The 50,945-nt window shown below is 48.2% G+C and overlaps 1 protein-coding gene across 1 annotated transcript; it reads right to left on the reverse strand.

Moving 5' to 3' along the window:
* Positions 1-8,260: 8,260 nt before the first annotated feature.
* Positions 8,261-31,158, reverse strand: Lrrc38 (leucine rich repeat containing 38). Its single transcript, XM_042055281.1, is given in 5 exon segments — positions 8,261-8,514; positions 27,804-28,491; positions 28,494-29,073; positions 29,782-30,064; positions 31,155-31,158. Coding segments are annotated over 5 exon segments (1,809 nt in total).
* Between the last annotated feature and the right edge of the window lie 19,787 nt (positions 31,159-50,945).

Raw genomic sequence — 50,945 nt, forward strand, 5'->3', positions numbered from 1 at the left:
GTGTTTTTGCCTGGATGTCTGTATGAGGGTACCTCTGGAGTCAGAGACAGTTGCAAGCTGACGTTTGAGTGCTGGGAGTTGAACCTGGGTCCTCTGAAAGAACAGACAGTGCTTTTAACTGCTGAGTCATCTCTCCAGCCCCCAACAGGATCTCTTTACAAAGCCCTGGCTGACCTGGAATTTGCTATGTAGATCAGGCTAGCCTCAAACTCACAGTGACCTATTGGCCTCTGACCCCTGAGTCATTGCTAGCACTAAAAGCATATGCCACCACTGGTGCCCTAAAGCCAGAAGAGGTCATCCGTTCCCTGAAAATGGGGTTACAGGTACCTGGGAGCTGTCATGTGGATGGTGGGAGTTGAACCCAGGTCTTCTGCAAGAGCAACAAGTGTTCTTTTTTTTTTTTTTTTTGGTTTTTCGAGACAGGGTTTCTCTGTAGCTTTAGAGCCTGTCCTGGAACTAACTCTTGTAGACCAGGCTGGTCTCGAACTCACAGAGATCCGCCTGCCTCTGCCTCCCGAGTGCTGGGATTAAAGGCGTGCGCCACCGCCGCCCGGCTGCAACAAGTGTTCTTAACTGCTGAGCCATCTTCCCAGTCTTGTCCAGGATGGTTTTGAAGTACTTAACACTGGTTGAATAACAGCCCAGGCTGACTAGTGTGTGTGTGTGTCCACTCATATGGAAGTTAGAGGATGATTTTTCAGGAGTCGACTCTCTCCCTTCATTGGGCGGGTTCTGGGGATTGAACTCAGGTCGTCAGTCTTAGCAGCAACTGTCTTATTTACCTGCTGAGCCATCTTGACAGACCCTTTTATATGTATGTTGTTATTTGAGATGTTTGTTGTTTTTGAGACAGGGTGTCACTCTGTAGCTCTTCATTGCCCCACAAGCTGGGACTGCAGGCCTGCCCGCTCCTCACCCAGTGAAGTACAGGTTTTATTCCCTGCTGAGCTGTCCGTGGGCAGGGCTGCTCCATATTGGCCTTTCCTTGGATGAGGAATAGGGAGGGAAGCGAAAAGAACTAGAAGTTAATGCCATGTTGGACAGATAACAAGGAGCCTTGTCCCTGTCCCTCTTCCTCCCCTTTCCCACTGCCACACTGTCCCACCCCCCCCCCCCGAGCAATCAGTCACTTTAGAAGACATGGGATTAGCTAAGGAATTAACTCTTAAGGGGACCCATCAAAATGACAGGTGGACCTTGGTCTCAGCAGAGTCAATGAAAGAATAAATCCCTGAGAAACCAAATAACCTGAACCCACCCACAGTCTCCTTCGGGAGCAGGTGGTGGCCGAGGACAGATGAAGGACATCCCTTCCTACTTCCCTGGGTTTTAAGCTCTCTTTGCGAAGAAAATCTGTCCAAGTAATTAACAGAAGTAATTAGGGGTCAGATGGTCATGAACGAAAATCACTCAGCACACAGTCACGATGCCGAGACTGTTTGTGCCAGGCAGACGGGGCTGGCCTGATGTGTCCTAGCAGTGTGACCCAGGACCTTGTTGTCCCTAGTGAAGTCTGAAGGCACATCCATAGTCAGCAGTCTGAGCCACAATAGAGATGGGCAGATTATCGGGACAGGGCATTCACATAGCTCCTAACCTCCTGGTAGTGCCAAGCTCAGAGATGTGTCCCTTGTCTTCTGCAAGACGAAGAGGGCTTTTCCTTTGATGTGTACTGGTCTTCTTGGCTATATTCCTGGCAGTGTCTCGGTAGCTTTCAAATCCTTGAAAAGGAACGTTGTAAGTCATCTATCTGTTCAGTCACGTATCTCCCACTCACCCACCGATCCATTTAACCCACCCACCTTCCCACCATCTTCTTCTCTACTATCTACCCTCCTGTCCATTCACTCAGCTAACTAGTCACCATTCCTATGCAGCCGACCAGTTTCCCACCCATCCATACATTCCCCCATAGCCCTTCCATCTACCCATCCATCCACCTAGATGGACATGTACTCACCTGTGTATTCACCCATCCTTTTACCCTTCCATCCACCTGGACGTGTACCTGCATGTCTATTCACCCAGCCATGTGAACCCCACCCATTTGTCTATCCTTCCACCTACTCATCCATCCATATGGAACACCTCTTTATTTACCCACCTGTTGGAGTAGGCTATATGTTCGTTCCCGGCTGCTCAGACCCAAAATAATCACAGAAAAACTATATTATTTGCAATACTGTTTGACCAATAGCTTAAGCATATTGTCTAGCTAGCTCTTATATCCTAAACTACCAATTTCTATTAATCTGTGTATCACCATGAGGTCGTGGCCTACCAGCAAAGTTTTGAAGGGCTCTGGTGGCGACATCTGTCTCCTGTGGTGGCTACATGACTTCTCTCTGACTCCGCCTACTCTCTCCTCCTCTATCTGCTTGGAATTCCTGCCTTGCCCTATTCTGCTAAACCACTGGCCAAAACAGCTTTATTTATTAAAATAAAAGCAACACCTAGGCAGAAGGCCTTTCCACACCATTTCCCCTTTTCTGTTCAAATAAAAAACAAGGTTTTAACTTTAACACAGTAAAATTACACATAGCAAAACAAGTATCAAGCAAGAATTACAGTTACAATATTTATATCTACTTTATTTTTATCATAAATAGGAGAACTTTAACTATACCTACTCTTCAACTCCATCAAAAACTCCAGAAGGATATATTACCTAGGTTAACAGTAGTGCATTTTAAGCAGCTTCCAAAACTCTAGAATTGACAGAGGTATCTCGCTGCCTGGATGGTCACCCAGGGTTCTTCAGTAACATTGGGACACCCATCTTCAGCCTGAAGGCCCATAGTATCCAGCAGACATTTCCATGAAGCAGGAAATTTGAAGATCTCTTATGCCTTGTACTGGCAAAGTTTATCAGTTGCTTTCTTCTGGGTCCTACAAAATGTCTGGCAGTTCTTTCGTGAAGCATGAACCCTGAAGGACCGTTTTGCCTTTAGAAAAGTTTAATAGTCATTTTTCTGTGGGTCCTGCATGTCCAGTTCATACAGCATAACATGAAGCTGTTCAGGCAAGAACAGTTTCTTGCCCAAATGGTTAACAAACTCCATAAGGAGCCTCGTTGATACCCATCATCCTCTTGAAGTAGCTTGTGCTGCCAGGAGCAGATGTCTCGTCATGAAAAATCCTAAGTTCTTAAAACATTTTAAATGCCATAGTCCATAGGTCTTTGAAAGGTTTGAAGATTACCTATCTAACTGAAATATATCCCTATATATCTAGAAAACCTAACATGACTACAAGATTGACTATTATAGATGACTAGCTATTAACTTGTATTTCTTAATTATACATTACATTTTTAAATGAACTGCACAGAAACAATACTTTAATCAAAAGCAGAACTATATATATAACACAATTGATCTTAAATTTGTATCAATAAACCAAGACCCATACCAATGCAAAATATCCATATCTATAGGATATCCCCCCTTTAAATGTAAACAACCATTTATAAACAATATTTGGGAATTTGGGTGTAGTTCTCTCCAAATCACTTCCTGCTGTTTATTGTGTGAAGCATTTCTGGGTTCATGGAGACCTCTCGGGCTGGTCTTGTTCCATCAAACCACATTAGTCTGGAAAGAACCCACATGTTCTCATCCTCTTTAGAAACAAAAGCAGAACCTCTTTTCCAAAGTAGCATATCCTTAGACCAAAATTTTGAAGTCAAGATACCTTTCTGGGCTGAGCAGGGCAGGAGAGGCCTCTCTGATACAGCAATATTGAGGTGAGACCTGGATGTCAAGAGGGAACAATGACCTAGGGAAAGAAGAGACAGAGGGGACTCAGGTAGAAACCTCCCATCTGCTGCTGGGACAAGCTGGACTTGTGCAAGGAACCTGAGGAAGTGGGATGGAGGGCTGAAGGATGTGAATGGCTGTAGAGAGGGGAAGTAGGTTGGGCAAGTCTGAGACACCAGTTGTACAGGGCTATCATCTGAGCCAAACTGCTGCCATCTTCAGGAGTTCTTGTTATTTTAAGATTTTTTTTTCTTTTTTTGGTTTTTCGAGACAGGGTTTCTCTGCAGCTTTTTTTTAGAGCCTGTCCTGGAACTAGCTTTTAAGATTTTTTAAATGATTTATTTAACTTTATTTTATGTGCAATGGTATGAAAGTGTCATATCCCCTGAAACTAGATTTACAGACAGTTGTGAGGTACCATGTGGGTGCTGGGAATAGAACCCACGTCCTCTGAAGAGCAGTCATCTCTCCAGTCCCCACATCAGGAGTTCTTGCAAAAGAAAATCACAGCTGGGCTTAGCTGACTGTTGAAATTTTCTCACAGAAGGAGCAGACAGGGAGGGTCATGGAACCCTCATCTGAGGATACAGCCACCCATTCAACCAGTTATATGTTGCTCTAATTCTACTTTTATTGCACGTGGCCTCAAGGTCTTGGGAGAGGTACTAGAGGCTACAGGTGGGGAAGGATGAGGCGCAGAACTCTATCTACACAGCCACGGGGAAACCATTATCCCTGCTGGGTGCAGACTTTCCAGTGTGGCTGCATTGTGGTCACCCGTGTTCTCACCAGTAGAAGCCTAGTAAACTCTTTGTTTTACCCGGGTGAACTTTGGAGGAACTGTACTTCCCAACTCAGTTTGTCATTGGTGGATGTTGTTTCCTTATCTCCTAGGGGAGGGAATCTTTCCTCAGAGAAGCACCACAGTTTAAGGACCAGAAGGATATGCCCTAGACACCAAAGTGGAGACTATTACAATATTATTCCCGAATGTAGCAAAGCCCCTTCCTGTTTGCTCTCCCCAGTTAAAGGCTCACCGATGTCTGTGATGTACAAACAAGAATTCAAGCAACGCCTAATGGCATGCAGCGATCAACTTCAGTTTGCCTCTATGGTCTGCTCAGCAGAAGCCCACCTGCTTCAAGGGTCAGAGCCCACCAAGGTTGCCTCGGAAACCAGATAGATGACTTATGTACCTACTTATGCACCTACCCAGCCACTGTGAGAAGTCATTCCTCTGCCTAAGACCATAGAGCTGGAAAGCAGAGGGGTGACTGAGTCTCACCAGGGTTCCTGAGGATAGAGAAGTATAGTGAGAGAGACTATAAGGAAAGGAAGGGGAAGGGGGGCTATAGTAACAGAATAGGGAAAACAGGATCCAGCTTGAAGCCAGCCAATCAGAAGCATTCTAGGAGGTGGTGGTTAGCTTCGTGTATGCAGCTGACTGAGCTACAAGGTGCTCAGATATTTGCTTAGTCCTAAAGACTTAGGACTAAGTGTATATTGCTGCTGTTTCTAGCCCAAATCAACACTTGAACGGAGTGTTTGAGTACCATGATGCATCACCCAATCCATTCAGGGCCCGAGTAATTCACAAAGGCAGCAGCAGAAGAGAAATCCACTCTGACTGCTGAACTGGGCCTTCTACTGCCCTGGCCTTGAGTTGCCGCATTACTTCTCCCGTCTCCAGCCTGCCAACTACAGAAGTACGTGGTACTTCTTGTCACCCATTATGGGAGCCAGTTCATCTCCACCCCCCTCTCTTCCAATAACATTTGACATTTTAAAATTTTATTATGTATACAATATTCTGTCTGCATGTTTGCCTGAAGACCAGAAGAGGGCATGAGACCTCATTACAGGTGGTTGTGAGCCACCATGTGGTTGCTGAGAATTGAACTCAGGACCTTTGGAAGAGCAGGCAATGGTCTTAACCACTGAGCCGTCTCTCCAGCCCCAGTTCATCTCTTGATACAGGGCCTCTTGTACACCATGTTTCTTGGGAGATCCTCGTGCATACAACCTCTAGCCTCTCTGGGATGCCTCCTATGAGTTACTCTCTGTCCTGGGATTTCATTTATTCCCTTCTTGGAGCTTGCTACTGCTTTCCAGTGATAGTTTTGTTTCCTTTCTAATGTGATGTGCACATGTGGTCCAGTACAAACCAGAACCTGGCACTCGGCACTCAGTAATGATCATGGAAGCAAAGGGATGTTTCTTTCTTTCTTTTGTATGTGGTGAGCTAACGTGAACTGTGTGCATGTAGGAGCCCCTGGGAGCCAAAAGAGGGCGTTGGAACTCCTAGAACTAGAATTACAGGTGATTGCGAGGTGTCATATAGGTTCTGGGAACAAAACGAGGGTCCTCTGCAGGAGAAACAAATGATCTGAACTACTGAGCCATCTCTCCAGCCCCCGACTTTTTTGTCTTTTTGAGACAGGATCTCATGAAGCCCAGACTGGCTGTAAACTCCTGACCCTCCTTGCCTCTGCCTCCCAAATGCTGGGATTATACCACCACATCTGGCTCCTAAGATGAACATTATAAACAATGAATTAGTGGTTCCTTAAAATATCCTGGCTGTTTCCCATGAGCTTCTTCTGGTCTAGGTCTTGGCCCCCAGCCACACTCAGTATTGCCAGCACAAGTCATTTTGCATTAGCCCGCTTGGACTCATGATGTGGTTGCTTCTGTCTCTGAAGCAAAGTGCTGTCTCCCTCACCCCAGAAAACACTGTCTGTCACAGCCTGTCTTCTAAGGAAATGTCATGCACACCCCGAGGCCACTGACGCCACCGATGGAGGTTGTTCAGAGGCCAAGTCCCCGTGGTAGGTTTTTGTTCATTTGTTTTGCTTTTGAGACAGGATCTCACTCACACTACGTAGCCCAGCTTAGCCTCAAACTTGAGGTTATCCCCTGCTGCCACCTTCTGAGTACTGGCTAGGCTGAGAGGCATGTGTTAGCATGCCAACCTTTTTTAAAGTCAGGGTTTCACTATGTAGTGAGTGACCACTGGCTGGCCTGGGCGCATGGAGCCCTATCTACTTCCTTAAACTAGGAGTTTTGCCTGTTTCAGCCTCTTGAGTGCTGGGATTAAAGGCATGTGGCCTCACATCTATTTTTGTTGTTGTTGTTTTATTTTGTTTAAGGAACACTTTGTTGGTACAAGGCAACCTGCTCATTGACCTCCTGGTTTCTGGGAGAGTTCCCCAAAATTTCTTCAGCGGACAGGTCTAAGACCATACCAACACAGAAGATGACTCAGCTATTGGCTAAGGTGGGACTCTGGAGGGGGAACAAATACCCTGAGGGTACTACAGAGGAAAGAATGACACATCAAAGCGGCCATCACAACTTGACACAATGATTGTCTGTCCTCTGCAAGGTGTTACCTCTTAGGATAAGGACTGGAGTCTAGGCGATGCCAACACACATTTTCCCAACCTACTTACCAACAGACTACAAGTGCCCTTTGACAGAGTTCACGCTTTTATTTCTTGCTAACACTTCATCTAAATCTGGTGTCTTAGTCTCCTTGAACTGCTATTACCAAAAAACCACAAGCACAAGGGTCTATAAATAACTAACATTTATTTCTCACAGTTCTGGAGGCCAGAGGTTGGAGGCCAGGGTGCCAATACATTTGAGTTCCTGTGAGAGACCACTTCCTGGTTCACAGATGGCTGTCCTCTCACGGGGTCCTCACCTGGAAGAAGGAGCAGGAAGGTCTTTAGAGTTTGTGTTATAAGGGCACTAACTGCACTCAGTATGAATCCATTCTCATGACCCAGTCACATCCAAGGGCTCTCTTCAAAGCACCCTGAAGGAGTGGATCCCCAAAACACCCCCAGCCACTTCTTGTGAACCTCTGCCTCGGGTATCTTAGCCCAGCTCAGTGTTGCTGGCTTCAAATCATCTTACATCATCACGCTGGGTATTGGTGTCAATGCAGCAATGACGGGGAGACACAGACATTGTCTATTGCGTGTATGTTTGATTGTTCTTGGTCTAACATCCCAAAGCTGCCGGGACCTTTTATAGAGGAAAAGAATTCCTGCTCCCGTGGAGAATGAGCTGAGCTTGAATCTCCACCGAGAGCTCCGCTGTCTTTTAAGAGGAAGGTGATTCATGGTCCAGAGTGCAGCTCGTAATAAGAATGGTCCAAACGCCTCTGAGGTCACAAGCTGTAAGCTCTCACTTCAGCCTGGGGAAGTTGTAAAGCTGTAAGCCATGAAGCCTGACTTGATTATCTTCACACACATGAATGCCCCAGCCTGGGAGGTGGGCTCTGCTCAGGAATGAATCTCTCCATCCTTCCTGCATCTCTACTCTGTTGATTCTATGCTCTGGGATCGACTGTCCCAGCGGGTGCATCTAGGCAAGCGCCTGCCCTTTCACTGCCTGGAGTGATGCGATGCTTCTGTCTTCAGCATCTCTGTCTCCCTTGGAGAGGTACCACTAGCTTGGGTGTGGGAAAGCAAAGAGCAGGAAGAGGTGGCTCAGTCATCCTCGTCGTCATCCTCATCATCCGTGTCCTTGTTAGGGGCGCACCTCTGGAAACACTGCACCACGGTGGCCAGGAAGAAGCTGGAGATGATGGCAGCGATGGACACGGCCACCCCCGAGAAGATGATGATGACCAGATCTGTGAGGGACAGGCTGAACTTACACTCGCTAAAACTGGCTTCGGACAACTCGCGCAGGGCCACCCTCCGGTCCTCCATGGGCAGTGAGCACTGGATGGCATCGAGGCCTGAGGAGAGACAGAATGAGAGAGAGAGGGTTAGGCTGCAGCCCCCAACTGTAGTACCTCCCAGAAGGAAATCTCACAGCACTTCCTCTCACAGCACTTCCTGTGGTAACTTAACATCCCAGGTTCACATCTAGGCTTGAGAGCCCAGGCATTCGGCTCTGGAGACGTCCTCTTGTCTCTGGATAGGTTTGTAAGGTGTGCTTTTTTCTGGGGAGAAAATGGGAGACATCATTTTGACAGGAAACTGAGCGACCACCAATCCTTGCTTACTTTTGGTGTCTTTTCAGTCTCAGGAAAGCCTCTCTCGTTCTCTGTTTCAGTGTTTCCGAGCAGCAGAGCTTAGCCTCAGCCCTTTCCCAACATCATCTGAGAGTCAGCTGTCTTCCAACTTTGTTAATTAGCCCTCTTGGGTCCAGAAAAGAGCAATCTCACTCATTGTCCAGTGCCCCAAACTAGCCTTGGGGTTCTTACCAGTGACCCCTTCTTCTCCAGCTCAGAACAGAAAATGGAGAAAGAATATTTGAACTTCCTCCCTCCCTCAGTCTGGGCCCAAACTTTACACATCCACAGCCACCCCACCCATTCATTCCTCCATGGGAACAGTTGCCTAGCAACCACGCTGCACTCTCTCCTCTCCCTAAATTGCTGTAGTTGCTTGGGAGTCTCAAGGATTTAGATGACCAAGAACTCTTTGTTTTTTGTTTGTTTGCTTTGCTTTGCTTTGCTTTTTTAGGCAAGGTTTCACTGCATAGCCCCTGACGGCCTAGAACCCACTTTGTAAACCAGGTTGTCTTGAGTCTCACAGAGATCCACCTGCCTCTGCTTCCTAAATGCTGGGATTAAAGGGACATGTATAATATAATTACTGACACATTAATTATATAAATTAATAGAATTAACTTGCTATTCCTATCTATACATTTACTGCACAATGATTCTGTCCACCCCACTGCTTCAATTCACAGGGTGTGTGTGTGTGTGTGTGTCTGTGTGTGTGTGTGTGTGTGTGTGTGTGTGTGTTTACATGTGGTGCCCTTGGAGGCCAAAGCATTGGATCATCTACAACTGCTAGACACAGGTGCTGGGACTAGAACTCAGATCCTCTGAGAGAGTAAGCAGTACACGCTTGGAACTGCTGAGGCATCTCTCCAGCTCCTAGTTAGCTAGTTTTTGAAACAGAGATTCATTATATACTTGAGGCTGATCTGGAACTCATTATGTAAGCCCAGGCCTCAGCCTCCCAAGTGCTGGAAGTACAGGAATGAGACACCATGTCCATCTTCACAATGGACTTTTTTACTCTTTTCTTTCTTTTACCATCCCTCCTTTCCTACCTCTCTGTCCTTTACTTCCCTTCCACCTTTCCTCTCTCTCTCTCTCTCTCTCTCTCTCTCTCTCTCTCTCTCTCTCTCTCTCTGTCTCCCTCCCTCTCCCTCTCCCTCTCTCTGTCTCTCTAGTGCTGAGGATAGAATCCAGGGCCTTGCTCATCCTGGGCAAGCACAGTACCTTTGAGCTACATCCCAAAGCCCTTGACTGTTTCTTAAGCTACAACTTCAGGGCTGGGATGTAGCTCAGTAGGCAGAGTGGTTTGGTTTGGTTTCTATTCCGGTATGGCATGGTGCATGCCTATAACACTAAACCAGCTAAGCCAGCATTGGCCACATGGAATCTCGTCTGAAAACCAAAACAAAATAAAACATGGGACTGAAGAGATAGCTCAGTGGTTAAGGGTACTTGCTACTCTTCCGGAGGAAGAATTTGGTTCCTAGCATGTGTGTCAGATGACTCCCAGCTCCTATAATTCCAGCTCCAGGAAACTGATGCTCACTTCTGGCCTCTTCACACATATGCACCCACACACACACATGCACACACACACACACACACACACACACACACACACACGCACATGAAATTTTAAAATTAAGCATTCTTTTTTTAAAAAAATAAAACTTCTCCCTACTTATTCTGAGCATCTGAAAAGCATTTGGGCCAAATTAGGAAAACTTTAAGATGTCCATAGCAGGGCTCCCTTGCAGACATCTATTTTTTTCAGGGCTAAAAATCAGTCAACCTGCCTCCTCTTGATAGCTACTCACTAGCCAAAGATACCCTGAAAACCAGGAAGAAAGAGTCCTGCCCGAGGCCTGAGCATGGGCTCTAACAGCCACAGGATGTGCAGCCCTCAAGCTCACAGCAGGTTACAGCTCAGCTAATCAGTGGCCCAGCCGTACACCCGCATCACGCACGCGCACGCACCTCTGAGCCCATTCTTCCCAGGCTGCAGCTCCCAGAGTCAGTTCTGATCTCCACAATGCTCTTTGTGCCTGGAGATTAGCCTTGGCATTTTCCACAAAGCAACGTTTTTAGAAAATGCCATTTCACATTTCTCTGTGGCTGGAAGAAAAGGACTTGTTCGGGAAAACACCACCTAACCCACCAGGAGTGGAGGCTAGGCCTGCGCTCAGCTGTGATAAGACACCCTGACTTAATGGCTTTCCCAAGTTCACAGAGGGCAGACAAACAAGAGGAGCTGGACAAAGACGGTCGGCTGGATGGACAGGGCCAGGCAGAAGAGGGCGGAGGTCTGTCCCTAGAGCCATCTGCTGCAGCACCCGTGACTGGTGCAGGGCTCTGATGTTGGGGTCTGTGGCTTCGGGGTTCCCTTTCCTTTTTAACAGTATTCTGCCATAAACTGGTTTCTCAACCTGGCACTGTTTTGCTTGGGGTTTGAATGCTGTTGTTTGTTTGACAGTTTTATATATGTATATAACACATTTAATCGTTTTCACACACATACCCTTTCCCATCTCATCCCCCACCACCTCCAGATCCTTTCTTCTCAGCAAGTGCCCCACCTATTCCCATGTCTTCTTTTTGGTGTGTGGTCCACAACATTAATTAGGGCTGTGGTGGATTGACTGACTGACTGACTGACTGATTGACTGATTGATTTAAAGTCATGAGGTGTGTGTGTGTGTGTGTGTGTGTGGAGAGAGAGAGAGAGAGAGAGAGAGAGAGCAGATCTGATCTCCTGGAGCTGGAGTTACAGGCAGTTGTGAATTGTCTGATGTGAGGGCTGGGGATTGAACTCTGGTCCCCTGGAAGAGCAATACACTCTCTTGCCCAGTGAACTGTCTTTCAAGCATCTTGGGTTTTGTTTTTGAGACAGTCTTACGTAGCCCAGACTAGCCTTGAACACATATGCAGCCAAGAATGACCTTGAACTTCCAATTCACCTGTTTCCACCTCTGGACGTGCTAAGATTACAGGCATGCCCCACCATGCCTGGTTTATCTGGTGCTGAGGATTGAACCCAGAACTTGCTGCATGCTAGACAAGCACTCTAGCAACTGAGCTGCATCCTAACTCCCAACCCCAGGACTATTGACACGTGGGAGAGGACTCTTGTCCTTGGCTTGAGCCATGTGCTTTAAGATTTTTAACATTCCATCTTATTTACAGGAGATGCCAGCAGCACCCCAGCAAGGGGGGGCAGTTCAAAGTGTCCCCAGGAGCCAGGTGTGTTTGCATTGTCAGCACTTGGAAAGCAAAGTCATGAGGATTAGAAGTTTAAGGCCAGTCTCAGCTGTACACTAAGAACTATTTGAAATCCTGACTGAAGCAAGTAAACAAACAGAAAAATACCTCATCTAAGTGTCTTTGCAACCATTTGAATGTAGTAATTATATATAATGTCTTTGATTTCTTTTTTAGATTTGTATTTGTTTTTATTTTGTTTTTCCTGCATGTATATCTGTGCACCATGCCATGCCATGCCTTTGGAGGTCATAAGGGGGCATCAAATCTCCTGGAACTGGAACGATGGATGGGTTGTGAGCTAACACACGGGTGCTGGGAACTAGACCCAGGTCCTCTGCCAGAACAGTCAGTGCTCTTAACCTCTAAATCATCTCCCCAACATCACCTCGTATGGTTTCTGAAACACTAACCAGAAACATTTTGGGGAGAAAAGGGCTTATTTGGCTTCCAGGTTATAGTCCATCATCGGAGGAGTCAAGACAGGAACTCAAGCAAGAACATAAAGGCAGGAACTGAAGCTGAGGCCGTGGAGGGGTGCTGCTTACTGGCTTGCTTCCCATGGCTTCCTCAGTCTGTTTTCTCATACAGCCTAGGACCACCAGTCCAGGGGTAGCACTGTCCACAGTAGGCTGGGCCCCAATCATTTATCAACCAAGAAAATACCCTAAAGTCATGCCCATAGGCTAATCTGATGGAGGCATTTTCTTTCTTTCTTTCTTTCTTTCTTTCTTTCTTTCTTTCTTTCTTTCTTTTTCTTTCTTGGTTTTTTTGAGACAGGGTTTTTCTGTAACTTTGGAGCCTGTCCTGGAACTAGCTCTGTAGATCAGGCTGGTCTCGAACTCACAGAATTCTGCCTGCCTCTGCCTGCTGAGTGACTGGAGGTATTTTCTAATGAGATTTCTTTTTCCCAGCTGATTCTAGCTTGTGTCAAGTTGACACACACTTAACCAGGACAAGTAACCGTTAGACGAGCCACTCGCCCCTAAGAGCCCACACGTGGGTATACCTGACTCCCCGTGACTCTCTGAGCATATGCTCTCAGCTGTGTCTGTCTGTCCTTCTGAGCTGCCTTCTCTTCTAACCCCCACACCTGAACCTATATTAAAATATCTTTAATAAAATCTCCAAATCAACTTCATAAACTGGCCAGTCCTAAATTCTTTCCTGTGTTGAGTCAAAAATCCTGGCTTTGCCTGACTGGGGATCCCTAAAAGCCTGGGAGAAGTTCTGCTGGTACCTGCGAATGACAATGGGGGGACTGTGTCTCCTGCGCCCCAACTGACAATTCCACAGGGCGTGGACCCTCATCATTTCCTCATAGCTGCCCCAGTAACTACCCACAAACAGGGGCGCCCAAACTAATTGCAGTTGATTATGGTGGCTCACACCTGTAATCCCAGGGTACTTAGGAAACTGAGGCAGGAGAATCAAAAGTTAGAAGCTAGCCTGAGCTACACGTCTCAAAACAGCGTAAAAAACAAAAAAGGCGCCAGGCGGTGGTGGCGCACGCCTTTAATCCCAGCACTCAGGAGGCAGAGGCAGGCGGATCTCTGTGAGTTCGAGACCAGCCTGGTCTACAAGAGCTGGTTCCAGGACAGACTCTAAAGCTGCAGAGAAACCCTGTCTCGAAAAACCAAAAAAAAAAAAAAGAAAGAAAGAAAAAGGCTGGGGGTATAGCTCAGAAGCAGAACTCTTCCTGCCTGGCATGCGCAAGGCCTGTGTTCAATTCCCAGGACCACACACATAACAAATAAAAAAGGTTCATTCTGGGGCAGAGGTGAATACCGAGCATCATGACACACAAATGAAGTCACCGCACTCTGGAGGCTGAGGGGAGGCAGGAAAGGTCAAGACTGAGGCTAGCCTGAGCTACAGAATATAAGAACTTGTCTACACAGAGAGGGAGCAGGTACGCTCTCAAAGCTATGGAGGTCAGAATCAGGGCTACCTCTGAAGACCCTAGGAGAGAGGCTGCCTGTCCTTGGCTTGTCGCTTTCTTCTCTAACCTGTCTTCCCAGGATCTTCTGCTCTATGTTGCTGTCTTTCAGATATTTCTTGGCCCCTCTCCTACAAGGATAATTGTCATTGGAGTGAGGTAGTCCCCCTGCCCAGTCCCTTCAACCAAGGAGGGCCTCATCTCCAGATTCCTAGTTAATTACAGCCGCAAAGTCTCTTCTAAATGAGGTCACTATGACAGGAGAGTCTGGCTCCATCCTGGCCATAGCCTTTGGAGGTCTCAATTCAGCACCCTACCAGTACCATCTATGGAACAGTCCCCACTCCCACCCCCACTTCCTTTTGTCTCCACCCATGATTCTTTGAGGGCAACCACCACTGAGTGTGCTTTGGCTCAGCTTTCTTGAAACCACTCAGGACTGAGAAGATAAGACAGCAAGCATGTGGAACTGAGTTCAAACCCTAGAGTGCACGTTTAAAAAGCCAGGTGTGGTGTCGTGTGTCTGGAACCCCAGCCCCACTTGATGAGTTCCAGCCTGTCTCAAAAAAACAAGATGGATGGTGTGCTGGTTGCTTTCTGTCAACTTGACACAGACCGGAGACACCTGGAAGAGGGCAACTTCAGTTGAGGAATTGCCTCCATCGAATTGGCCTGAGGCATATCTGTGGAACATTTCCTTGATTGGTGGTTGGTGTGGGGGGGGGGGGGGAGGGGGTCCAGCTCATCGTGGATGGTGCTGCCTCTGGGCATGTGGTTCTGGGCTGAGTAGGAAAGCAGGGTGACAGCCAGATGGTGGTGGCCCACATCTTTAATCCTGACAGGTGGATCTCTGAGTTCGAGGCCAGCCTGATCTACAGAGAGAGTTCCAGGGCAGACAGGGCCTGGATATACATTGAAACCCTTTTTTTTAAAAAAAAAAAAAAAAAAAAAAAAAAAAAAAGGAAGGAGGAAGGAAGGAAGAAAGCAGGCTGAGCAAGCCATGGGGAACAAGCCAGTAAGTGGTGTCCTCTGAAATCTCCTTCAGTTCCTGCCTTGGTTTCCCCTGGTGAGACTGTAACCTGAAAACCAAATAAATCCTTTCCTCCCCAAACAGGATTTAGTTAGAGTCTCATCACAGCCATAGAAACCAGACTAGGACAGATGTCAATTAAGAAATGATAACTAAGGCCATCCTTTGTTCTACACACCCACCCACACACACCTGCACATACAAACACATGTACACAAACACACACATGCACTCACGCATGGCCTCTCCCAGCCAGTAGGTGGCACATGACCACAATGGGCTCTGTGCCAGGACAACACAAACTCAATAGCTCAAAGGAAAGTGGAGCCCACTTAATCCAGCCGCCCCTCCTACTGCCCCTACCAGTGGGGTTTGACTCTCCAAACCCCCAGAGCCATCTTCCTTTCACTATGGTTTGTTGAGGTTTTGGTTATTTTTGAGACAGGGTCTTACTATGTAGCTAACGTTGGCTTCCCACGCAGTTCTCCTACCTCTACCTCCATCGTATCTGTCCACCACATGCAGTTTACGGTGCCAGCGGTGGAACCCAGGGCTTTCTGCATGCTGTACAAGCACTCTGGCAGCTGAGCTGCATCCCTGTCCTGAGTCCGCTTCTTCAGCGCTAAGGATGGGCTGGCATCCTTCCGTTGATAACCTTCCCTTTGCTCAGTCAGGGCTGGTTTCTCTTTTTATGCTCACTGGTCCTGGGATGGGTTGTGGGAAATGGAATTCAAGGATGCGTTAGCCCCTGTTCTGACAGCTACTGCCTCACAACCACATATGATCTACGGCTGCCCAGATGTCCTGCAAAACCTCCAGCTCAGAGGCACATGCAGCCAGGAGGGCCATAGGAAAGGTGCCCATGCAGATCACCTCTCCTGGGGTGACTTCCCAGTGGGCAGCTTATATGACCTCCTGACCTCTGCCTTGTAGTGGCTCTCCCTCTGCTCATTCATCCACCAGCCAGCTCAATCTTGTTCTGGCCTATCTTCTCTCTTGGGATAGCTGTCGCACTCCTGCGAGTGGCTGGGGTCCTTCTCCCACCCACACCCCAGGCTCCATCCTCTTGAATGATGACTTCTCCCCACAGCTGACACCTGAGTGGCGAGGGTGACAAACTGCCATCCTAGAAATAGACAGTGACACAGCAGATGGTGGATTGAGATTAATCTCTCAAGCCTGGCCCGGCCCCTTGCCAAAGACCAGGCTGGGCTGAGATCTCTCAGGGGGCCTTTCTCCAGCTCTGGCCTCCTGAGAGCTTCTCAATCCAATTGGCTACAGGCTCTCCTAAGCACTTCTGTTGTTAAAGATAGGTTTCTGCTTTCCTGATTCCGCTTATTAGGCAAAACCGGCATACACATCGAGACACCAGCAATAAAGGCGCAGAAGGCAGAGGCAAGAACTCATAAATCCGATTTGCACAATGGTTTAGCTGTTCCTAGGTCCTCTTCTAGGTATAAGCACACACAAATTTGTCTGAAAGAAATTATCTTCAGAACCATGTTTGGTGACCGTATTGGAAATGTCTTTCCATTCACCAAATACAACAGCCCACTTCTGGGCATTTGTCTCACTGTCTCCCAGGCTGGTATCAAACTCCTGGCCTCAAGAGATTCTCCGACTTCCACCTCCTGAATCTTGGTACTATAGACTAAAATACACTTTGGAAGCTAGAGAATGGTTAAATGAGCTTGCCATGTAAGTACACCGAGCTGGGTTTGAATTTCCAGGGTTTATTTTTTTTTTCAAAAGGTAGGTGAGGCTGTTCACGGCCACATGCATACCTGTAAGACCAGTGCTATATGAGACAGAGACAGGCAAATGCCTAGGGTTTGCTGGCTGCCAGGCTAGCCCTAGGTTCTGTGAGAGACCCTGTCTAAAAGAAATAGGTGGACCATGACATCAGATGTACTCTGGCCTCTGAATGTACTTTTTAGCAAGGGTGCATACGCTGCGAGTGTATAATACACGCTCACATATATCACATGGAGAGACACACAAAAATACACACTTAATGGCTGCAGGCTATTTATGGTAGAGGAGTCATGATCTTCTTCTCAGATGATTCTAGGATTGTTTTTTTTTTCTCCTATTAAAATTTCATTACACTTTATTTTGTGTTTTGGGCGGAGGGTGCTTAAAACAACACACTTGCGGAGGTCAGAGGACAAGAACAGGAATCCGTTCTCTCCTTTCACCTTTTCCCACATAGCAAACTCAGGTCACCAGGCCCGGCAGCAATTGTTCTTACCAGTTGAGCCATCTCTCCAGCGCTGGCTAGTCACCTATGCATCATCATCAACCTGACAGGTTGTAGAAAAGAATGTCACTGAGAGATTTTGTATTACTCTGGTCACCAGTTGAGCTGCATGCTGTATTGTGCAATCAGAGGCCAAGACCTGTGATGTAGCTCTTGTCTGTGTTCCGGAAGTGTCAGAGGCCTTAGGGACAAGGTAGACTTGGGGAAGGGGTGTGGCAGAGGCAGCCCGTCCCTCTCACTCCTCACCTGCAGCTACAACTCTGGGGCAGAGGTAGGTTGTCCTCCCACACCTTGGAGGGAGTCACAGCTTGCTCTCCCACAAAGCTATTCTATAAACGTACTTCTTCTCCTTGCCTCTCACTGGGCTAAAGGGGGCACACCCTGTGCTGGCAAAAGCCCCATCTTCGCTTTACTCTGCCTGCCTCATAGAACTTTTAAGGGGGGGACAAAACACCTCAAAAACAAAAAAACAACAAATAAAATGCTCAGAAAAATAGTAGTTTGGGGCCTTCCACATCCCTAGGCAGGCTTTCAGCAGCTCTGTCTTCTCAAGCAGCACATAGTGGAAGATCAGATGTGTGAGAAGATATTTTCTTCAATGCCTGAACTTCCCTCCCTCCCCTGCCCCCCCCCTTATATTATAGATGAAGGGTCTAGGGAAATCAGACAGCTTGCCTAAGGTCACTGTGATGATGGCTAATCTTGAGGGCGGGCACTGCAGTTGAAGAATCTGGCTCCATCAGATTGGCCACATGTGGGCATGTGTGTAGGGACATTTTCTTGATTGCTAACTGATGAAAGAGGACCCGGCCACTGTGCTCAGTACTGTCCCTAGGCTGGTGGGCCTGGAAACCAGCCAGTAAGTAGTATTCCTCCATGGTTTCTGCATCAAATCCTGTCCTGCTTGGGTTACTACTCTGAATTCCTTCAACGATGGGCTGTGGCCTGTGAGGTGAGTTCCAACTCTTATTTCCCTCTGCCTTTGACCTGTAAGATGAAATCAATCCCTTCTCCCCAAGTTGGCTTCATAGTATTTATTACAGCAATAGAAAGCTAAATAAGGCAGTCACCCAGACTCTGGCCTGGATCCCAAGTCTTCTGACACCTATTCTCTGTCACCCTGAACATCTGGAGAAGGTGTATGTGCTATGGCCACAGCTGGAGTTATTCCGTGCCACAGAGGAATGCTGCCTAAGGAGTCCTGTGAGGCTCGTTCTTGCTCTGGGGTGCCCAGGAGCACGGGCTCTAATTTCCCATAGTGCTAACTTTTGTTTTCTACTGCCACTTTCATTAAATATCCACTATCGCACGGGGGACAATTCCCAATTATCCTCACTGTCTCAGCCGGCAGACACTCCGTCTGATTAAATAATAAGCTGATTTTGTGGAGAGAAGGACATGGGGCAACTTCGGGTCAAGGGCTCATACTGGGGCATCCTGGCATCATGTAGCCACACTCCTATATCTCTCAAACATAAACTGTACCCGTGAAATGCCCACTGCCCAGTCCCTGGCCACCCCATTCTCCTTCCTCTTCTGCGAATTTCACCACCTTGTTCCTCCACAAATATGGAGCTAACTGTATAGGATTTGCCTTAGTTAGGGTTCTTATTGCTGTGATGAAGCACCATGACCAAAAGCAACTAGGGGAGGAAAGGGTTTATTTTATTCACGGTTCCATATAACAGGTCATCATCAAAGCACTGTGGGCGGGAACTCAAACAGGGCTGGAAACTGGAAGCAGGAGCCAATATGCAGAAGCCATGGAGGGGTGCTGCTTACTGGCTTACTCTCCATGGCTTGCTCAGCCTGTTTTCTTATAGTGCCCAGGTCCACCAGCCCAGAGATGGCCCCACCCAAAATGGGCTGGGCCCTCCCACATTAATTCACAAATAAGAAAATGGTTTATAGCCTATCCCCTGATCTCATGGAGGCATTTTCTCAGTTGAGGCTTCCTCCTGTCAGATATTTCTAACTTGTCAAGTTGGCATAAAAATAGCCAGCACAGAACTTATTGTTTTGTGTCTAATTTATTTCCTTTTTTTTTTTTTTTTTTTTTTTTTTTTTGGTTTGGTTAGTTGCTTTGTTTGTTTGAGGGTTTTTTTTTCCACTTTTTTTTTGAGACAGGGTTTCTCTGTGGCTTTGGAGCCTTCCTAGAATTAGCTCTTGTAGACCAGGCTAGCCTCAAACTCACAAATATCCACCTGCCTCTGCCTCTGCCTCTGCCTCTGCCTCTGCCTCCAGAATGCTGGGATTAACACCACTTGGCTTGCTTTGGTTTTCTGAGACAGGATCTCACTATATAGTTCTGGCTGTTCTGGAACTCATTATGTAGACCAGACCGGCCTTGATCTCACAGAGATTCATTTATCTCTTCCTCCTGAGTGTTGGGATTAAAGGTGTACACCATAATACCATCTAAAAAATTTTTTTAGCATAGAACTTTAATAGTAAAAGGATTTCAGCCAGGCATGCCTTTAATCCCAGCACTCAGGAGGCAGAAGCAGCTGGATCTCTGTGAGTTCGAGGCCAGCCTGTTCTGCAAAGTGAGTTCCAGGATAGCTAGGGCTATATATACAGAAAAACCATGTTAAAAAATAAAAATAAAAAAGTGTTTTGGTTGTTTAACTTATATTTTATGTGTATGAGTTTTTGCCTATGTGTTTGCAAGAGCATCATGAGTGTGTAATGTACTTGGGGGCCAGAAGACGTTGGAGCTACTGGAATTACAGATGGTTGCGAGCCACCATGTGGGTGCTGGTAACTAGACTCAGGTCCTCTGCAAGAGCAGCCAGTGCTTTTTAGCTGCTGAGCCACCTCTCAGACCTCCGGGGATTTTTGTTTGTTTGTTTGCTTTGGGGTGGGTTGTCTTTAAGTTTTATCATCATTATGTAATATGTATCTGCTCCTCCACCCATGACTGCTAAGTGAAGCTTATTATTTTTATAATCAGGAGAAGAAAACTGCTTTTATTTTATTTTTAGAAGAAGAGAGTCACCTTGGAGCTGTCTAAGAGGAAATACCCTGTGACTTTCAGGCAAGCTTTGGCTCTTTTTTCCATCTGGATGACAGTAATCTCCATTCACTTGCCCAAGGCGAGACTGCTTGACGTCAGAAAATCGAAGCAGTTTCTGGGGCTCAGGATGGGCTCCCCTATTGGTCCTGAGTTGAGCCAGGTAGCAAACTGGGTTAAGTGATATGGTACAGGGGTTGAATAAGCACCTTGTCTGCCATAGCACCCTCTCATGGAAGGATTCTGCCCACAGAAGTGCCCACTGGGGTTCCCAGCCATCGAGAGCCGGGACATTCCAGGCAGTTCTGCTGGGTTCTCTCTAGTAGGCTTTCCCGGCAGAGACCATGGCTAGGCAGAGTCAAGTCACTTTTGCTTAGCTCTGCCACATCTACCCTCCTCCCAGCCCACACCCTACTTCTCCAAGTGTCAAGGTCATAAGACAATAGACTCAAGCATCCCCCTGTCTAGTACTGAGGGTTGTGACCTTTGAGGACACAGGAACACGGCTAGAAAAGGAAGGCTCAAGAAGAGGCCTGGCCAAATCAGCCTCTGTAATGAGATCTATTGGCTCCTTTCCCAACATCTGTTCTCTCAGGCCTGATGTAGACTGTGCCACCTGCTCCGTGCACCTCCAAAGCCAGGCATACAGTCCTGCATCTGCCAGTTCTATCTCTCAGTCCAGCGACCATCATTCCACCATGGCTCCAGGACCAAGGCGAGGGAGCACATGTGAACAGGCCTTCTGTGATGGCATCTCAGGCTGCTGTGCACATGTCCACACAGGGCGTGCCCAACCTCATGAAAATATTTGCATAGCCAGGCATAGTGGTATACGAAGAGGCATAGACACGTGGATCTCTGCGAATTCAAGGCCAGCCTAGTCTACACAGCAAGTTCCAAGCTAGCCAGAGTTACATGGGGAGACTTTGTCTCAAAACCAACCAAACAAACAAACAAATAGATAAATAAATAAATGGAATGGAAAAGGAACATTCATGAATACACACACACCTTTTTTTTTAACCCACAGACTTTTCATTTGGAAATGGCTCTCCAGGTCTAACACCAATACACTTGATTGCAGAAGAAATTTCTTAGGCCTAGAGACAGTAGGTGATTTAGGTCACATCTCTATGCTGAAGAGTTTTTATGTCAACTTGACACACACTAAAGTCATCAGAGAGGAGGGAACCTCAATTTAAAAAATGCCTCTGCATCTAGGAACACACTCTTTTTGGAGGGATACTTTGTTCAGCCTAATGGCGGGGGGGGGGGGTGGGAGGCCTTGGTCTTGCCTGGAAGGGAAGTGTCAGACTTTGTTAACTCCCCATGGGAAGCCTTACCCTTTCTGAGGAGTGGATGGAGAGGTGGGGTAGGGGAAAGGTGGAGAAGAGGGAGGAGGAAAGGGAGTGGGAACAGGGATAGCCATGTAAAATGAGAAAAGATTGTATTTAAAAAATTCTTAATAAAAGAAAGGAAAAAGAAGAAGAAAATGCCTTCATAAGATCAGACTATTGATTGGTACCTTTGCTAAGGGTCACCTTGAACTACTGCTGCTCCAGGGCAGTATTCAGGAGTCAGCACCAGGGCTGAAGACATCAAGACTAAAATCAAGAACTACAAAACTGTCCTCTTTGACAGCCACTTCCCAAATCAGAACCAGACCAAGAACTGCTGGCTGAACTATCTGGACTTCCACCATTGCGAGAAGGCAATGACCGCAGAGCGGGATGTACGTGTGTGTGTGTGTGTGTGTGTGTGTGTGTGTGTGTAGAGAATTAGGTCGGTACAATAAATAACCAGGCTAGCTCAAGAATAACAGCTATAATTTAATGGTTAAAGAGTCACACTATAAGAGTGTGAGGTCCGACTTACAATCGGTCCCGCAGGCACTGGGCAGAGAGAGAGCGTGCACCTGGATCTCCCAGTTTTTCCTCCTGGGGTCCAGGTCGCCACTCCCCAATTAGCTGTGATTCGTTAACAGAGTTTCCCCATGAGGGGGTGATGTTTCCATGTGTGAGTGATACCAGCGTGTATACAAGTCCCTCTGCCCCGTATCATGGGTCTCAGCTTGGGATGATGGCAGAGCAAAAGGCAAATTTTCTGGGAAGATCTGACCTGGCTCTACCCTCCTCTCTTCTGTTCACCGTCCTCTCCTCATACAGTAAAGGGAGGGGGCCTGGGTATATGATGGTCCCTACCCTGAGACCCTGAATCATGATGCAACACCTAATAAAAATTCACTGAAAAGTTTAAAAAAAAATCAGACTGTCAGCAAACCTGAAGGGCATTTTCTCAATCAATGATTGATGTGGAATCATTATGGGTGGTGCCATCCATGGGCTGGTCCTTAGTTCCAAGAGAAAGCAGGCTGAGCAAGCCCTGGGGAAGAAGCCAGTTAGCAGCATTCTCGACAGGCTCTGCACTGGCTTCTGCCTCCAGGTTCCTGCCCTGACTTCCTTTGATGATAAACAGTCATGTGGAAATGTAAGCCAAATCATTCCTCCCTAAATTGCTTCTGGCCATGGTGTTTCAACAGAGCAATAGTAACTTAAGACAGTCACCCAGCTGCAAACTACAGAGCCAGGGAGCAAAGGCTTCCCCCGAAGCAGTTATTAGGCTTCTGTGTAGGAAAGCCTCAAAGGGGGCTCATACAGAACAGATCATGGCCTTCTCCCCTGGCGCTTATTCAAGAAGCCTGGGGACCTAGGGATCCGCAGGAAGTTCCCAGGTTGCTCTAAGATTAGGCTGTCTACCTGCCAGGCCTATGTGAAGGAAGCTCTGACGAAGGGAAAAGCACAGCATTTGTGACAAAGGTGTCATTACCAGTGATGCTTCTTGGCCTCGCTACCCTGGCTGGCCACCTGAGTGATTTCCAAAGTCTCTCTGGCTTCCAGGTGTGCGGTACTTTCTCCCCATGTCCCTCCCTACCTGGGAGCCCGGTATCTCGTGGGGAACCACCAGAATAGGTACAGAATCTAGGACTAGACAGAAGAAGCAGCCTGGTGACACCCAGGAACTGGGGACTGAACCGGGAAGGACAGTGCCCCTTCCCATGTCTCTCAGAAGGATGGGACATGCCGTGAGGGACCCCAGAGTGCCAGGTTGTCTCAGTCACTAACTATTCAGCCCTATGCCAGCCAATCCATCCTGGTAACTGCTTTGTTTCTTGGTGGGAAAACTGTTGGGGAGGTGTCCACCGGACACAGATGTTAAGTAAGAGGCTTAGAAATGACAAAGAGGTTTATAACTATGGGCAGCATGGTCGGGATGCCAGAGAGCTGGGCATGGAGATGAATGCTGGGGATCCTAGAACTTGAGGGGCTGAGGCAGGAGAATCATGAGTTCCAGGCCAGCCTAGGCTGCACAGCAAGACCCTCCTGCAAACACCAGCAAATCAAAGGGAGCACGGGGGATGGCAAGGTGGCTTCGTGGGTAAAGGCACCTGTCGCCAAGCTTGATAACCTGAGTTCTACCCCCGTGACCCACATAGAAGAGAGCAAACTCTGAGAAGTTGTCCATTGACCTCCACATTCACACTTTGACACACATATGCCACCACTCCCGACTAAATAAATAAAATTAAATGAAAACACAGATATAGGATGCCCAGTTAGGCCTGGATTTCATTTAAAAGACAAATAACATTTTATATAAATACTAAATATGTCATATTACATTAAATAGGTATAGCGTACTTGGTCTTCATATCTTTAGGAATAACATACTTATATTAAGAAGCGATTTATCATTGATTTGAAATTCAACACTAATTGGGCATCCTAGAATTTCCGCTTGGCTTGTCGTTTGCTAGTTTGTTTTGCTTTCTGTTACCTGGCCACGGGTACTGCTGGCCTCCCTTGCCCTCTCCCTTCAGCAGGGCAGGTTCTTCTCTGCCCTTAGGCCCAGTGAAAGAGCCTGTCCTGTCCCTGTCTCCCTTCCGCACTCCTCTCCTGGGAACTTGCTTTGAGGCTCAAAACTCCCCATCCCTGTGTGGCCACCAGGGGAGGTTCACCTGACAGACAACATATTTTTTACTACTGTTTGAGACAGTCAAGGTCACAAGGAAAAAACTCGGCCCTGGTCCTGTTGGAGGAGGGGGCAGAGGTACAGAGAGCAATACTAGAGGATGCCCTCTGCTCAGGTCTGGTGGTTCTCTTTCTGGGAAGAGGCAGAGTTTGTTCTTACAAGGCATGGCACTTGTACCCTAGGGCAGCCTGATTTGGAGAAAGTTGGTGGTCAGGATGGCTGAGGAACTAGGAGTCAGGAGGAAGCATCTTCCAGCCTTGTTTTCGTGAGTGTGGTCTCTCTGCATGCATGCCTCCGCTGCAGTGGGGCAGTCTAGACAACACCACCATTTAAAAAGTCACTGTTCCGAGCCTCCCGGGAACCTCGCCTAGCAGGGTACTATCATTTACAGATGAGGTAAGTGTGTTACAAAGATTGGGGATGTCACTCAATGGTAGAGCACTTGGCACTGCAAACATACACACACACACACACACACACTTCAGTGCCCCAACTGGGCCTTGGAGATTTGACCTTGGCCTTCATGAAAGACATAGACTGGAAAGGAGGTGGGGGTGGAGAATAGAGGGGAGACCACATAACGGATACCAAGGAGAAATAAACCCTAGCGTTCTACAGCACAGGCAGCTTTTCTTATTTAATTACTTATTATTTATTGTGTGTGTATGTGCAGTGTACATGTGTATCCAGGTACACATGTACATGTGAAGTGCGCAGATGGATGGGGGCCAGAGGTCATGAGTTTTCCTCAAGTTCTCTCCATCTCTTTTTAAGTATCCTTTGAAAATTTTGGTTCTATTTTTAATTATGTTTCTACAGGTCTGCAATGGAGAGGCTGTGTGTGCCGTATGAGTGCAGTACCCAGCGAGTCAAGAAGAGGTTGTTGGATCTCCTGGAGGTGGAATCATCCCGGGTGCTGGGACCTGGACTCTGATCCTCTATAAGATATAAGAGCAGTAAGTTCGCTTAACCATTGAGCCATCTCTCGAGCCTCCTCTACTATCTTTTTCTTTTCCATTTTAAGAGTGTCTCCCACTGAGCCTGGAGGTTCCTGATGCAGCTAGATTGGCTGCTCAGTGAACTCCTGGCATCTATTTGTCTCTGCCCATCCGACCTTAGACACACACCATCATGCCTGATTTTTACACGTATGCTTGGGGATCGGAGCTCAGGGCCTCATGCTTGTGTGGCAGCGCTTTATAAACTGAGCCATGTCTAGTCCCCATATCAACACACTTATATTTAATTAAGACCAGGAGGAGTCTGCACGAGGCCAGAACAAAGAAACGATCAACGGTTAATGGGATAGAAATGGTAAGCTCCTCTTATTTGATAGCTATATATCACGTACATGAATTAAATTATCACATGATGTGCCCCTTTAATATACACAATTACCATGTACCAATTAAAGTTTGAAGAGCTGTCAAGTATGATAAAGGAGAGAGTGGAAATTAACCCCTCTTAAGCCTCCACAGCACACTGGGCATCATTGTTCCCTCCCAGCAGGAAGGAGGACAACATCCACATCTTGATTTCAGAAGCAGGGAAACTGAGGCTGGGGAAGGTCAGGGACTCATCCAAAATCGCAAACCCGAGTCCAGATCAGAGCTTGAGTCTTGCACTCACCCTCCTTGCTTCTGGCTCACTTCGGGGACACTGTTCTGGCCACACTCTGTAGGCAGCTGCACAGAGACTGGAGCTGCCCTTGGCTCTGTGCCCCAGAAGGTGCCTTCCAGCTGTCACCCTCCTCTCCTGGCTGGATGAGACTGGTCTTCCTCTCCTCCCTGCCCTACCCCAGGACCCTTACCCGTCTTCTGTTCAGTGCCTGTCCATTCTCCCCAGCCTCCTGTGTCCACCTGCTGCCCATTTTCTCCCATGGATGATGGATGTTGGAAGAGAAACAGCTCCCCTTGCTCTGGGGTTACACCCTCATTACTGTGTTTTGGATTTTGACAACACATGAAGAAGGACCTTAAGTGACTTACCTACTCAGAGTCCCCAGGACATTAAAGCAAAACCCATGACTTCAGACTCTGACCCAAGGCACTGTGGAGGTCTCAGAGGTCAAGCCAACTAGTCAAGAGACAACGGAGCCAAGGCACAGAAGCATTGAAAGCCCACTCAAGGCCCCAGCTACCCAAGGCAACCCTGGAGACAGAACCCAAGCTCCTGCCCCCAACTGGAAGACAATGGGAGCCCCATAGTCGACACACAGTCAGGTAACTGAGAAGCAGTCCACCAAGAGGGGAGCAACCACAGAAAAAGTGACCCTCTCCCCAGAGAAGGCTTTATCAGGACATTCCTGTCATTCAGAATATCCTGCAGATCTAGGGAGCCGGGCAGGAGAAGGGCATCACTCAAACCTGGGGATGCTGCAGCTTGCAGGCTAGATCTTTTATGAACTGTTCACATAGGAGAGGTATTGGGGAGAGAAAGTGTCCTCTTGTCACAGGAGTAACCTCAGGGCCTCGGGGTGTGTGCTTATGACCCTGTGGGGTGGACAAGTAGCCACGGGAATTCCATACACCAAGGAACAAACAGTGTTTCCGAGTTCTCAACTTTAGTCCGAAGACTAAAGGGAAGCTCACAGCTAGGCCACCTTTTGTAATGTGTGCTATACAGGACTGCAGACAATTTCACCAAAATTTAGAGACTCTCCGGAGGTGGGTTCTGGTCTGAGAGGTCAATTTGGTCCAGTGCTCAAAGGCTCATGAGTAGAAGGGTGAACTCTACCCAAGGTATGGCTATCATCTGCCATCAGTCCTGGCGTGCACTCCAACAAATGCTGGGGTCCCTGACGGTCTCAACTCTGCCTTTACCTCCTTCATGCTGTGTTTCTAGAGCCCTGGTGTTCCCATCAGCCATTTGGGTGTGAGAAAGCAGGAGGGGCAGCAGGAAAGCAGGGGAGGTACCCACCCAAAAGATTTCTGTCCCACAATTCCACACCTAGGTTGCCTTTGTCCTAGCCGGGAATTTTCTTCAGAGATGTACTGGAGAGTCAAGGGGATCCGGGAACAGAAGGACCAGGCTAGAATCTGTGCAGCTAGACCACGTTCAGGACTGACCAGCTCCTCTCCATCCCTGGGTTCTGGGAATGGTATTGTGTCCCACACAGCACGGGGTTTTCCCATTAGGAGGGACCTGTACATGGATCACACCCACCTGTCCTAGGACCCAAAGAGGATGTGGATCACAATGATGGAGAAAAGGCGGATCCTGAATCTGGGTAGGAGGTGAAGAAGAAAGGTAGAAACTTGGGAGAGTTCCAGATGGGTTCTTTGACATTTTCTATGTCAACATATCCGGGAGACGTTCAGGTGTCTGATCTTGTGGAGTTACACCTATAGCGATTCTCATTCAGGGCACTTGTTACTGAGTCCCCAAAGCGAGGTCACGAACATCCAAACCATGCTGGACTCTCCCATCTCCTTCCCTACACTACCCAGCCCTGGCTTCTAGCCACCCTCTGGCTCACCTTTGGGCAGTTTGGATGCGTTCTCTTGAATCCATGAGAAGAGGTGGGCGAAGTCACAGTCGCATAGCCAGGGGTTCCCATCCAGGCGCACAGTGCGCAGCGCCGGCAGTGCATCCAGAGCCGCCACGTTGAGGCTGCGCAGGTTATTGTCGTTGAGTTCCAGCACCTGCAGCGACTCCAGGCTCTCGAAGGCGGCCTCGTGCACACCGGCCAGGTGGTTGTTGGCCAGGCTCAGCTTGACCAGCCGCCCCGCCGAACGGAAGGCGCCGGCGCCCAGCTGAGTGAGGTTGTTGTAGCTCAGGTCCAGGAAGGCCAGCTTCGCCGAGCCGCTGAATGTGCCCTCCTCCAGCGAGCGCAGGGAGTTGTTCCTGAAATCAAGATAGACCAGGTCTCCGTGGAAGATAAAGAAGTCCTCGGGGATCTGCTGGATTCGGTTGCCGGCCACAAGCAGCTTGCGCACGTCCAGGGGGAAGGGATCGGGCACGCTGGGCAGCCCGCGATCACGGCAGTCCACGGTGTGGGGGTCGGTGCAGGCACAGCCCGCGGGGCACGCGCGACCCAGCCCGAGAAGCATCAAGAGGCTACCGAGCCCCAGCGCCGCAGCGGCACCGGTGGGGCGGCAGGGGACAGAGCAGAGACTCATGGCCCCGGGGACTCCGGAGGACACGGCTCGTGGGGCGAAGCAGGCGTAGCGGGGCCCTGGCTGTGGGGCGCCTGGAGCCCTGGGGCAGCGGCGCGGGGCGGGGAGAATGCTCCCGGGCGCGCGGGGGCGATGAGAGTGTGGCGGGGACAGAACGACCTGGGGTGTCCGGGCAGCGGGGAGGGAGGAGGCAGAGGAGAGGCGCTGGGCGCCGAATTCACCCGCACAGGAAATTGACCCTCTGGAACATTCCAAGGCATAGGTGGTGATCACGGAGGGAGCCCAGCGAGACCCCACTCGGGCGGGGAAGTAGAACCTGTCGCACGGACCTGGCCAGCGGTGTTCAAGACTAAGTTCGGTGACCGATCCCTGGAGCGATTTTCATAGGGCGTGTCTGGGGCATGCGCCCGCAGCGCCACCCTAGTCTCTGCCAAAGGGGCCCCTGTCACTCTAGCTCCAAGTCCTGGACAATGCCCGCAGGCTGTCAAGTCCCCGTCTGGGGTTGTGAATCTGAGGTACGGGCTAGGCTCCAGGACGGCTGGGCTTCCCTCCTTCCTCCCACCTGCCTTTGGCCCACCTCCTTCTGGAGAAGGGTGTGAGCCTGGCGGGTAGCGGCCAGTTCTGATGTGACTGGAAAGATGACCCGGGCCAGTCAGCGTTTTCCATTCTGGTCCTGAGCTTGGGGATGGAACTGATTATCCTCCCAGCGTGGATCTACTGGGACTCTGAGCAAGGCTCAAGCAAGAGGCATTGGGGCAGTTTGGAAGGGAGTTGGGAGGTGGGTGACCTGGGACCAGAGCCTCTTAGGCCCCCTGAACTCTTGTGGAACTATCTGTGAAATGGGGAGGGTAGCTGAGGACTAAGGAAGGTCAGAAGCAGAGTTCGGGAGTTACCAACTCTTTCTGTTCCCCATCATTTTGATACCCGAGGAAAGTGATCAGGTCAGAGAGATGGCAAGGCTTAGAGCTCCACAGAGGTGAGGTTGATCTCAGACAGTGGCAGAATTCCTACCCTTGTCATTCCTCAAGTCACCCTCCCCACCCGGGCTTTGACTCTTTTCCTTCGGAAAGCCCCCACGGAGCTACAAGGGAATTGCCCCACAGGTGGCTATTTTAATCCCAATACCCTGGGACTGAAAAGCTCAGCCCCTGGCCCAAAATAACTCAGGGAACAGCTGTCCACTACATGCCCCCCCATGGCCTCTGCCCCAGCCCTAGCTCTGCAGGGGATTGGTGGAGCCAGTTATTCCGAAGCTCCAGAGCTAAGTCTGGATATATTTTTCCCAGTTTGGAAGGGAGTTGGATGACCTCTTTTTCCAGTTTGGAATCCAATTGGTACCTCTGAGCCAGGGATCCGGCAATCAAGCCTTTGGGATGGAGCCAAGGGCCCAAGAGGATAATGCTTGCTTGAGTTCCAGGAGAGGCTGAGTATTGGGTCCTCTCAGTAGCTCCTCCCCCTGCACACACCCATGTCACCAAGCCAGACCTACAGTCTTGTATCCCCACTCTCTCTGAAGGTCCCAGAATGCCCTTACAATCCCCTGGTTCAGGGGGCTCTGCCTCTTTTGGGATGGGAAAGATCTGGGTAGATGAAGGTGCCTTAGCTACACTGGTGGTGTGCTCTTGAAGATGCAAGCAGGCCGCCAGAGTAAGCGCATGCCACTACCCGATAGTCCGCAAGAGCCCCCTGAAAAGAGAGATGCTGCCCCCTTCCGCATCAGGTTATGTTTCGACTGTTCTCACCAGGGCTGAGCAATACCGCGGTCTCCGTTGGAGCTCTGAGCATTTTTTTTTGTCTCAGGACACCTGGTTGACTGGGATGCCATTTTGCCCTCCCTTGTAAATGAGGGTCTAAGTGTGCACAGGTGTCTTCCTGCCAAGGGAGCTGACTGGCTGCAGCTCTGCACTGTGAGACAGATCCCCATCTCTCCCCACCCCCAACCCCCACCCCATCTGATCATGGGCCTACTACTGACCACAGAGTTATAGGGCAGGTTCCTTTGTCTTTCTGAAACCTCCCAGACCTTTTCTGTTAAAATTTAGCCTGGTGAGAAGTGGGCTCTTATCTAGAAAAAGGACACCAAGGGTAAAAAAAAAAAAACATGGCACTCACTCACGGGTGACTTTGATCAACAAAAACAGTATTTTCTACCCAATACATGTACAGTATTTAGCCAATGAATGCCCACAAAACAGGCCAGGCTTGATAGCAAAATAATGCAGGGGGCTTCCGGAAACAAAACAGCTGAGAAAGGCCTCTCCATAGCTGTGACTCCCGTGTCCTGAAATGAAGAGGAAATGCTTCCTCTACCCTTGCGCAGACAGCACGAGGGCATGAGGGGAATTATTTGCACGCAACGTGACTTGGAAAATGTTGCAGAAGTCATGCATGGAAAAGTGGCCACAAATCTCCCTGTCGGGAACTCCTTGCTTCCTGCTTTGACTGTCTCCCAAAAGTCCCTGGGATCTGAATCTAACTCATGTTTTGTTTTTGTTTTTGAATTAATATCAGCACGGCATGGTTGAGGATCAGGAGGTCCCCCGAGCTCCAGGACTCTCGTTCCTTGGGGAAAGGAAAGCTTTGCCACCCCTGTTATTTCTTCCCCTTGCAAGAAACAGAAAGCCGTGACCTCAGCAAGGTCGTTCTGTGAGTCAGAGATACGAGCTGGAAATAGAACACAGGCACTGTGGGTCCACACCTGTGCCACTCACCCATGCTGGCTTCACCCACTTGGGACGAAACCTCTTAGGGAGAGGTCAAAGTGCAGGTAAAGAGGCCTGGAGAAGCTTCCAGAGCATCTGCCTGCCAGAAATGCTCCTGTGTTCATTCTCAAAGGCAACATGTCATGATTCCTATTCAAGAGACTCTAGATGGGATATAAAATACCCAATGTATCCTGATGAATGTTTTTTTAAAAAAAAAAAAATCCTGAGGTTCAGGTCATCGAGATGGCTCAGTGGGTAAAGGTGCTTCCGATGAACTGAGCTTGATCCCCGGGACCCACATGGTGGAAGGAGAGCGACCTCCAACTGCGCCCACACACATACCTGTACTCATACACCCTGGCACACGAAATGTTGAAAGAATGGTTGGCTCCCCTGGAACTAGAGTTACAGATGGTTGTGAGCCATCATGTGGGTGCTAGGAATCAAACCTGGATCCTCCAGAAGAGCAGCCAGTGCTCTTAACTCCCGAGTCATCTCTCCAGCTCCAAATAAATATAAATTTTAGGGTTCTATTCTGCCTGCCCATCCTCCCTTTCTCCACTTCAAAAATCCTCAGGACTTCCCGTGCTTTCCAGTCTTCATTCAGAGATCTTCCTGTCTGGTCCTTTTCCCATTCTTGTCAATTATCCAGGAGGCGAGGCCTCAGTGAGCTGTATATATGGAAGTCACCTGGAAAGGCCCTAAGTAGGGCCAGGGTCCTGAGAGCAAAACCAATCCAGCAGCCAGACCTTCCTCTTTCGTTGCCACACTGACATCTTAATTAGCCAATGTCCCAGGCCTTGACTCCTAAGCAAGATGATACCAATATGTCAAAGGCTATGTTGGAATCATAAAAAATGTGGCTGGCGTTTGGTGATGTCATTTGGATTACTGGTGTGAATTGCTTTTTAATCAGTGCCTGGCTGCCTGGGCAGGAGGCATGAGGACATCCCCTTGTCCCCCAGGGATGAGAACATACTCTAACCCTTTCCCTGAAGCAGTTGGATGCGGAACATACTCTACTCTGTGTCTGTGTCCCCTACTAAAGGGCTAATCTCAACTCCCCATCCTTCTGCACCACGGGTGCTCTCTCTCTCTCTCTCTCTCTCTCTCTCTCTCTCTCTCTCTCTCTCTCTCTCTCTCTCTCACACACACACACACACATTTTGCTCAGTAGCTTGGTTATTCTGACTATGAGCAAGTTAACGAGACTCAGGACATGGGGGTAGTCCATTGGTCTGGCACAAGGAGATGTGTGTTCTTTGCTTGTGGCTAGTGCCCCTAATGCCAGCCAACCATCCATCAAATGTGTGGCCTTAGGCAGGGCTGGAGAAGAATAGAGTTATGGGCATCCTATCTATTCCAGGGAAAAGCAAGAGTCCCAGCCATCCTCATCCCACAGGCAAGATATATCCCAGCAAGCCCTGGTGCTACCCATCCCCACTTCCTCTCCATCCATCTTCATTGTCTATCCACCTGCAAGATCCTTACCCAAGCCATGTAACGCTCTAGCTGCCGTCGGTCGTCTACTCCTGCCCAACTCCCAACGCATGCTTCCAATACTCAAGGAAGCCAAAGTGGCCAATGAAAATATGTATCAGATTATGTCACCCTCTGCTCAGATGCCACTGATGGGATCCTGTGTGTGACTGTAAGATCCCTAAGATCATCTCATGCGCCCACCTCCAGGGGTTCCTGGAGTGAGGGTGAAGTCTGTGGCTTACTTCTTCAAGACACATTAAGGCAATGGTGAAAGATGCCACATCTGAGGTTGGGTGACACAGAGCTGCTTCCTTCCATGTTGCCAGCAGACTGTCACCTTCTTGGCTTGCACGGTTTGATGGAGCAAGCTGCCAGCTTAGAGTGGCCCACATGGCAAGGATTTGAGAGTGACCTCAGAACAACAGCCCATGAGGAACTGAGCCTGGCCAACATCCACAGGAACTTTAAGTGAAGCCTTCCCAGCTGAACTTGAAGCTGTCCGCGGGCCAACCCAAAACAGTTTCTCACCCAAACTGACATAAAACCACGTTTAGTTTTAAGTGATTAAATGGGAATGGGGGTGAAATTTGTTGTACAGCAGTAACTAATGAATACAATCACTTGGGATAAAACCCACCGTGCCTAGCTCTATGTATCTTTCCCACAAGGCTTGTGACCCTTTCTTTGCCTATAGGTCACAACCTCTGGTCTTGTTCTTTTTTCTTTTTATTGATTTCTACTGTAAAGTCATTGCTCCAGGTGTATCCTCTGTATAGACACCCCCCCACACACACACCAGGTTCAGGCTTGATTGGTGCCATTCTATCCTTTGAGTTTTCTCAGTCCAAGTATCATCTCCTCTGCAGGCCTGCCTCAACTTCCCAGCTTCTCCATCACCCTAAACTTCCCCTGTCTTCTTGTCAAAATGCTCATTATCAACAGACGAGGCCTCACTTGCCTATTTCTTTACTTGCTCACTCTATTGTCCCTCATTAAAATGGAAATGGGACACTGTATTAGTCAGGGTTCTCTAGAGGAACAGAACCGCTGGAACGGATATGTGTTACGAAGGGGATTTATTGGGCGGCCTTATGTAACACAGCCTTGATAGTCCAATAGTGGCTGTCTGCGCACTGGGAAGACTGAGAACGTGGTAGCTGATAGCTAACTTTGGTGGCTTGGATGCCTTGGCAGTCCCAGGCTGGTGCTGAAAGTCTGGAGGATTCCTGGAGAGCCACTGGCATCAGTCCAGGTTAGAGAGCCAAAGAAGCCGGATTCTGATGGCCATGGAGGATGGTGGTGGTACGCCAAGGGGACAGACTCACTCACCAACCAGCAAGAAGCCAAGTCAGATGCCAAGCATTGCTTTCTCCTGGGACATTTTTATATCTTGGCCACTAGAAAATGCTGCTCACTCTTGGGGCGGGGCTCCTCCTGGAAATGTCCTCAAGAACACACCCAGAAAGGGGGTACCTCTCTTTTGACTCCAAATCCCATCTGTTAACAATTGCTATTAACCATCACAGATGCTTTGTTCTAGTTCCCAGAATCCACCTCAGCATACAGTAGGCTCTTAAGGAATGTTTAAATAATGAACTAATTGTCATCTGCAAACGATGCGTCTCAGTCAGGGTTCACAGTTACTTTACTGGTGCCCCATGTAGATAGATGCTCACTTGTCCTTCCCTGGTAGAACGAGAGCCTTGTCCCTCCAAGACAGCCTCAGCTCTGGTCCCATGAGAGGTCAGGGGTGTGTGGGAATCACAGAACACTCCAATTGAACTCTTGTAGTACCCTTGGAACGTAGGGTCCCTCCAAACATTACTTATAACCCCTCTTTAGCCTATCAAAAGCAGGCAGCACCCCACTGCTTTATTCTACCCCCACAAGCCTTTATCAAACCCTCCTCCCCAGTTGTCTCCCACTGAAATCTACACTTATTTAAGGGAACTTGACTTTCCAAATTTACCCAGACCCCTTTGGTTCTCCTTCTTGGGCGAATAAGTATTGAATTAGGCCTGGGAATCAAAGATAGTGTTGACACAACCCCATCCTACTGGGGTCCCAGGCTTCAGAAGGAGCCACAAAAGCTAATGGAATTTTTGCCAGAACTCAGGACTTTCACATTCATCTGCAAAACTCAAGTCCAGAGGCTGGAGGGATGGCTCAGCAGTTAAGAACTTTGACTACTCTAGCACAGGACCCGGGTCCAATTCCCAGCACCCATGTGGTGGCTCACAATTCCCTCTAACTCCAGTTCCAGGAAATCTGATACCCACGCATGACTCCACAGACACTGAATGTATAAGGTGCATAGGCACACATGCAGGCAAAACGCCACACACATCAACAAAGTAAATCAAGTCCACACTGGTTTGCCAAGCGTAGCGAAATGGGAGTGGTAAGTGTGGATTAAGTTGGAGCTCAAAGCTTTGACTGTCGTACCTGTTTGGCTGCATTCAAAGCTAGCATTTCTCTGCATGTGTGTTCCCTGTGTATAAATATACTTTCACCCATGCATGCCTCTATCAGGGCTGGAGGGTGACTTCAGGTGTCTTCCTTTATTACTCTCCCCCTCAGGTTTTTGAGATATGATCTCCTACTAAAGCTAGAGCTCATCATTTGGCTAGACTAACTGGCCACCAAGACCCTGGGATCCTCCTCTCTCTATGTCCCCCTCTATTCCCCAGGGTTGGGGTTATAGGGATGCATGCCATATCTGTGTTTTTAATTTATTTATTTTATGCACATTGGTGTTTTTGCCTTCATATATGTCTGCGTGAGGGCGTTGTATCCCGTGGACCTGGAGTCACAGACAGTTGTGAGCTGCCATGTGGGTGCTGGGAATCAAACCCTGGTCCTCTGGAAGAGCAGTCAGTGCTCTTAACCTCTGAGCCATCTCTCCAGCCCCCATATGTGGTTTTATGTAGGTGCTGTGAATACAAATTTGAGTACCCATGTTTGCAGAGCAAGCGCTTTCCCCTGAGCAATCTTCTCAGTCCCAAAGTCAGCGTTTCTGGGCTGCTTCCATTCTACAAGAAAGGCCACACCTCCAGACCCTAGTAGATTCATCTGTAAAGGAGGGACCCACGCTGGTCACTGGACGGGGTGCTCAGTAAAGAGAGTCTCACAAAGGCAGAAACATTTCCAGCCATTTGGTGATTGATTGGTGAAGAGGGGCATCATGCAGGTGGGAACATTTCCCTCCCTTCCCACAATTTCAGGGAACTCGGTTTCTGACCTGCTTGAGAGTTCAGAGCAAGGCGCTGAAGCGGGATTCCTAGGGGAAACAAAGAGGCAGAGATAGCCCCATTTCTCAGTGACTCAGTCTCCTTGAAGGGCCAAAGCCCAGGCAACAACAGAGGACAAACCACACAGACTCGCTGTTTACCTTAATTGAGGAGCAAGCGCCTGAGGCCCATAAATGTCCCCAGCATTTTCAGGAGCCAGGGGTGCCAGGGAAAGGTACATCTTGACACCGTTGACCGTATTTCCCAATTGGAACGCACCGTTGTGTGGCTTCACGCTTCTGTGCTCTGGCCCACAGCAACCCTTCTGCCAGTCCACCTGGCGGACTCCTGCCTATCCTTGAGACACAGTGCGTCCCTGTGTGACTTTGACCTTCTCAGGTACAGTCAGCCCTTTCCTCCTCTCTATCTCTTGCCAGGCCTGCCCCGTGCGTGGTGTTTCTAGGTGATACATTTGTCTCCTGTTCTGGGTGTTCGCAGAGCTCTGAGAAGAAAAGAGGTCCCTGTGAGCAAGGACAGCTAGAAACGATTTCTTTTTCTGTGAACAAAAGCGACAGTGTCCTCTCTGTCCTTACGTCCTGGAAGCCTGCGGAGAGCTGATCCCAGAGCCCGTGCTCTCTGCATTTTTGTCAAATGAATGAACGGGTGCATGCTTGTAGGGACAAACGAGCCTGCTGTCCAGAATGATAATCGGACAGAGGACTTGAAGACTGAATTACTTTGGAAAGCTCATACCGCCCAGACTGCTGCACGGCCATGTGCTAACAACCCTCCTTCCTCACTGACTCCCTTCACCATGTGTAATATTGACCAGCCAGGGCTGAGGAAATAAATGTCTCAGCGGGTAAAGTGCCTGCCCATGCAAACAGGAAGACCTGAGTCCAAATCCCTAGCACCCACTTCAAAGTCAGGCATGGCGGCAGGTCCTTGCAACTGTACTGGAGGTGAAGAGGCAGACAGGTCCTTGGAGTTCACTGGCCTAGCCAATTGGTGAGCTTCAGGTTCAGTGAGAGACCCTGCCTCAAAAAATAAGGTGATAAGGGGTTGGAGATGGTTCAGGGGTTAAGAGCACTGACTGCTCTTCCAGAGGACCTGGGTTCAAGTCCCAGCACCCATATGGCAGCTCTCAACTGTCTGTAACTCCAAGATCTGACATCCTCACACAGACAATCATGTAGCAAAACACCAATGCAAATAAAATAAAAATAAATTATATTTAAAAAAAATAAGGTGGTAAAAACACAGAGGAAGGCACTTGCTGCTGACTTCTGGCTTCCAAACATGCTTGCATACACACAAGCATACACATATGAAGGTATGCACAGACACATATTTGAGATGCATGTTTACATACAATAATTAGATTTTTTTTTTTTTTGGTTTGTTTTTCAAGACAGGGTTTGTCTCTGTAGACTAGGCCATCCTCGAACTCGCAGAGATCTACCTGACTGCCTCCTGAGTGCTGGGATTAAAAGCATGTGCCATCCTATCTGGCTGGAAGTTTCAAATAGTGGCTCTTGAGAGCTTGTTTGTAGGCTGTAGCTGGGGAGCATGGTTACCTATATACCATCAAGCCACCTTCCTTTACTGAGGAGGGCTGGTCTCTCTCGTGGAGCACTCAGCTTTGGGAGGGACTTGCATGGAGCACCGATGCTCACCTAGTCACCCAGACCAGCCAGGCCAATCCTGAAGTTAAACAGACCACTCTCACATCCCAAGGGATTTTTAAAAATTGCAGTTCATGTATTTATCTGGCATGAATGTGTGGATGTGCCAGTGTGTGGACACACTGGTATCATAGTGGGAAATGCAGTGGTCAGAAGAAAGTCTGGGGAAGTCGGTCCTCTCCTTCTACCATGTGGATGCCAAAGACTCAGGTCTTCAGGCACCTTAGCCCACGGAGCCCTCTTGCCAGCACTCATACTGAAGTTCCGGTCTTGGACCTGCCACTCCTTTCTCGCGGCTGAGCAGTTCCAAAGTTGCCACCACCGACCCCTCTCCCCAGAGACCCATGCTCAGATACACTGGCATCCATGTGCACGCCTCTCCCCACCAGGTGTGCCTTTCAGAGAGGACAGATTAGAAACCTGACAGGACTGAGTGGCACGGAACAAAGCCACCAGACTTCTTTCTAGTAAATGCGGAGGTGGTAACCACAGACTTACTTTATGAGAATCTGCTTGTGATTTGCATACATTTGCATGTTTTCCCCACAGCCATCCCACTGCATTCACAGAACAGAAAATTATCCAGTAAAGGACACCTTCACCGAAGCTTTGATTCATATGACACCCTCTCTGCATCCGTGAAGACCCCAGAGGGTGCAGAAAACACAATGCTTCCTTGGTAAAAATAGTCATCGTGCAATTAGAGAGCACTGGCTGCTCTTCCGGACGACCCAGGTTCAATACTCAGCACCCACATGATGCTCACAAGTATCTATAACTTCAATTCCAGGGGTTCTGATGCCCTCTTCTGACCTCTGCAGGCACTGCCCACACATGGTAAACATACATGCAGGCAAAACACCCATACACATAAAATAAAGATGCAACTTTAAAAAAAAAAACAGACATCGTGATCAGGAAATCATCCATCGCTTAACGGAGCACTTTTTAAGTGTTAGGTGTGGCTCTCTGAGTTTTAAATATATAATACTTTAAGTGCAGCCGTCTCAAAGCAGCTCAATTGTTCTCCCCACTTTACAGGTGAAGAAACTGAGGCCCTTGTGGTCAAGGCTGCACAGCTTGTCATGTTATCCGAATAAAGGCATCCAGACTCCATTCATTGGCACAGTGGGTATTATTGTCTGAGCACAGGCCAGGGATCATCTGTTCCCTCAGGGGCTGGGTATGCTGCAGTGGATAAAGAAGACAAAGCCAGGATTGTCACTGAGCACTAGACTGCTATAACAAAGAGAGCCCAGGTTGATTAGAGAAGTCGGGAACGGGGGCTAGGGAGATGTCTTACTCGGTGATGATAAGGTTTGATTGCCAAACATGTGTTTAAAAGGTTAACAAGCCTCAGCTGGGCATGGGGGGTGTTCATGATTTTAATCCCAGAACCCAGAAGGCAAAGGCAAAGACAAGTAGATCTCTGAGTTTGAAGCCAGCATGGTCTACATATTGAGTTGCAGGCCAGCCAGGGCCACCTGCACAGTGAGACCCTGGCTCATGTGAGGGAGGGAAAGTCAAACATAGTGGTGTACACTTTTAGTCTCTGTGATGGGGAGTAGAGACGGGGGGATGTCTGAAGCTTCCTGGCCTGATGGAAAACTGAAGAAAGCCAGCTGAGCTTGTTCTCTGGTCTCCCTCCCCCGCCCCCCCCCTCTGTGTGTGTCTCTCTCTCTCTCTCTCTCTCTCTCTCTCTCTCTCTCTCTCTCTCTCTCTCTGTGTGTGTGTGTGTGTGTGTGTGTCTATCTGTCTCTCTTCTCTCTCACACATACAGAGACAGAGAAACAGAGAACTCAGAAATTGATTGCTCTTAAGAGGTTCCTGGATGTGAGTTCCAGACTTGGGCAACCTCGCTTCCTCCACACAGGCACACAGAACACCCAGGAGCATCCCACCTCATCTCTGAGAAGCCCTCAGAGTCTGTCTTCACCTGCTGGATAAGGCTGGGCCACACCTCCTGATAGAGCAGGGAGAAGAGATAAGAGCTGAAGGATCACACCCAGGGCACCAAAGCCCAGTAGTCTGCCATCTCTACCCTTTTTCTAAGTGTCCTGTGGTCATATCTAACATGGAGGGAACTGGGGGAAAGGATCATGCTGAGGGTCTGACAAGGGAGACATCATGGATTTGGGTGGGCAGCCAGTAGCTTTTGCCAGAGACGACAGGTTTGAGGTGAGTGGACAATGTTCAAGGGATGGCATCCGGGGTGAACCACACAGTGAGGAAAAGGAACAGGGAAGGACTGGAGATGACCTGGGGTCAAATTTGTGGACAAAGTCCTCAGCTCTTGTCACTGTCCTTACCTGACCTGGTCACATTCGTATACGCCGTGAAGATGCCCAAGGCTTAAGAGAGCTTCTGCACTTCCTGAACTCAGTGAGGTCACCTTACATCCAGTCACGCAGCAGGTGATCCGTCCAAACAAGGCTTCCCTGGCCCTGACTGAGCCTCTACAGCCTTTTAGTGATAGATTGTGTACCCATCCCTTTGTTCTTTCTCTTTTGTTTTGTTTTGTTTTAGTTTGTTATGTTATTTTATTTTTGACTCAGGGTCTCACTATGTAGCTCTGATTGGCCTGGAACTCATCATGTAATCAGGCTGGCCCCCAACTAACTGAAAGAGATCCACCTGCCTCTGCCTCTGAGTACTAGGCCTAAAGGCATGTGCCACCATGTTCGGTTTTTGTTATTTTTAAAATACTTTAAGGTACCTAGTTAAATCATTATCATCTTATTTTCTTTTTTTTAAATGATTTATTTAACTTTATGTACATTGGTGTGAAGGTGTCAGATCTCGTGGAACTGCATTTTCAGACAGTTGTGAGCTGCCATGTGGGTGCTGGGAATTGAACCCGGGTCCTCTGGAAGAGCAGTCAGTGCTCTTAACCGCTGAGCCATCTCTCCAGCCCCCTTATCATCTTATTTTCAATTTTTTTGAGATTTATTCTTTGTTTTTGTTTTGTTCTGTTGTTGTCGGTTTATCTTTGAGACAGGGTTTCTCTGTGTAACACCCCTTACTGTCCTGGAACTCATTTTGTAAACCAGGCTGACCTTGAACTTACTGAGATCTGCCTGCCTCTGCCACTCAAATGGTAGGATTAAAGGCGTGCACTACCACCGCCCAGAGAGATTTATTCATTTTTATTTTATGTGTGTGTTTTGCCTGCAGGTATATCTGTGGAACACGTTCATGCAATGCTCACAGAGGCCAGAAGAGGGCGGTGGATATCCTGGAAATGGAGCAGAGTAAAGTTCTAAGTTGCCATGAGGTGTTGGTAATCAAGCCTGAGTCCTCCAGGCCCTATCATTTCCTTATGTTGAGAAAAGAATTCAAGAACTGAAAATATCTGGTCTAATTAGAAGACAGGATTTAGCCAGGCAGTGGTAGCACACGCTGTTAAACCCAGCACTTGGGAGGCAAAGGCAGGCAGAGCATCCAGTTCAAGGCCAGCTTGGTCTACCAAGAAAAAAAAAAGATTATAATTTACTAAGCTTCTGTGTGGTGGGAACCACGGGAAAGGCAGCTTAGGGCTGGAGCAATGGTTCAGTGGTAAGAAGAGACAGGAGCAATTGAAGGGGCTGCAGCAGGGCATCAAAGCCCATCCTGCCATTTCTCTCCTTTCCTCAAGTTCTCTGTGGCCGTATCTACTTCTCAGTGGAGCTGGGCAGCCCCATTGGTTCAGTGACAATAGGGTCCCCTTGACTGTGATACCTATGGCAAATGGCATCATATCAGGATCACGGGCAACAGGGAGCGATGACTGAGTAGAGCCAGAGAGGGTCAGGAATCGGGTTCTTCTTTTACAGCAATGTATTCCTGGGAGAGCTCTTTCTCTCCATGTACTCATCCCTATAACTTCCACAGAAGTGAAATGTGGAAGGGGAAGCCTGGGCCATTTCTCCTTAACCTGATTTGATAGATTACTGAAACACCCATAGGTAGATTTGTGTCGCGTTGCTGGGCCCCTCTGTGCCTTTGTGGATGAGATTCCCTCTCTTGGGAGCATAGTTCTGTCGGGAACAGATTCTCCATTTGTTTGTGCTTCTGCGCAACCTTCAGAACCGAGGTCATGGGGTCACAGCTAAAAGCGTTTGCTATTCTCTTAGGAGACTCAAGTTTGGTTCCCATCACTCACATCAGGTGGGCTCTTCTGGCTTCCTTGGGTACGTGTGTGTGTGTGTGTGTGTGTGCGTGTGTGTGTGTGTGTGCACGTGGTACCTTTCTTAGGACCTCCTCCTACCTGCTCGGCTCCTCACCATCCTTCTCCAAAGGTTTGGTGTTCTTCTGGCTTCACAGAGCTGCATATTTGCTCCCATGTCCGTCTCCAGCCCCAAGCCAAGAGCCCAGTGAGGTACACTACACACGCTCAGTGAAGACCCTTGTCTTAGAATCAGAGAACTCATGATTAGAAGCCTGGAATACAGGCAGAGAGTCTTTATAGTGTCAAACTCCAGAAATAGCGTAAAATGTAGCTTAAAATCATTAAAATATATTCAATTTTTCACTAACACTTGAATAACATTAGACCCAAGTAACCAGCCCCCATCATCCTTCCCTGCAGGCTCCCCGCATCTACTAGTGGTCCCAGGTCCCACCTCCGACACTCTCCAAAACATCAGCTCTCTCACCTCTGTCCTTCCCTGACCTGTTCCCTGGCTCCTCGTTGTCCCAGTTTGATCTCTCCCAAGCCCGAATTCAGGCTACAAAAAGCAGAGCTCTCCTTCAAAGGTGAAGGAGACAGCTCAGCTGGGCTGGTGAAGACTTAATCACACTTGAGCCTCCAGGCTGTGGTCGTGAAAGGGCACTTTTTCTCTCTGGGTCCGGTTCCAGAAGATTCCTTATAACCTAAGTCAGACACATGCAACAGCAGCCAGGGTCAGGGCCACAGCTGGACACACCTGCCAAGAGCAGCGGTTTGGGTTCTTAGGACTTTTCCTGCCACATGGAGAGGCTACCTGTAACCTTTCTTTTTTTTTTTTTTTTTTTGGTTTTTCGAGACAGGGTTTCTCTGCAGCTTTTTTAGAGCCTGTCCTGGACCTAGCTCTTGTAGACCAGGCTGGCCTCGAACTCACAGAGATCCGCCTGCCTCTGCCTCCCGTACCTGTAACCTTTCAATCTACTTCTCCAAAAGAAAGAAGAGCAACTTGGAGAATCTGAGTTTGCCCCACCCAGACCCTCTTCTCTATTCCATAGAGCTTGTTGTTTCTCAGTTACAGCCTCACTGTGTAGTCCTGACTGGCCTGGAATTCACTATGTGGACCAGGCTGAACTGAACTCACAGGGATCTGCCTGCCTCTGCCTCCTGAATGCCCAGCATGTAACGAGCCAGGTACTCCTGCAAATGCCTGTAACCTCAGCTCTGAAGGAGATGGACGCATCCAGGAAAGATCCTGCCTCAGAAAGAATAGGTGTTTGGCCAGTGAGATGACTCAGTGGGTAAAGGCACGTGCCTCCAACCCGGACTATCTGTATTTGATCCCCAGAACCCACATGGTCGAGGGCAAGAGCCCATTTCCACAACTTGTCCTCTGACCTCCACGCTCACGCCACAGAGCATGCAAATACACACATTAAATAAATGAACCTTTTTAAAAATCCATGCCCAGTGGGATGGCGCAGCGAGTAAAGGTACTCGTTACTACGATTGGAAACCTAACTCTGATACCTGCAACCCACATGGTAGGAGAGAACCAACCAACCCCAGGGAGTTGTCCTCAGACCTCCTCACGTACGCCGTGGCACACGTACCCCGACTACATACACACATTCACAATAAATAAGTGAATATGAAAACAATTCTTCTGGTTCTTGAGAGAGGGTTTCTCTGTGCAGACCCGGCTGTCCCTGGAACTCACTCTGTAGAACAGACTGGCCTTGAACTTACAGAGCTCTGCTGTGGAATCATGCTTCTGTACACTGTGAAGCTGTGTTGCTCTCATTGCTAATAGAAAGATGATAGATCGATGGCTAGGCAGGATAAGGTTAGGTGGGAGAATCACTAAGAGAATACTGGGAAGAAGGAGGAGGACTCTCAGGAGAGACGCCAAGAGACGCCAAGAGCGAGCAGAATGGGAAATATGTACATGAGGTAAGTGAGCCTCAGGCAGCACATAGCTTAATAGAAATGGGTCAAGTTAAGTTATAAGAGCTAGCTAAAAACAAGCCTAAGCTATTGGCCGAGCATTTATAATTATTAGTAAGTCTCTGGGTTATTTGGGGAGCAGCTAGCAGGACAGAAAAATCTGCCTACAGAGATCTGCCTGCTTCTGCCTCCCAAGTGTTGGGATTAAAGGTGTATGCCACCACCACCGTGACAAACTATTCTAAGGGGAATTTGCTTTGTGGGATCAAGAGAGGACACTACACTAATGCTTTTATGACATTCCAGTCAGATTGCTTACCCCGGAGATGAAGTACTGCTCTGAGAAATGACTGATGGGCTATTTTGGGGATCGAGTTATTTTACTTTGAATTAATAGCAACCTGTTCTGACCGAGAAACAGCGGTTATTTTGTTTATTCATTTAAACCTCCAACATCTGGGCTCCCAGACTGATCTCTGAGAGGCAAGGAGATCTGAGAAGGACTCCATGGCAGAGACTGGGCCTCTGAGCGGGGAAAATGAATCCATTTCCATCGGCAGATAGAAATAAACGGAACCTACTTTTCCCACAAGCCGCCAGCTCCTCTCGCCTCTCAATACTGCAGCACCCTGCTTCTGTTCCTGTGCTGATTTATGGCTGTTCTAGTGACACTGTCATATTGGGGTGGCATCTTGGAAGCATGCCACCCACTAGGCTGAACCCTGGTCAGAACCAGCAATGGGCTGATAAGTGTTTCTTGACTTTTTACAGGGAGGTAGGGACTATGATATGTACATATACATAGATAAGATTTGACTTTTCTGATAAGGTATATAACATGATTCGAATATAATTGTAACTTGCATAATGTTCCTTATTGTATATTCTGAACTATCCCTCAAAGAATGCATTTATTTAATTTCTTGCTGAAGTCATGACCTGGGACCAACCTACAGCTGTTATTCAGCCTTGTCTTAGCAAAACCAGTACTCAAGTACCATCCATATGGCAAATTTTTTTATTTATTTTAAATTTTATTTTATATGTATGAGTTTTTCTGTTTGTTTGACTGCTTGGTTTTTGTTTTTTTGAGACAAGGTTTCTCTGTGTAACAGCTCTGGCTGTCTTGGACTTACTCTATAGATCAAGTTGACCTCGAACTCACAGAGATCCTCCTATCTCTGCCTTCCAAGTGCTGGGATCAAAGGCATGTACCATCAGCGCTTGACTGTACGGGTGTTCTGCCTGCTTTTATGTCTACGTACCATTTGCATGCCACAGAAGCCAGAAGAGGGTGTCAGATCCCTTGGAAACAGAGCTCCCGATAGTGCTGGGCCAATAGATGGACTGGCACACGTCGACTCTTGACTCTAGTTCACCGAGTTGACTGTACTGTTACTCTAACAGAATACCTGAGACTGGGTAATTTATAAAGAACAGAGGTTTGAATTCGGGCTGTGGTGGCACATACCTTTAACTTGTGTCAAGTTGACAATTCTAGCTAACCATCACTGTGTGTGAGCAAGGAAGCAAGAGACTTAAACCGGAGGCAAGCATTCCTCACCCTTTAAGAATGGAGCCGCTGGCAACCTAATTACCTACCAACAGGTCTCATCTTAAAGTTCCTACCAATCCAGCACCACACCACACTGGACACGCAACTTCCAGCCCAAGAACCTGTGGGGTACAAACTATATCCAAACGTTAGCAAGAAGACTGAGCTAAACCAAGCTTTGCTCTCTCCCTAAACTCACACCACCCTCATTCTCTATCCCAGCAAGATGAGGCACTGCTGGGTTTTAACGAAGGAAACAGAGATGGCAGAAGGGAAGGTGAATGAATGAGCACAGAAAAACCAAAGACCAGTCAAAGAAAGAAATCGATGCAGCCAGTAACTAATTGTGTGTGTGCAAGAACCAAGCATTTATTGAGTTCTGCGTGCACATGAGCCTTAACCAACCCCCAGATCAGATACATGGTGTTGGGGTGAGAAGTCAACAGAAGATGCCATAGGCATGAGTCCATGGTTCTCAGCACCACTAACCTCTGATTTGGCCAGGGTAGTTTATCATGGAATATAGTGGTATAGTATTTGTGTTTTAATAAATAAAGCTTGCCTGACGATTAGAATGCAAAGCAGCCACACTGGTCAGCCACACAAACCAGGCAGTGGTGTCACACACCTTTAATCTCAACAGCCACACTAGATAGCCAGAGAGGTCAGACGGTGGTGGTGAATGCCTTTACTCCCAACACTAGAGAGGAATATAAGACATGAAGAGACAGGTCTCAATCTAAGGATTCGTAGAGGCAGGATCACCCATTTCGATCTGGTAAGAGCCAGTGGTTGGTTGCTTTTCTGATCTCCAGCTTGAACCCCTATATTTGTCTCTAGGTGTTTATTATTTGTGCTACAGTGGAATGTTCCCAGTTCTCTGAATATTTAATTTTAATTGGGGGGAGGGCAGTATGTGTCCAACAGTGTGGGTGCCCATGGAGGTCAAAGACAGTAGATTCCCCAAGGCCAGAGTTACTGCCTGATCTATCTATGGATGCTAGGACCCAAACTTGCGTTTTCTGCAAGAGTAGCGTGTGCTTTTAATTACTACAGCATCTCTCCAGCTCTATGGAACTATACTTAATCAGCACTGTGCTTAAAGTGGAAACACTCAGCTAGGACCACGTGAGTCAGCTCGGAGAGGCTGAATTTGGACGTGCCTGCTTCTGAGAGGAAGCCAGCTGTCTCATCGTCGGGAGTGAATGACCTCCAGAGAAGGTGGATTTTTATCATGGGAAAGAGGTCAGGTGTAGGGGATATCCCATCCAAACAGATGCATAATTTCACTCCCACTTTTCAGGGAATCTTCTGGTGGTTGGCTATCATATTGTTAGGATCTAGAATCGTGTATAAGGCAAGCCTCTGGCTAGGTACTCCTCTGGGGGACTATTTCAATTGGGACAGGACTGTGCAGGCTTTTCTGGATTTGTTTCCTTGAGGTATGAAAGACCCACCCTAAAAGTGGGCTGTACCATGCCATAGACTGGGGCCTTGGACTGTCTAAATGGAGACAGTGAACTGGGCACCCCTGCATTCCTTGCTCTGTTTTCCTTGACTTCTGCTGCCAGCCATGCCTTCCCCATGCCTTGATGGACCGTGCACCCTCAAACTGTGAGCCAGGGTGATCCCTTCCTTCCTGAAGCTGCTTTTGTCAGGTATTTGATGACAACTACAGGAAAGGTGACGACTTTGCCCAGTATGCCAAAAGGCAGAGCATGAGTGTATACACACATACACCAATGACTACACATGTATACACATGCACACATACATGCATACACACACAAACATGCACACACATGTATACACATACACACATGCACACATACATGCAATCACATATGCACATGCACACAGACACATATACATGCATGCACATATGCACATGCACACACGTGCACATGCATGAATACACATGCACACACACACATACACACACACAGAGGTGAATCCAGGTTCCTTCCCCAGCTTACTCACAGCCCTGCTGTGTGCCGAAAGCCTTCATTTCCCTCTGCTGATTAGTTATTCAGGAGTTGTCCATGGGTGACACTCACCTTAGAGTTGTGGTGACTTTCAATCCCCTGGAGTGTGGAAATTGGGCAGGGAGGCCTCTGTGCAGAATGACAATGTGCACTGGGAGCAGTGGGGAGAAAGGCTTCATGATTGCCTTGAAACAAGACCTGGTCTCTGAGGGAGCGGTGCAGCAGACGGGACCCAGAAAGGAGTCCAAAGTGATTCTTTCCAAGAGACATCGGGCTAAGACAGGCTGGGAAAGGAATGAGGGAGCAGAGGGGAGATGAGGGGACTTTTCCTCTCTGCTGGGATGAGATGAGTTCCTGAGAACTAGGTTGGAAATTGGAATTTTTATAGTTCAAATCATTTTCCCCATTATTTCCCTTGCCCGCCCTCCCAAATGGCTCCTCAGAACATTCTCCAGCTCTTGAATATAATAAAATTACAGCCAAGGCCTCAGCAAACCTTTAAACATTATTGCTTTTATAACGGAAACTGACCATTTTCTTATATTAAAGAAAATCACATGTGGAAAAACATGAAATAAAATAGCTGAGGTTGCTTCTCTATGTGGTACAATAGTTTGAGTGTTAATGGCTGTTGACTGAGTGGCTTCTAAGTTTGGGGTAGCAGAGGAGCATTTCTGCACAGTACCCAACTTTACTGTGAATGCAATCCTGAGAGCTATTACCTCCAGCTTAAAGTATGGTGATCAGCCGGGCGGTGGTGGCGCACGCCTTTAATCCCAGCACTCGGGAGGCAGAGGCAGGCGGATCTCTGTGAGTTCGAGACCAGCCTGGTCTACAAGAGCTAGTTCCAGGACAGGCTCCAAAGCCACAGAGAAACCTTGTCTCGAAAAACCAAAAAAAAAAAAAAAAAAAAAAAAATAAAGTATGGTGATCACATTTGGCGGGGGTTGGAGGGGTAAGAAACTTACCCACACTCCTGGTGAGTTAGAATTGGCAAACTGAGATTCCAGACCCATGTAAGGGTGGCTCAAAGAATGTTCTACTCTTCTTTCACTTGAGGTACTCTATCAACTGAGCTACATCCTCAACTCTGCCAATACCACTAGGCTGGGAATCTAGCTTCCAACACCTCTAGGCTCAGGGACTAAATCAGACCCAAACTATAGCACTGGGGGACAAGATGTGCAGCTCAAATAGCCTCTAGGACTTGACACTTCTTCTATCAAATGGGAATGAGCCTGCCACTCACTTCGGCGTGGCTTTGTTGAGTCCACAGAAGGCTCCCACACACCCCACACCTGAAGTCAGGGTGTCACTTCAACTCACAGCAGATGCTGTTTTCTTGCAGCTCCCCCCCCCCCCCCGGAGCCTCAAGCTGAGTGTCTGGCTCAGCAGACAGCTGACAAGCTGAGTGTGTGGCTCAGCAGACAGCTGATAAAGAAGTCTTGAATTAGTTAGATAAGAGGTACATCTCAGAAAGTCAGCAATCAATGGCCACACTAATAATAATAACCCCTCCTCTTTTCTTTTTGAGACTGGGCTTCACTATATATCCCAGGATGGCCTTGTGGTATAGTTAGTTAACCTTAACTGTCAAGTTGACACAACCTACAATTCCCCGGGGAGAAAGTCTCAATAAGAGATTTGTCTTCACGGAGTTGGCCTGTGACCATGTCCGCAGGGGATGGCCTTAGTGAAGTTACTTGATGTGGGAATACCCAGCCCACGGTGGGTGGCAGCAATCCCTAGGTAGAGAGCCCTGGACTGTACAAGAGTGGAGAAATAAGCTGAGCCAGCACTCAGTCACGCACTCAGTTTCCTCTTCTCGTGACTGTGGATATGACGTCACTAGCTGGTGGAAGCTCCTGCCTTGACTCCCCCACAATGATGGACTGTATACCCTGGAACTGTGAGCTGATAAACCCTTTCCTTAGTTGCTTTCTGTCTGAGTAGCTTACCACAGCAACAGAAGCGGCATTCAGACAGCTTGAATCCTAGACCCTCCTGAGTCTGGGCCTCCTGAGTGCTGGGACGAGAGATGTGTAACCATTTTTTTTTTCTTTTTTCTTTTTTTTTTTTGGTTTTTCGAGACAGGGTTTCTCTGCAGCTTTTTTTAGAGCCTGTCCTGGAACTAGCTCTTGTAGACCAGGCTGGCCTCGAACTCACAGAGATCCGCCTGCCTCTGCCTCCCGAGTGCTGGGATTAAAGGCGTGCACCACCACCGCCCGGCCTGGTGTAACCATTTTTAATTGACCACGAGGCAATATGATTTGAGCTCTGTCTCAGACGTAGCCGTAAGCTGTTGTTGTTGCTGTTTTTCCACAACAAAAAAAAAAGTCTCAACTCATTAGCAAAACACAAATTCTGGTGTGCTCTTTAGAGCCCCTCAGAGGACCTGCTGACCTGGAGGTAAACTGCAAATGCTGAGAGACAAACAAACTCCCCCTCCCCGGCAGCCAGCGGGCAGGGGTCCCTGCCTGGACCACCCTCCCTCGCTCCCTAGATTCCAACTGGGAGACAAAACAGCAATTGTTTCCTCTCCAGCTTCAGGGCTTCGGAGGATCAACTGCTGACGTCAGAGATGAATTTCTCTGGCTCGTTGTGGTCTAGAATTTCACAGCCTTCGGTGCCAGGAAGGTCGGAGCCCTGTAATGGGACACAGGTGGAGCCATACTGCCATGAGCGAGCTGTCCTGCTTGGATTACTCACAACTGCTGGGCTGAAGGGAAAAGCCGGGCATGTCTACAGTTCCAGAGACTGGGAGAGTGAGCTGAGAAGGTCTCTTGAGTCCAGCAGTTCCCTGCCCACCTGGGCAAAATAGCAAAGACATGGCTCAGAAATAAACCAAGAAAGAGAGCGACTGGGAAAGAGGGAGAGAGAGAAAGGAAGGAAGAGAGGAAGAGGGGAGAAGGGGGAAAGAGGAATGAAGGGGGGGAAAAGGAAATCAGAGAGCCAGAGAAGAAATCAGGTATTATAGTTCAAATCTATAACCCCAGCACTTAGAAATCTGAGACAGGAGGATTGCCATGATCTGAGTACAACCTGGGTTAAAAAGTGAGTTTCAGAGCTATACACACACACACACACAGAGAGAGAGAGAGAGAGAGAGAGAGAGAGAGAGAGAGAGAGAGAGAGAGACATACAGAGAGACAGAGAGAAAGGGGGGGACGACTCAGCCAACCATGGTAAGCTTAATAGGAGTAGACCACCCAAAGGAAGTTCTTAACTTCCAACCATTATCACCATCCAGAGTAGGACTCAGCCATGATAAGTTTAATGGAGCCTGAGTCTCAGTAGTTTACCCTGCAGCAGTACCTGATTACAGGAAGAACCACAAACTGAGATTGCCCGAGCACCACCCAAGAACAGACCATCCAAAGAAATGCCTAACATTCTAACCATTGTAGATACGATCACCTGCCAGCACACTATCCAGGGCACCCCTAGACAAATGTCAGCCAATCAGGGGTCCTGAACCTTAGAAATCCCTCACCCCCAGCTTTACTACTATAAAAACCCAATTCTAACTGACCTCGGGGACTCTTAGATTATTCCAATGGACATGCAGAGAGACCGAGTTTGCAAATTTATATAAAATAAAGGCTCTTTGCTTCTACATACAGAATTTGGCCTCCTTGTTGGTTTTGGGGGGCCTTTGCGGATCTGGGCATAACAACATACACACACACACACACACATACACACACACACACACACACACACACACACACACACACACACACCTACCTTTCTCAAAAGAAATTAGAATATT

Source organism: Arvicola amphibius, chromosome 6, assembly GCF_903992535.2.
Source record: "Arvicola amphibius chromosome 6, mArvAmp1.2, whole genome shotgun sequence".
NCBI lineage: Eukaryota > Metazoa > Chordata > Mammalia > Rodentia > Cricetidae > Arvicola > Arvicola amphibius.